Source organism: Protomyctophum bolini (genome assembly GCF_963924005.1).
Source record: "Protomyctophum bolini genome assembly, chromosome: 7".
In the NCBI taxonomy this organism is placed as follows: Eukaryota; Metazoa; Chordata; class Actinopteri; order Myctophiformes; family Myctophidae; genus Protomyctophum; species Protomyctophum bolini.
Window position 1 is genome coordinate 35,118,384 of NC_137868.1, and position 71,460 is coordinate 35,189,843.

At 42.2% G+C, this 71,460-nt stretch overlaps 3 protein-coding genes across 10 annotated transcripts in view; 2 read left to right on the plus strand and 1 right to left on the minus strand.

Annotated features, from left to right (window-relative positions):
- LOC308319202 (pleckstrin homology domain-containing family O member 1-like) overlaps positions 1-2,862 on the plus strand; it is a 23,798-nt gene extending 20,936 nt beyond the window's left edge. Inside the window, exon 6 of the mRNA XM_080769128.1 lies at positions 1-2,862. This exon is cut by the window's left edge and continues 3,747 nt beyond it. The gene's annotated coding sequence lies outside the window, so the exon portion shown is untranslated.
- Positions 2,863-6,504: 3,642 nt separating this feature from the next.
- Positions 6,505-16,945, minus strand: LOC308318500 (acidic leucine-rich nuclear phosphoprotein 32 family member D-like). The gene is made up of 7 exons (XM_080768076.1): positions 16,741-16,945; positions 10,326-10,475; positions 9,635-9,757; positions 9,103-9,262; positions 8,555-8,679; positions 8,008-8,068; positions 6,505-7,651 (listed from the first exon to the last, which is right to left on the minus strand). Exons 1-7 carry the CDS (start codon positions 16,792-16,794, stop codon positions 7,563-7,565), a joined length of 762 nt encoding a protein of 253 aa, XP_080624202.1. The 5' UTR covers positions 16,795-16,945; the 3' UTR covers positions 6,505-7,562.
- A 13,577-nt stretch (positions 16,946-30,522) lies between these two features.
- On the plus strand, positions 30,523-39,922 carry LOC308318178 (uncharacterized protein). 8 transcript variants are annotated; one of them, XM_080767610.1, is made up of 7 exons: positions 30,523-30,653; positions 36,307-36,555; positions 37,417-37,493; positions 37,667-37,775; positions 38,852-38,928; positions 39,149-39,249; positions 39,753-39,922. In XM_080767610.1, the coding sequence occupies exons 1-6, from the start codon at positions 30,602-30,604 to the stop codon at positions 39,212-39,214; spliced, it is 630 nt and encodes a 209-aa protein (XP_080623736.1). In that variant the 5' UTR covers positions 30,523-30,601; the 3' UTR covers positions 39,215-39,249; positions 39,753-39,922. The 8 variants fall into 8 exon arrangements, with proteins under 8 accessions (XP_080623736.1, XP_080623737.1, XP_080623741.1 ...); XM_080767611.1 differs by having other exon boundaries at positions 39,149-39,223; XM_080767615.1 differs by having other exon boundaries at positions 38,852-38,897; positions 39,160-39,249.
- Positions 39,923-71,460: the final 31,538 nt, after the last annotated feature.

The window sequence follows — 71,460 nt, forward strand, 5'->3', positions numbered from 1 at the left end:
AAGCGACACGTTTTGAGCTTGTGGATCTGCTACTTTTGCCATTTTTTTTATTTGAATCCTGAAAGGTTTTGGAATGAGGTTTCCACCCGACCCGTTAAAAAACGTGAAATGTCTATTTGAAACTTAAAAGCAAACAAATTTGCTAGGGGGAAAAATTTACTTACATTTTTTATACAGTAGATGTAAAAGAAATGAAGTACTATTCAATATATCAAAATATTTTACATTACAACGGACAAGAAAATTCAAAGTAACTATAAAATACACATGAACTAAACTTTCTTTTATTTTACCACTTATGCCCCTATTCAAAAATGTAGAAGGTTAAAATCGGGACATTGCCCAAACCATACTGGTCGATATGTCGACCAAACCTATATGGGCTGGACGTTACAGACAAACTGCTTTGTGCTGATCCACTCTACAGTTGCTCTGTTGTCAGTCAACAGGGCTTGTTGCTAAGGATATGATGTCACACTGCACTGTCTGTGTACCAATACATCTTACTACACATACAGGCTGCACCGATGCTTATGTCTGAAATTCTGAAAGGAAAAAACCTACACTCAAAGCATGAAGTTTTATGCCTGAAATGCATCTGTTCAGGCTGCATGTCGTCACTGACTGTTACTTTTCAGGATTGTAATCAAAGCAAGCAAAAGTAGCAGATACAAGCTCAATAGAGATAAGCAGATATGTGGGTTTTATAGCCTTTGTTGACGTCACTGGACCTCACACTCATAGATATGCCTACTGGCTTTGGCTCAGAATTTAGCATGTTTTTCTTCTCTTATGTCTGACGAGCAATTAATTATTGTGGGCTGAGAAATGTATTCCACTGCTTTGTTCTGGCATTAACTTCAAGCACAGTTTAACAATGAATCATGTTACTATTACTGCAATAACAACTATTCCACACGGCAAGACATACAACAATACATTAGTGATGCTCTCTTGACAAAGTAGCGATGTCATTAACTGCTGTACTGTATTGTTGTTGTAGTCTAGCTAATGATGGTATCCTCTTGCTAGTGGTGCTTGTAGCTAGCTACATTTACTTGCTAGTGAGGTTGGCAGCTAACTAGCAAGTGATGATGTACTAATTGGTGGTGGATAGAAATTGTTGATAGTGACCAGTGGTGGAAAAAGTACTCAACTTTTTTACTAGGTATGTCCGATATTGACTTGCCGATATCAGATTTCCAATATAGTTTTCAACCAATTAACTGATCAACTAACGGTCGTGGAATTAACACATTATGCCTAACTTTATTGTGATGCCCATTGGATGCATTCATAAATGTAAGGTTTTCCAAAAATAAATAAAAATTATCATAAATTAAAACCGATAAATTAAAACCGATAACGGTATTTTCCTATATTACATTTGTATGCAAATATCGTCCGATAATATCGGACATCCCTATTTTTTACTTAAGTAAAAGTATCAATACTGCCGTGTAGAAATACTAAAAGAAATTTGTAAAAGTTGAGTAAAAGTAAAAAGGTATTGGTATCAAAATGTACTTAAAGTACCAAAAGAAAAGTGATTTTTGTTGAGTAGAAGAAAAAGTTTGGGGAAATTGGAAATACTCAAGTAAAGATAAATACCTCAAAATGATACTTAAGTACAGTACATAAGTAAATGTACTTAGTTACTTTCCACCACTGATTGTGATTAGATAACAATAATTTGAGCAATTACAGCATTCTGAAGGTGAACTTGCAGTCTTGCACCAAAGATGACCAACACATTGAACTCTATTGGTAATAGGCCTATTACATGTAGAAGGGGGATGTAAGGGCCTAACATGTGACTTCTGTTGTGCATGAAACTTTGAGCTTTATTTCAAATGCTACTTTAGCTGGTTTTGAATTCTGAAAAGTAACAGTTTTTGTGAGGTTTCCACCCGACAGAGACAATAAGTTAAGCATTGCATCTGTCTAGATGCAGTTTGTTACCACAGCAGCCAACGCAGATGAGGGCTGATAATGTTTGAATACACAAATCTGATCTAATCACTTGCAAATAACAAAGAGAGTGGACAGTCGGTCCTAAAGATCAGATTTGAGAAACAAATAGGATTTGCCTGCTACCTGCATTCCGAGCAAAGTCTCAGTGACAGGGGTGACTTGTGACTACAGTGACCTTTAATTAATTTCAGGCAGATTTGAGTCAGAAAAAGCACTTCACCAAATAATGCTTTGTGACAGTACTGGAGATCATGCAATTGTTTTTAAATGACTCATATACTCATGGTTAAACGAGCTTAGTTCCCATATTTCTGTGAGGATTAAAATCCTGGTTCCTGCTGGATTTGTATGCCTATTTATAATTTCCATCGCAGAGACACATGTTATGTCGCCTCTCACACGGAACCTGTCTGCCAAAAAATGTCTTCTTGTTCCCTTCATGTCATTATTGGTTCTATGGAATCACCCTGGTCAGTGTTTGGTCTGTAAATCCTCAATAAACTTTTAAAGCAGTGGTTCCCCAAAAACAAATCTGGATCAGGGGCCCCACTTGAAAATCTGCATTTTCAGAGCATGTTTATTTTATTTTTAATGTTCAATTTTGTTTCTGTTTATCTCCACCACAATGGAAATTAATCTGTCAAGGTTCAATATTAATTCATCATTACAATATTTGTGTTTTGCCAATTATTTGGGTGCCCACTTGCATTATCCTCAATCGCTGCTTTAAAGTCAATGTTTTCTTTATTCTGTTGTTCAGGTACCGAACAGTAACCACTGTAGCCTTAAAAGCATAGAGGATTGTGGGAAAGGATGGTTGCGATGTGAGCGGTCATACAGGTTTAAATCCTGATGTCTCAGGTTTTTGTTTCAATTAATAATAAAATAAATGCTACAAAATAAAAGGATGGATTCTTCACTGAGAATGGAACTCTCAATATCTACATATACACATCATATCCATTTCTGGTGACACATGAGACTGATTATCAGCAATATTTTGGCTTTAGGTTTAGATTTTCTTTTTAAATAAAAATATAAGAATGACATTCAGAAAAACACATTAATGTCCTGACAAGTATAGGTTTGTGTGTGTGTGTGTGTGTGTGTGTGTGTGTGTGTGTGTGTGTGTGTGTGTGTGTGTGTGTGTGTGTGTGTACTCTACCCCACAATTATGTCATAGCTCTTGCCACCCTATTGGCTAGCTAGATCAGGGTTCTCAAAGTGGGGTCCCCCCCATCAAAAATAACAGATCTACAAGCTCACAGCATGTCACATAAAACACAAATCTTCTATTTTGGGGGTCCCCTTGGCACAAAAATATACAGACTAAGATAAGACCAGCGACCAAATATATAATATTTTGGGGGTCCTTGACATGAAAAGGTTTGAGAACTACTGAGCTAGATTATTGATGATGTTGTTGTTTTGAACAAAAACATCACTTAACTATAAAACATTTGGCCTTGTACGTACAAGATATTATCTTGTCCGTACAAGATAATAATTATCTTGTACGTACAAGATAATATCTTGTATGGACAAGATAAAATATATTTGGAATGCATGGCCAAGGGGCTCCGTACTCATTCAATACATTTTGGAGATAATACAAATAATATTCCCACTTTAGTTGTTCAGATATTTATCACAGTACATGTGCAATATGTGACCTGACCTCTGAATCTAACCCAGTGGTGGAAAGTAACTAAGTACATTTACTTAAGTACTGTACTTACAGTACAAGTACAAATTTGAGGTATTTGTAGTTTACATGAGTATTTCCCATTTCCAATACATTCACTTGTGCTCCACTACTGTACATCTCAGATCAAAATACCGGTATTGTACTTTTACTCCACTACAATTATTTGAAAACATGGGAGCAGTTATATGGTTTAAGACAGTATCTTGCTCAGGAACAACATTTTAACTGGGCAGAACGAGTGGGCGAACCCGTGACTGAACGGACAACCCTCCAGATGGCCTCTGCGCCCACTCAGCTACGTTGAGTGCTAACATTAGACGATTCACTTCCTAAAACTAGTGAGTGACGCAGGTGGCTGGTGATGAGTTGACTGTACGACATCATGGGGTGGCGTGATGCTATTTTTGATATTGCTTATTATTACTGACTATGTATGGGTTTTTACTTTTATAGATGCTTCAATGATATTGTATTGTATCGTGTGTGAGAGAGAGAAAGACACACACACACACACACACACACACACACACACACACACACCCTATAGCTGTTTATTGGGTTTAACGATACATTACAATATCAAAATTGGAGCATCTCTAAAAGTAAAAACGCACATAGGCCTAATGGATGCAATGCCTTAATGGCCAGGGGTCAGAGGTCAAACACATGTAGATGTCGTGACTAAACTTTGATTTGATGCCACTCAGCTCTGTGACATGGTGTCTGTCTGTCTACAGGACACATTTCGACGGTTCGACGCACAGTTCGACGCACGCACGCGCGCACACACACACACACACACACACACACACACACACACACACACACACACACACAGTGTGCCCAGTTGCATCAATGCACATGGTGTGGTGTGTAGGCTATGTGTGTTGTTGCTGAGCCCCACCCTTCACAGCCCACTATGACCATATATGGTAGGAGGATTAGTTGGTCAACAGATGGAGAGGTGGGGGGTCGGCTGTGTGAAGCATTGTGTGTGTGTGTGTGTGTGTGTGTGTGTGTGTGTGTGTGTGTGTGTGTGTGAGAGATTAATCTATTACATGTCTGTGGTCTCGTAAATATGTTTACTGACAATGTTTTAACTGACAGATCATCAAATCATTTCCAGAGTTGATATTTCTTAGGCCTAGTTTATTTTATTTGAAATTTCTAGAAATTTTGACATTTCAAATAAAACACATCAAAACTACAGTAGCTGTATAAATAGCAGATCTACAAGCTCACAACGGGTGCGGAATGTGACATGTTTTGACTGTGAGCTTGTATGTCTATTTTCGGCAGAGCAGTCCGTCTCAGTTTTGCTTAGTGTACAGTGCCACCCTGTGGTCAGACCGTGTAACTACATGCCAGTCTAGTTGAGATCATGTAGATCAGTGGTTCTCAAACGTTTTCAAGTAAAGGACGGTAAGGACCCCCAAACCAAATATATATGTATTTGGCTGCGGAGATGTTATGAGCAGGGTTTAAAAACCCATGCACACATACCGATATAGTACATAATGTAGGCCTACTGTGCTATTTTGGAGTAGGATTTAAAGTGATTCCACAGCAACAATGGTTTAATTTGATCTGACAACCAATGTAGGACAGTTGTTCCATGAAGGTCTGACTTAATTTTTGTTTTTCGTTTTTAATTACTGTTCTGAATTAGTTTTAGCTTAGTTTATTAAAATAACACAACTTGTCTTATTGCCATTTCAAAATATTTACAGCCTATACTAAAGAGAACACTTTATGAATTCAATGTAGGCATCCCACTCTGTGGATGTCACTCTCTTCTTTTCTTACAGGGGAGCCTTAACCTCGGTACCAAGGCTTTTATTTCCGTTGGCATTAGGGGAGCCTTGCTGTGGAGAATAGTTTGTGTGGAAGATGTGTGCTCCTTTGATCCTGTCCAGAATAAACGCCCACCAGGTGTCAGACACGCACGGTCGTCCTGTGCCAAGTCTGCCAACACAATGCAGCTCAGGTAGCCAGGGGAGGCATACTATGGTCCGAGGGAGCATTGGTTCAACATGCCAGGACCAAAGTGTGGGTCAGTGGACCTATGGTCAGGACAGATAGCTTACACAGACAAGCGTAACCATGGAAGCTGCTGGCTTGACATGCAGGTATACACTCACAGCTCACTAGTCACTACTGATTCCTGGCAGCATTGTGTAGGATATTAGTTTTCAAACTGTGGATTTGGGGATTGAATGTGCATTGTTTTATCGCTCAACAGTAAACAAACATACAGTAAGACCTTTTTTTAGGACCTTTTTAAAACCTAGGCCTCACTCACACCTTCGCATCTAGCATACATTGTTGGATGCTAGATGTAAACAAAGGGTAAGTCCCATGGTTTGACACAACATTTTTGTTGTACAGCTTTCGGCTGTTTCGACTGCCCCCCTCCCCCTCATACAATAAAAATGTTGTCAAACCATGTGACTCCCATTGGAAATGCATTGCGAGCTTGTATCAGTAAACAAGTCTCATGCATCTCATGCATTAGCTATACAACAATCTAGGCCTGACTCACACGGTCACAACAGATTGTATTTTTTGCTGATGGATCTGACATGTCATTTGTACAGTGCCTAAAGCAGTGTTTCCCAAACAGTGGGTCGCAGACCCATTTTTATGGATGGTGAGTACATATCCTGTTATATTATAGTTATTTTCACATTGAAAATATATCGTCAGCACTTAATTTGTGTTTTTTGTGTCCCTACTACTTGATCATACTACAGCATCACACAAAAGTAGAAGATCCACAAGTGAATCCTGAAAAGTAATAGTTCACAAACACAAAATCGGAATTCAGTTCTCTTTTTTTATTTAAAAAAACACTCAGATATTTATAACAACACACAACCCCAAAACAACTGAACAATTTACTAAAACCATATCAGAAGAAAACAGGGGGGGAAAAATACTACACAGAAAAGATGACACCACTTCTATTTACATGTCGTCATAGAAACAGGGTTTTAAACGGGACTAGAAAAAGTGTGTGTGTGGGGAGGGTTGTAGGGGAGAGGTTGGTTGCTAGTTGAATTCCCGGGATGGAGATGACGGAACAACTTCACAATGTAAGAATTGAACAACATCTGACAGCTACTGTAAATGCTGCTAAACCAAAACGCCTCAAACGTAGCTCCATGTTTAACTATCGCTGCGTTCACACGGGCAACTACAAAGATACAGGCTACTGTTCTTTTTTCATTGGAAGCCAGAAACATGAAGATACAAAGCTACAGCCGATGTTTATAGCTGCTACAAAACCTGCAATGCTACAAAAAGTTGTGTTGGTTTCAACTTCAGCTACAAAGATAGATATTCTGTGTAGCTTTTTATCTTCGTATCTTTTGCATCTGCCAGTGTGTGAGTGCAACATAAGGAACCTAACTTATGCACAGCAGGTTCAATTACATTTTGTAAACTCCAATTATTATTTTTAAATAATTTATTAAAATATATCTATAATAGTAGAGCTTTAAATAAAATTTCCAACCGGTAGCACTCTAGTGGTTCTACTAGAAGCAACGGCACTAGTACAAGGCTTCAGTCAAAAAGAAGAGAGGCGAGGTTTAGCAGATAGGAAACAGACTGACTGCCAGACAGACAGACATCCGGAAGCCTAATTTTTGCTTAGTCGTGCGATGGTGTCTCTTAACGAAAATGGTCAGAGAATAGCAGACACCTACAAGGTAGGTTGCTATTCTCGGCACGAGAAGCCATAGCGCGACAAAATATGAATCAGGCTCGACGCTGACTGTCTGACATTCTGAAAGACAGGCAGACAGAGAGACTGACCGACGTTCAGACAACCTGAATGACAGACAGGCCGAGTAGGGGAGGCGTGGTGTTAAATTAATCACTCATCATCTTCATCATCGTCACCTTCATCCTCAGCGTCTCTCTTCCTCTTTTCGCCCTGCACTGCAGCCCCTTGATCCTCCTCATCTGAAACACACACACACACACACACACACACACACACACACTTCAGACCACAGCTATGTTCTGCCATTATAACAGTACCTCAACAGGAGTATTGAAATATGGTGATTTACAGTAGACCTATAAGAGTATTAATATTAGCAGCAGTAATACAAATAGCAAGTAATACAATATAACAGTTGTACTACTAGGAATATTAATATTAGCAGCAGTTGTATTGGAATATTAATATTAGCAGCAGTAATAACAGTTGTATTGGAATATTAATATTAGCAGCAGTAACACAAATATTATTAACAGTTGTACTAGGAATATTAATATTAGCAGCAGTAATCAGTGCAAGTAAAAGGTCTACCAACCAACTCCATCTTCTTCCTCATCTTCTTCTTCTTCTACATAGTCATCATCGTCCTCTTCATCCTGATCAAATTAAAATGACACCATTCATCATTTTAAAATCTTAAAATCCGAGTGGAGATCGGGCCAGCAGGTTGAGATTAGCTCTCAACACGCACACACAGAAACAGTGTGGCTTTATGTGGATCCGTTTTAAAACTCATTCTCTGCCGAGAACATATTTGGATGCATGTCAATCCAAAGCGAACACTGCCAAGGACGCATTTCAACGTATGTTGTGTGTTTTCGGCGTTTACGCTAGATGGCGCTCTTTGCTAACCTATGAGTCACCGTTTGACTCTCATTGAAACATTCTACCAGGAAATCACGTGATCGCAAAGAAACAGCTCCCATCCGCTCCCATGTTATAGGATTTTATGAAATTGCATCGTCTCCGCTCCCGTGTCGTTCGACTTCCACGTTTGACCAGGATGGGATTTTCAATCAACCCCAACTACTGAACGATTTGACAACATGAAACACGTGGGTATGCTGAGAGCACTGTCTCACCTGTATCCCCTCTTTCAGCAGGTAGGACAGACCGACCTCCTCTTCCTCCTCCTCAGAACCCTCCTCCTCGTCATCCTCATCATCTTCATCATCGTCGTCGTCATCGTCGTTTTGTCCGTGGGGTCCTGCATCATCGCCATGAAACACACACACACCCATTAGGCCGCTGTCACACTGCCATTTTCCTGTAACATCCTTTCATGCTGAACACGTTTAGTTTATCCCAACGCCGTCAAGGCAGAGGACCGCCTACCCTATAGCCTATCCTCATCACTTAAGTTGCCCTGTGGGGGGGCAATACTTTCAACATTTTTTTTTTTAATATTGAAAAATAGCAGATGTACTGTATGTACGAGCTCGCACTGCAAGCTTGTGGAACTGCTATTTTTGAATAGCCAACTCATCAAACATGAAGTGGCTCAAATGCAAGTTGGGACGCCCTGGAACCCCCTCCCTGGACCCCACATTGAGAACCACAAGACTAGTTAATTAACTGATCACGAACGCGATCATTCGGACAGGACAAAATCAAATTAAATGTGCCTCACCATTGTCCTCGTCAGAGTCAGGAGCCTCGTTGTCCTCCTGGTCGTATCCGTCCAGGAAGACGAGCTGGGGCAGGAGTTCAAACACGCTGTCTCTGTAGTCCTCCAGAGTGGACACCTCACAGCTGTACATGTCCAGACTCCGAAGGTTTTTCAGGCTTTGCTGCAGGGACACACAATTATTACATAATTTTCTAATTGCATTTTTTTCTTTTAATAAAATCGTCATAATCATTTGTGTTGAAAAATGTTATGATATTTTCAAATACTTTAAAAAGAGAGCATCTACAAGCTTAAGCAAGCTACTGTATACTTGTAGATGAGCTATTTTCACTATTTTAACCCCCCCCCCCCCCTAGTATAACATATCTTTATATATTTAGTGGTATCTCACCCTGCTCCACAGGAACCTCCAGGACCATTGGTTTCTATCCTACCAGGAGTCAGGACTATAAATACAGTACGTCTGACTCTAATGAGGTCATTTCTGAGTGAATGGCCAGTAAAAGATGTTGATCAGGGATTGGTTGGTTACCAGTGGTTTCACGGCGCTGAGCTCCTTGACCTTGTTCCCCCCCAGGTTCAGGTAGGTGAGGTCGGGACATTTCTCTACCAGAGTCTCCAGACCTCCGGTGATGGTGTTGTCGCTCAGCTCCAACTGTTAACGTACAAACAACAAAATACTTTCAATACAACAGAATGCATCATAATCAACATATCGCCGCGGTCGGGCATTTTCTAAAATGGGGTGGGGTTTTCCACCCTAAATTAACGCCCTACTTGATCATGCTACAGCGTCAAACAAAAATATTCAAATTCCAACATATCAAACGTAGCAGATTTCTTTTTTTTTCAATAATATTTTTTACAACATACATTACATACAATACATTCACACACACACACAGATATTGCACTTGCACTTGTATAAACAAAACAAAAATAAGTATCTAAAGTATAATAAACAAGCTCGCAAGCGACGTGTTTTTAGCTTGTAGATCTGCTACTTTTGAATTTTAATCCTCAAAAGTAACATTTTTGAAGATAAAAGGTTTTATTTTAATTGTTTTATATAACACTTATGCCATATCACAATAGTACAATATCCAAAATCACAGACAATATCCAGCCTAATATGATATGGATATAATATTGATACTAGTGATGTCCCGATTTCCGATCACGTGATCGGGACAACCCTTATAGTGCGTGTGTGTATGTGTTACCTTGCGTAGTTTGGGCAGTTTGGGTAGTTTGGCCAGGGAATTGAGTCCTGCATTGACCATACTGAGCAGCTGAAGGTCTGTGTACTCGTCCGTCAATCCTTCGACCTCACCGTCTGTCGAAGGGCAATTATCCACAACCATCTCCACTATCTGAAAATAAAGTCTCCAATTAGATCTACTAGAATTTCGGCCCCCTTCGGGGGCCTCATCCCAGTGTCGTTGCAGCGCAATATGGGAAGAAAGAAATTGCGGGAGTTGACAATGATTTCATAAAGTGTAGTTTAGTTTTGAACAGGCAACTAATGTAGTGATAGATTAATTGAATGGGCCTGAATAGATAGATAGATAGATTTCTTTATTTTTGTGTCATGCACCAAAGGCGCCCAGCCCACATGGGCTTACAGGACACACCATATCATTGCATTCAATATTGCATTGTGTACAATAAACAGATATGTTTTGTTGATATTCCCTTTTTTTTTTACACAAACAAAAGATTCTGCCTTATTTCCCACGCCCTGCATAAAAAGTCTGCCAAAGCAAAAGTACCTTTCCTAAAACATAATTCCAGTTTTTCATAGTCCTCCAACCAGAAAAAGTCTGCACAGATGGTTGTCATTTTACAAAATAATACATGTGTTAATGCTTCATATAATGGGCAGTAAAACAAAAGATGATAGATTGAACAGGCAACGAATGTAGTTGTTGGATTGATTAATTGAATCCTAGTTACGTTGCAGCGCAATATGGGAAGAAGGAAGTTGCGGGAGTTGACAGACTCCACTTCATGTTTCAGCTGTGTTTTTAAACTCAGTAGTGTGCCCTGCACACAGCGCACACTCGCAATTGCAGCTGGAGGGCGACGCGACACACACACACACACACACACACAGAGCGATGTGTGGATCGCGACACACACACAGGGCGATGTATGGATAAATCAAACGAACGATTAAGCAAGAAACATTGAGAAGGATGCAACATGCTGTGTGATTTACCTGTTTGGGTTTGTTTTGCGCGACTGGCTCGCAAATGTTTGGAGGCACGCGTGTATTTAGAAAGTGCGCTGCGTTTTCTTCGTGACATATTGTGTTTTTGGGGGGGTGATGGCAGAGTATATTCCAGTCCAGTTGGCGGTGGCAAGCATGAGTCGTTGTTGTTTGTGTCTTTGTTGTTGGTGGAGTGAGTAGCCTACAGTGCAGTCAGAGAGTAGTTCACAGGTCACACACAGGAGCAGTGAAAGGGGGAGGGGACTTGGGATGGCAGTGTAGAGTAGGCACGACATTGAGGGGATAGAAACCATCCCGGTCGCGTGGTTCATCTAACGCGTGTGTCACTGTGAAGGACTGGCCCCATTAAGTGAACGTAGTTGGCGACACAGGAGCAGTGAAAGGGGGAGGGGCCTTCGGATGGCAGTGTAGAGTAGGCACGACATTGAGGGGTAGAAACCATCCCGGTCGCGTGGTTGATCTAACGTGTGTGTCACTGTGAAGGACTGGCCCCATGAAGTGAACGTAGTTGGCGTAGTAGACGCCAACATGACGATTTTGACGTAGGCTGTTGAGGTTGAGCAAGAATAGCGTGTTTCAGAAAAGTAATATTTAAACAGTAAATAAGACATTTTTGGCGAATGCAATGTAGTCTATATGTTTTGTGGGAGTGTGCAGGTTTTATTTTGCATAGAGAGATGTGTGGTGGAAGTGTGGTTTGGTCGGAGATAGAGCACGAATGAACGGCCATGTGCTCATGTACCCCCTGTCTATTAGGGTAGCAGGATACTGTACTGCACTCCTTAGTATTGCACTGTACTGTAATGTTGTCCTCTGTACTGTACTTTACTGTACGTCTTTACTGTACTGTTGTTAGTGTTATTGTTGTTTTTCTTATAATGATTATTATTATTATTGTTATTATTATTACATGCATTATTGTTCTGATGTGAGCTTGTTTGTAAATGAGTGAGTTTACAAAGAAGTTTATTGTTATTATTATTATTATTATGATTATTATTATTAGTATTGTTATTGTGATTATTACATGGATTATTGTTGTGATGTGAGCTTGTGGCTGACTCACTATCTAGAAAATGAAAACATGGCACTTCATTTAAAATAGGTTACAGACCCCTGTTATATGCGCTTATTTTGGGATTATTTTTATAGACCTATTTACTTGTTTCTATGAGACATGGCAACAGCAGCGAAAGGCATCCACGTCTTTCTCTTGTGAAATGCTGAGATTAGAAACGACCATAATTATTTAATTTCTCAACCTTAAAAAATAAATAAAGACATCTCCATAATCCTTGGGAAGTGTGTGTAGCAAAAGTAGTCGGCATTGTCATGGTTGAAAGTATTCATGCAACACTGACGCTGTAAGCTGTGTGATGCTAACGCGCTAACACCGTTAGCATGGTCTGTGTTGGTCAAAGGATAGATATGAAACTACTGGCCAAAATGTCATACAAAACACAACACCTAAAATCGGAATGTGATGGTGACCTATTGAGCACAAACAGACAATCATGATTTGCTTGCTGGACCTATAATTAATTTATGTGCATTACATTTCCACCTCGCACATATAAATCAAAAGCAAGATGGATGCTAGTGCAGTCAGAGAGTAGTTCACAGGTCACACACAGGAGCAGTGAAAGGGGGAGGGGACTTGGGATGGCAGTGTAGAGTAGGCACGACATTGAGGGGTAGAAACCATCCCGGTCGCGTGGTTGATCTAACGCGTGTGTCACTGTGAAGGACTGGCCCCATTAAGTGAACGTAGTTGGCGTAGTAGACGCCAACATGACGATTCTGACGTAGGCTGTTGAGGTTGAGCAAGAATAGCGTGTTTCAGAAAAGTAATATTTAAACCATAAAGAAGACATTTTTGGCGAATGCAATGTAGTCTATGTCTTTTGTGGGAGTGTGCAGGTTTTATTTTGCATAGAGAGATGTGTGGTGGAAGTGTGGCTTGGTCGGAGATAGAGCACGAATGAACGGCCAGGTGCTCATGTACCCCTGTCTATTAGGGTAGCAGGATATATAATCTACATTGTACTGCATTAGACCATTCAGTCCCCAGAAAATTATCATAGCACTCAGTTTGTCTAAGACACTGAGTCACGGACATGTTTTTATGTGTGCGAATAAATATCCAGTTTAATTATAAAGATTAATGGAGGAAAATAAATGTATAAATCTAACATTTTCATTCAAAGATATTTCAAAAGAAGTTAAGAACTTCATATATGAAAAAAAAGAGTAGCCGTGTTGCTATGCGCATAGCAACACGTTGTGAGCTTGTAGAGCTGCATTTTTCACGAGTTTGAGTCCTACTAGGGAAATTCCCCTTTTCATGCATACTAAAGACAACATGACATGGCAAGAAACCATAACATTTCATTTGTTCTAAAATGGCTCTGAAAAGTGAAAACATATATCAGTGATATATCTAGGGGGAGATGTATCACAGATTATTGATTGCCATTTACACTACAGTAGCCAAGAGGACGAAGTTATGAGTGACGGTGAAAGCCTGTTGGTGTAATTAAGATATTTGATAGGGAATGTTTATTTATATACAGTATACACAGATTAACAAAAGAGAAAATCCTGTAGAGCCCATTTCATTTCCTGGTGCAAGGTGGAATGACAGGCACTGTCAGGCAGATTTCTGTGAGGAGTAATAGAGAAGAGGGGGATTTATCACAGAGCCAGGAGGCACTGGTTGATAAGGGCGGGCCATAATAGTCGGGTCTATAATGCATTATAATCACTTTTGTATGATCATATAGGTCCTATATTATAGGACAACTTATAACAATGCTTACTGCTTAGTTATAAGTATAAGTGCTGGTCATAATGCAATATAAGCTCAGTGAAACACATGTCTGTTATAAGTTATGAATAATTATAAAGATTTATAATGTATAATGCCTTATAATAAGTGCATTATGAATGTGGTTATAAGTAACACATTATATAGACCCAACCTTGACATAATCAATGTCTGTCTGTTCGACTACTACCTAACTCCTTTTTTCCAATGAGAATAGTGAAATACAATGCCAGCTAATTAAAATTAATTGTTATTTTTTTTAACTTTTCTGTCATTTTGGGGGCAGACACGGTAGATAATTATGTCCAGTGAAGCACAATAAGTAAGGGATAAAACAAACAAAGACAGTTTTTTTAATGTTCTATTAAATTAATTAATCACATAGAAGCTGAAGGCTGTGGGAAATTTAGCAAGAAACTGAGCGACTGAACTGTAAGTGGAGAGGGGAAATGGCATGCAGCCAGATTGATCCTGCAGGAACAGGAAAATCAACCCAATGTGTTACTGTTGGCGCTGGCAGGTGTTAATGTTCAGACCCTGTAGGCACACATCAGGAGTCGTGCACACAGATACCTAGCTGAAATTGTATTTTGTTAATGTGAATAATCTCTGACACCCTCCCAAATTGGGGGCAATACAATTGTCCTGTATACAATGTATTATGCGACTGAAGGCCGATGCACATGTTTCTGTCCTGGGCCTGGCCCAGGCCAGCTGTGTGGGTGTCAGGCCAGTTGTGTGGGTGTCAGGCAATCTGTCTACTCAGAGCATTGTATGCAGCCAATCATGTACATATATAATTTATATACTGTTGCTGTCGGGTAGAAACCGCATAACTCCATATTTAAATGATAAAAAATGAATGATAGAGGGATAGATGAAAGTAGGCTGACAGGAAATGGGTAGAGAGATTGGGTGGGGGGGGGGGGTGAGACACGCAGTAAAGGCTGACGGGATCGGGAGTCGAACCTGTGGCACTTTGCCAGACTGGAGTACCAGCCAAGGTGCCCAGACCGCTACGCCCGACCACCCGGTTTGTGTTTCTGGTAAATTACCGTCCAAAAGTAGCAGATCTGCTACTTTTGCCATTTCTTTATCTGAATCATGAAAAGCAACAGTTTTGGACATGAGGTTTCCACGCGACCCGACAGAGAAGATATATACGATGATTTTAGTTGTTATTACTGGTGACACTCATCATCACTGTACCCTGTATGATAATGTGGGCTAATCTTCTCTGACTGAAAGACGCAATAATAATTTGCACCTCTTCATATATAAAGCGCTGGTCGAAAAATTACCATCATATATTTCATCCATGTTACATCAGAAACATAGTCGCATTGGAACTCGCTTTAGTGATTGGCTAGGCCTCCTGATTCCTTTTGCCAAATCTGAACTTGGAAGAACTTAAACTTAACATCCTAGCATCAAGAGTCATTTTAGGAACATACTTAATAACCATGCATTACCCTTACACTGATTGTTGTAACTAATTGTTGTTATTCTTTAATTTATTTGTTGTTCTTGTAATATGTAATCTTGGCATCATTGTAAATAAGGGTCTCCACCAATGATCTCTCAGAGAATTTAAATAAAAGGTTGAATGAATGAATGAATGAATGGTCTAACTCTATGGACAGAAGTCTTTTTTTAGTTTTTTCACTAGCTGAACACACATTACAAAGAAAAGCCTTCTGGGAGTATGTGGTGTAGCTGTCAATGTAGACTGTATAAATAATTTGTGATGAATAGAAATGTGTGGTTGTTTTGGTAAGCATATTTCTTTGCTTCTTCATTTGCATTGCTGCAGTTACCAGCTGGTGAGTTTCTATGCTAACAATTGTGCAGTTTGTAGACACAAGTTTACAGTAAATTGTATTGGGTGCCTCAAGATCATGTGATCAAAACATCTGTGATCAAATTTTAAGAAAGGGCATTTCCATTTAATCTTGCATTTAACATAATTCCACTGGCAATAATCTGCTGAATCTGACAAATTAATTACAATAAAACATGATGGGGTTTCATGTCAACACTGACCCCTGTAGACACAGAATTTGACAGGCCACGAATCTGGGTGTGAAACTAGTTAGCTGCTGCCATACTACCAAGCAGCTATTTAACACGTGCGTGTCTTCACCAGACATACATAAATTAAAGTGCTCAAGTACTAAAACCTGTCACCACGCAGACAGACATACAGACAAGACAGAAAGACAGTCAGACACCAGACAGGCTTCCCGCCAGGGACGACAGGCTGCAGCCTTCTTGAGTATTACACAGACAACAGTGACCAACATGATGTTGTGACTCCAGGTGAATTTTTACAGTTGTATAAAAGGATCGTTTTGGACACACATCATGAAGTGTAATACAAATCTAATACATATTTCTTGCAAAACAAAAACCTTAAACATTGAACCAGTTCTGTCCATTATGTGACGTTTTTTGACACCGTTTATGTAACGAAGACCCCCTGGCGAGTAACATGATTCCACATGTCACACAATTCGGCGAAACACCTTAAAAATTCCCCTTCAAATAAATAAATAAATGTTTTGAGTTGAATTAATACCTCGGCGGGCTTCCTGTTCCTCAGCTCCACGGTGACCCTCTTCTTCATGTCCATCTTTTAAAAACAGTGAAAAACAAACCACCCAGAGAATCTAAACTTAAACTGTAAAAATAAAAAAACAAAGTGAAAACGACGATGACTTCCTGGCTGAACGGCAGCTCGTGCTGTATCTCCCCTAAACCTCCATGTTAGCTCGGCCACAACCTCCTCCCTGGAACCGCGCCCCCTGGGTATTGTGTCACCTCATTGGCCAGCAGCTGTGCCGCTCACCGAGCGTCTACCCAATCGGTACGCTCTACGCAAAGAGTCTCTCCTATTGGTTGTTGTGGTAAGAGGCCTGGATATGTGTCAGCCAATAAGAAAGGACGATGTGACACTTTCAAACTTCACACACGCCCCCGCTTTGTTATCATTGGCGCCATAACGTCATCATCATATCATATAGCCTATATACACTGACTGTATATAATAAAGACTATAAAGGCTTCAGGCCTGTAGGCCTGTGTGGGCGCAAGCACATACAGTACTTTCAAATAGGCATCGATTAACGCAGACGTTGTCGCCAGCCGCCAGGTGTCACAGGTCTGCTCAAGAGGGGCACAACAACACAAGCTAAAAAAAAAGCTCCACAGAATCCAGGTCAAGCAAGCCCCTAATGAGGCTCTCCAGTGTTGAATCACTTGGCCCTAATGGTTGGAGCGTGAACTGCAGGCGGACCCGTGGATTCATGACCGGGAAACCCCGTGCAGCTGGGCTTTTTAACATTGAGCACTCGGTTGCACTTCCGCATTTGACAACCAAAATTTTGGCTACAGAAGAAAAAAATGCAGTGGCAGTGGCATGCACAGATAGACACTAGGTGGTGCCAGAGCCATCTTTTTTTTTTTTTAAGCTTAAGCAGATACAGGCTATGAGAAAAATAAAGAGCCTATCAATGATCTGCAGCTACTCAGTCAGGCGTACAGTAGCCTATGTCTAAACTAAATGTTGGATGAATGACAGTCCTTGAGCTTTGTGGGATTGCAGTCACATACTGAGGAGGTGTTTGTTCAGCCTATTCTTGAACGCGTGAACACTGCTAGATGTAATGTCTCCAACAACCGCAGGGGGAAGGCTAGCTGTTCCATGTCCTTATGTCCTGAGGTGTGAGCTTGAGGTATAGTGCTTTGAGGTCCACTGGACAGTTGGGACTTGGGAGTGTGCATTTTGTAGAGAACAGTTGTTGCTGCAACTGTTCGGCGATGACTCAGCTTGCTGATGGCTAATACAAGAGTTGCGATATTGAGGCGGCAGAAAACAGCCCGGTCACGTGGTTCATGGACTCCAATGCATTCCGTAAACTTCCGGTTGTCCCCATGCTCAATAGAAGTCTATGGCCCCATGAAGTGAACAGAGTTTGCGTAACTCTGTCTTACTCTATGGCTCTGGGTGCCACTGCCCTTTGCCCTCTGGACAGCAATGTGCCCCTTTGGAAGAAAAAAAATTGTACAGTGTACAGTATGTGGACCATGGTGACATTGATCAATTCTTGATAAAAAGCTTATAATATATTATTTATGCCCCAAAATCTATAAATCTCACACTATTAAGGCAACGTGCCGGTTCCACACGCTGCACAAGGTACCCCCCCCCCCCCCCCCCACACACACACACACACACACACACACACACACACACACACACACACACACACACACACTGCAACAGTACTATATATAGCAGGTGAGATGGGGGGCCCACTGCCTGGAACATTATTTTAGATTAATTTCCACCAGTATACTGTCTCTGAGTTGAAGTAGAGTCTGTTGTTGTCCTGCAGATGGCACTATAGTATTAGAGATATATGACTACTATGTTACTGTAAGTGTATGTCCAGAAAACTGGAAATAGGCAATATTTCTGTTCTATTGTTAACCTGTAGATGGCAGTACAGAGACATTTTACTAGACATTTTACAGATTCCAACCCCACAGTCTATGATTCCAACTGATCAGTACACCTAGTGATTCTAATCTGAATGATAGTAATCTGAATGAAGCCAACACAACATATGTTTTCAGCATTTAGTTTCTGGAGCTGAACATTTACCCCCAGGTTTCCCTGATATGTGATTTATTTTTATTCCGTGTAATGTATCACTAATTAACTATTAATCATCTAATTCAGCAGGTAACTAAATATGTCAAATAAGTGTATTGGAGTTAATAGTACAATATTTGGATCCCTGCAGCAGCGATGCTGTTCTGCATGTCCAGTCTGTTGAACAGTTCTAGAGGCAGGAGACACAGAACTCTGTAATGTTGCTCACCTGCAGTTTCAGCTAAATCCAGTGATCACATTTTCAGAGCATTATTTTAATTCATCATTGCATCTATTCCTATTGTGTTTGATTGGCTTGGATCAGACACAATATAGGATCCCTCTGCAATGCACTCCCCAACCACCTCAAACATGCCCCCCTCCCTCCTCTCCTTCAAAACCTCACTCAAAACCCAGGCCTTAGAGATAATAATGGAACGAACGAACATACACTTTAGGTTTCTATATTCATCAGTATCAAAATGAAAACTAATTTTCAAGGTTTCAAACAAAAAAAATACCATTATTTTTATAATTTCATATTGTCAATAAAATCTTAATGATTTGCCAATTGTTTGGGTGGTCCACTAGCAATATCCTCATGGCCCACCAGTAGGCCCTAACCCACAGGTTGGGAATCACTGTGCTGAATGAATGAAACATGAATACATCTCTCAGCTCTGCTTGCCAGAGCACAGTGCCTGCAGGCATGAACAAGAAGCTACTAGCTAGTAGCAGCAGACAGGGAGACAGGCAGTCGTTTGAATTTATATCCATATTATACCATGCAGCACCCAGCCAGCCTTTATTTGTCCTGCAGGCAGGGTCACCGGCGTTTCCCAACACAGGGTCCAGAATGAGGCCTTCTTTGGAGAAAGTACATTTTAAGCATGTTGCACAAAATCAGAAAATGTGTGTCATTATATAAATGCTCAAAAAAGACCCAAAAACGTTTATAAAAAATAGCAGATCTTTCCACTATTCATCCTACGAGAAGTAGCGCTTAAGTTGTTTTAGTATGTTTGAACTTGAAGAGCACAAATGTGTGTGTGCGTGCGTGTGTATAGTAGACTATACATTAGACACTATACATGCAATACCTTTTTTCAAAATTGTTATCCCACGATTTTGCAACCCAGTTTTTTCACCCAGTGCCAATTATCTAATGTAATCCTGGGTGCTACACTTCCTCTGCCAACCTGGGGGGGGCAGCGGACTGACCTCATGCCTCCTTCTATGCATGAGGAGTCCAAGCTGCTTATTTTCACCTGACAGGGGGGAATTTCCCTGGCCGGACGTAGCGCGTGGAAGGAACACCTTATCCGACCAGTTCCTTTCCCCTCCATCAGGCGCCCCAGCTGGTAGTTTAGTGACCAGGATTACTGCATGTTTTTGTGAGGGTACGAGAACATGCAAACTCCACACAGAAAGGCCCTTTCGCCAACCCCGCCTCGGGTATGGGCACTGATGGCACAGAGGAGGGAACACGCCCCCAGCGCCCACATCGTCCCCAGCTGGAATCGAACCCATGCAGGACCTTCTAGCTGTGAGGCGACAGCATTACCGACTATGCCACCGTGCCCCCATAATATATACATTATTATTATTATTATTATTATTAATAATATTATTATTATTTTCTCTTGAAAAGCAATAGGCCTTAAAGAAAAATATTCATGAATCAGTGAAAGGTACTGAAGCCAAACAAGGATTGAGGACCACTGCATTAGACCACTGCATTAGGAGAGAGAAACCTTGGTTAGAGAAAGCAAACTAACAGTGATCATGATAACATAATGAGTCCTGAGGGAGTGATAAATCCAAACATACCATGGGGGATGTGTGTGTGTGTGTGTGTGTGTGTGTGTGTGTGTGTGTGTGTGTGTGTGTGTGTGTGTGTGTGTGTGTGTGTGTGTGTGTGTGTGTGTGTGTGTGTGTGTGTGTGTGTGTGTGTGTGTGTGTGTGCGTGCGTGCGTGCGTGCGTGCGTGCGTGAGTGCATGCGTGTGTGTGTGTCTGTCAGAAATGTTTACAATGGGATCTGTCTCAGGAATGTGGACAAGGTTCCAAAATGTGATGACATCATCAGTGGTCATTTCAAAAACAATTTCAAACAAAAAGAGAACATTTACATTAAGAATGTATTATTGTTCCTCCATTTTGGGAAAAGGTCTTTGTTGAGTCAGGAGATCACTGTGCATGTCACCAGGTTATCCTTGTGGGCAGAACAGAATGACTTGCCCAATATTATGATCTTGTTGTTATAAAAGTAGGGGTTGTTATACCAGCCTGAATTCTCATTTCTCATTCTCAAAAGGCTGAATTATCCATGGATTTAATGATTCAGTGCTACAATATAGGTCCTCTTCTTTTGCGTATATCATTAGATAGTGGTGTTAAAAATAATCTTTTCAATGCATCGCAATTCGGCCGTGCAGCAATGCAATGCAATGCAACAATGTGACATAATTGATAATCGATAATTGAACCCTAAATATATACCAGTAAGTGAGGGCGAGTGCTGGCGGTTTGGGATGTCAGATCAACATATGGAATGTCAGAACAGGTCAGCTCCATATGGAGATCCAAGGGTGGCAGCGGGGGCAGTGTCTTGAGTGTACATGTTTTGATGAGGTCAGATCTATGAAATGTCAGAACAGGTCGGCTCCATATATGGAGATTTAAGGGTGGCAGCGGTGGCAGTGTCTCGAGTGTACAGGGTTTGGTGATGGCCCAGGTTTTCGGGCCTGTTGAGAACTCTAATAATAACTTTGGGGCGGGCCCATGTAGAGTTTGAATGGACAGGTATCAGTCAAAAGCGAGACATCGAAGAGGAAGGACCGGTGGGGAGGATCATCATATGGCATGTCAGAACATCTCCATATATGGAGATCATCAGGGTTTGAGGTTTGAGGTCAGATGATGAGTTGATGGCCGGCACCATATATGCAGATCTAGGTGATGATCCAGTCTTCTCCATGTATGGCTATCCAGGGTTTGATGAGGTCATTGTCGTGATCTTTATACTGTATATGGAGACGGCCATATACATATAATAAATAAAATATGTTCAGTATCTGACTGCTTGTATTGACAGATGAAAGATGTGCCATGTTGTACTGAGTGTGTTACTTGCATGTGCTTTGAACCCTGTGTATAAAAACAACATATTTGATGTCCCACACGTCTCACACGCACGCACGCACTCACGCACAGATGCTGAGTGTACATTTGTACAATCTGTCAGATTTTAGTTTACTATTAAGTTTGACAGAACATTGACAGAACATTTTAATGCTTTATTTGAATCATCCACAAATATGAACTTACAGGGAAATAACTATAACGAGGTTAGACAGCTCATGAACACCTAACACCATAGTATCAACATTTCACCTCTCCCATTGCAGTTATTTTAAACTCCTTCACTCAGTGAATCGCCCTATGGGGAGTGCCATCTCTGGCATGAACACACAGAATTAAACCATATACTTCACGAACAATTTCATTGGTCGGGACTTCTACCCGCCCATGGCATGATCACCCCTCCCACCGGGGTGATAACGTTCCACTCATGCCACACGGGTCATTCCGATTGTCTTCTGCTTGCTGAACGCACGTTAAGCCACGCTACCTGTTTGTTATTACCTGTTGAAACCGTATCTCACCAAAGACGGGCCATCGGCTTGTACCAAGAGATTCACAGTGTTCTGCAAACCCTCCGGTAGCCCTCTTCACGATGACACGTCTCTTGCAAAAGACCACGTAAGTGTTTACCGGCCGCTGAGAAGCGTAACAAAGGTCTTGTGCAGTGTAGAGTTTGTTAGCCCGCTAGCCAGCTTCCTCCTCCGGTCGTTAGCTCTAGCTAGAGGCCCTCCTCGGCTAGCTTTAGCTCGCTGGTGCAGCGCCGAGAGACGCCACTTAGCCTCGCTGTTACACAACGTTAGCCTCCTCCCGCGCCGTAAGACCGGGCTGTCTGCTAGCTTGCACTCGCCTACACAACGAGCCTTAGACGCGGCCCTGCCTTGTTAGCCTGACGCCGAAAGACGCGAGCTAACTCGCCGCTACGCTCCGCGCCGCTGAATACACATCACCGACGCGGCCCAGCTTTGTTTACTTGCCGCCGAAAGACGTTGGTTTACTCGCCGCCGAAGTTACTCTCCGCCTCCGCCCTTTTACACGCTCCCGCGGTAAAAAACCGGAGTGCATCTTCCAGGCCATCGCCGAAAGACGAGGCCCCTCCACTGGGCTTATTAGTGTAAACAATAACCCACTTGACCCACGTGACGACCCGCGGATAGTTACCACGGTCCTAGTAGTTACTGAAGTAACTCTGGTTGTAGTACTTTCCCTGCTAGGTTACGAAAGTAACCCAGGTTCTAGTAATTTCTATGCTATTTTTGAGTGCTCTGTGTAAACTCCACTCTAACTAGCAAGAGCCTGTGGTCGGTTTGTTTTCTCTGCTATCTTGAGTGTTTGTGAAAACTCCACTCTAGTTAACATGGATACTGACAAGAACCCAGCATCCACTAGCACCAAGGCTAGTAGCTTAGCAGCTACTCCACAGAGGGTCTGTCTCCACAGGTCATGCTCCAACCTTCTGGCTGTAGATGACCTCCACACAAGCTGTGCCTTTGCCTGGACTTCTTCGCCAGGCCATCCTTGCTCCTGGCTTCTGTCCATGCTGTCTTCCCCTTTCCTTCCGGCGGAAGCAGAGGCGTCTTCAGCGGGTTGAGGTCTGCATCGCCCACGGCGATGCCAACTTGGACGACCCGGGTTTTGATCTGAGAACACTTTCTCCACTCTGACCCAGCGCCCCAATACAGGGGCTCGTCCTAAGCCTACATCCACCGCCACCGGACAGGCAGCAGCCTGCACCTGGAGCCAGGGGGATGGGCACAACTACGCTCCGGCTAAGAAGGTACCTAAGCCCGCTGAAAAAACGGGCTCCAACCTTATAACTTAAAAGAGAAGTGCTTCTACAATATCTTGGACTGCGGGTTCCTTCTTCAAGCTACACCAACACCCGGGGTGACAACAGCTCTAGTTGACTCGCCGCCGAAGCTACTCTCCGCCTCCGGCCTTTTACACGCTCCCGCAGTAAAAACCGGAGCGCAATTTGCCAGGCCATCGCCAAAAGACGAGGCCTCACCACTGGGCTTATTAGTGTAAACAATAACCTACGTGACAACACGCGGACAGTGACTACGGTCCTAGTAGTTACGAAAGTAACTCTAGTTCTAGTACTCTCCCTGCTAGGTTACGAAAGTAACCCAGGTTCTAGTAATTTCTCTGCTATTTTTGAGTGCTCTGTGTAAACTACACTCTAACTAGCAAGAGCCTGCGGGTGGTTTGTTTTCTCTGCTATCTTGAGTGTTTGTGAAAACTCCACTCTAGTTGGCATGGATACTAACAAGAACCCAGCCCCCACCGCCTCGTCCTCTCTCTCCAGACCCCTCAACCTTGACGCGTCTCGGAGACACCATGACGAGTCCTTCCTGGGCTCCTCCCCTGCCAAGGAGGCGGCTCGGACCGCCAACAACAAGCTCCACACGCTCTTCACCACACTGGTAAACAGACCTGTAGAGCCAGACCCAAGACATCAGCCAGGCCTCGCCGGCTGGCTCTTGGTGCTGCTCTCCCTCCAGCGGGATCTCGTCAGCCCACCAACGAGGCTCCTTCGAGCCGGGTGGTTGCGACAACGGGATGTCGGATGCAGTCCTAGGCCTCCACCGACGACTACCGCTACTACTACCTCACGCAGCGGCCAAAGGCACGAGTCTCACTCGACGTGGTTCCCCAGCGACCCTCGACTACCGACTGCTTCCCTCAACATTACAGGTATGTACATTGTGAAGCTAGGTTTGTTTAGCTTTTAGCTAACCTTTTCGAGGTCGGGAGTAGCAACCTCGTCGGATGGCCGATGCCACCCTAGCTGCTTAGCATTCTAGATAGGCTGTTTTCAAGGTGGATGACGGACAACGAGCTCCTCCAAGAGCTCCCTCCGTGGACGTGAGGGACAAACGTCCCCCATGCCCCGCTGACCAACGCCGCCGCCCTCCAGCAGCCGCGCCGCCGCCCTCCACGGGGGAGACGCACCCTGACGTCTTCCCCCATCAAACCCGCCTCAGGGCTTGCGCTGGGCGTAGTAGTCTCGGACTGCACTCCCAAGCCGCCCCACAAGAGGTTGAGGCTCATGGCACGGGTTCCCGCCATGTCCGGGCCCGTGGTCCTGTGCGACCACGCGCTCCCCTGGCGATGGAGAACCCCCTTGCGCGTCGCCTGATACAGTGGGAACTGTGCGGAGCGTCTTCTTGGGTTCTCCGCTCCATAGCGAGGGGTTACAGTCCCCGGTTCGCTATGAGGCCCCCTGCATTCGGAGAAGCCCTCTACTCCGAGGCACACGGCGAAGCGGGTCAGATTCTCCAGCAGGAGATCAACTCTGTCCTGTTTCTGTAATAAAGGCTTTGCCCAAAAAACAGAAACAACAACAATATCGGGGGGGCATGAGCTCGCTGTGGAGGGAAACCCCTGGGTTTCCCGACACAATGAGACGGGACCTATTTCCGGTGCCGAGTGCACCCGTTTCGACGGGCACACTCGTCACGAGCCGGACGGGTCATGCCCAATTTTTCTCTCGTCAAGGGAGCTCCACTGCCACAGTGGAGGCTCCCATGGCCACAGAGAACCCTCTGGCTCGATGCCAACCGCAGTGGGAACTGTGCGGAGCATCCCCCTGGGTCCTACGCACCATAGCGAAGGGCTACAGGCTCCAGTTTGCTATGAGACCACCCGCTTTCGCAGAAGTGCTCCAGACAGAGATTCAGTCCCTGCTGGAGAAGAAGGCCGTCAGAGAGGTACCATTGACTCCGAGTCGCAGCGGTTTTTACTCCCGCTACTTCCTGGTCAAGAAAAAAGGGGGGGGCTACGTCCGATACTGGACCTACGGGCTCTCAATCGGTACCTCAAGACCTTCAACTTCAAAATGCTGACGGCCATGTCCCTCGTACGTTCCATACGTCCAAACGACTGGTTCACGTCGATAGACCTGAAAGACGCCTATTTTCATATTCCCATTTACCCACCTCACAGGAAATTCCTGAGGTTCGGTTTCAAGGGGAGAGTGTACGAGTACACTGTCCTCCCCTTTGGGATGTCCCTGAGCCCCAGGGTCTTTGTGAAATGCACCGAGGCAGCGATTGCCCCGCTGCGGCGTCTGGGTCTCCGCGTAGCGAGCTACATCGACGACTGGCTATTAAGCGCGGACTCTGCACGAGAGGCGATGCGGAACACCACTCAAGTGGTGCTCCACATGACCTCCCTGGGGTTCACCATCAATCACGAGAAGAGTGTTCTGGTCCCCACAAGGTCGATAGACTTCATAGGCATAGCACTGGATTCAGTCTCCTACACGGCTCGACTGAGCCAAGCGAGGATGGACGCTTTCCTACAGTGCGTGACGCTGTTCAGGACGGGACAGAGGGTCCCCTTCCGAACCTGCCTAAGGATGGCCGGGCTCATGGCGTCGGCCATCTCCCTAGTACGGCTGGGCAGGATATACATGAGACCTTTCCAGAGATGGATAAGGTCCCTAGGTGTGCCCACCAGGTGCCTGTCACGGCGAGTGACGGTATCTGCAGGCTGTGTACTCGCCCTGAAGTGGTGGTCGAACAGAGGTGTCCTGGTGGAGGGTGTTCCCCTGGGACAGACCCTTACCAGGAAGATCGTCACCACGGACGCCAGCATGTCGGGGTGGGGGGCCACCCACGACGGCAGGACGGCCAGAGGAGTGTGGCACGGAGCCATGAGGCGTGCACACATCAACTATCTGGAGCTCCTGGCGGTCTTCCTTGCCCTGCGGCACTTCAAACCGTTTATCCAGGGGTGTCACGTTCTGGTTCGAACCGACAACACCACGACAATGTGCTATATCAACAAGCAGGGAGGGCTCAAATCCCTGCGCCTGCACACGTTGGCACACAGGCTACTGACATGGTGCCACGAGCATCTGCTGTCGATCACGGCCTGCCATGTCCCAGGACTCCTGAACACAGGAGCCGACTTGTTGTCCAGAGGCCCACTCCGCTACCACGAGTGGTCGCTGCACAAGGAAGTAGCAGCTCAGATATGGGCCAGATACGGCACGCCGGTGGCGGACCTGTTCGCGTCGGAAGAGAGCACGAAGTGTCAGTACTTCTTCTCCCTGACAGGGTCCCCGTCTCTGGGCATGGATGCGTTGGCGCACCCTTGGCCGAGGGGCCTGCTTTATGCATTCCCTCCTCTGCCCCTGATCCCCCCCGCCCTGGCCAGGGTGAGGACTCAGGGCCTATGCATGCTACTGGTGGCCCCGGCTTGGGGGTCTTGGAGGTCGGACATAGTCCCACTCCTGTACGACCAGCCCTGGCAGCTCCCGCTGCGGAGGGACCTGCTCACCCAAGCGGGGCAGGAGATCTTCCATCCACGTCCACAGGACCTGGACCTCTGGGTCTGGCCCGTGAGGGGCTGAACCTGGATGCCGAAGGCCTGCCCCCGAACGTCATCACGACGATTCTAGGGGCGAGAGCCCCGTCTACTAGACAACGATACAACACGGCCTGGACCGTGTTCGAACGTTGGTGTGCGGCCAGACCTGTACGGGTTATCCCGTTTCAGGCTTCGGTGAGGCACATTCTGACCTTCTTGCAGGAATTCCTGGACAGAGGTCTAGGCCAATCCTCTGTGAAGGTCAACCTGGCGGCCATTTCGGCGTACCACGTGGGGGTAGACGGCAAGACAGTATGTGAGAACCTGCTAGTCCGTCGTTTCATGGCGGGCGTTAGGCGAGCCTTTCCAGTTTCCAGATCTCTGGTCCCGTCATGGGACCTGACTCTGGTACTGGACGCCCTTTCACAGGGCCCCTTCGAGCCACTGGGGACAGTGGACTTGAAGTTCCTCACACTAAAGACTGCTCTGCTGGTCGCTTTGACGACTGCGAAGCGAGCCAGCGACATACATGCGCTTTCGGTCAACCCGAGCTGCATGAGATTCAGCGGGAACGACTCTAGAGTCTCTATTAGGCCGAGCCTCGCGTTCTTGCCTAAGAATTTCCCCTCTGGCTGCGCCCCGGTCGATCTGATGGCATTTCACCCGCCACCTTTCTCCTCTGTGGAGGAGAGGAGGTTGAATTGCCTATGCCCGGTCAGAGCGCTGAGACACTATGTGGACAGAACTGCTCCTTTCAGGAATGGGGATCAATTGTTCGTGTCATGGGGTTCCCAAAGTAAGGGAAAACCGATAACGAAGGTAAGACTTTCACAGTGGATTGTGGAAGCCATTCGTTTGGCATATGCCGAGAGAGGAGTGGAGCCCCCAGGGGGCTTGAGTGCTCACTCTACTAGGGGTATGTCTGCATCCTGGGCGCTCGCTAAGGGTGTCCCCATTCAGGATGTTTGTACGGCGGCGAGCTGGTCGCCCCCCTCGACTTTCGCCGAATAACTTGGATGTGGTGCCGTCTGCAATGGCTCATGCCGTTTTAGACGTCGCTTCCTGGGTTGGCCGTCACGGGTAAAAAGCCTGTGACGTTGGTTGGGACTTGTTCAACTGGTAGGTAGCTATACGGGAGTTTATATTTCCCCATAGGGCGATTCACTGAGTGAAGGAGTTTAAAATAACTATAGGTTACTTTAGTAACCCCAGTTATTTAAACGACTGAGCGAGGTGAATCGCCCGAAAGACTACCCTTCTGACTTAACTAAGCAGAAGCCAATCTGGTTAACATGGAATGACCCGTGTGGCATGAGTGGAACGTTATCACCCCGGTGGGAGGGGTGATCATGCCATGGGCGGGTAGAAGTCCCGACCAATGAAATTGTTCGTGAAGTATATGGTTTAATTCTGTGTGTTCATGCCAGAGATGGCACTCCCCATAGGGCGATTCACCTCGCTCAGTCGTTTAAATAACTGGGGTTACTAAAGTAACCTATAGTTATCTAAATCTGTGCTTTACAAACTTTTGAGCTTAGACATTTGCCCGGTGCAAACTAGTGAAAATAGCAGATCTTTTTAGATTTTTACTAGGCTACTTCTTAAACAAGTGTTTTCAAATGTATCAAATTCACGTTTCTTTTTTTTGTGAATGTTTTTTGAAAATATTTTTGAAATCATAATAATTAAAAACAAAATGTAGAAACAAAAAAAATAAAGGGATCCATAAAAATATGTCCGTGACACACAATTGGGTCACAACCCACTGTTTGGGAACCCGTGATCTATATTCTATACTGTATGACAGAGCTCTATGACAGAGCTTTATGTCAAGTTCCTTTACCACTCACTCGAGGATTGTGTGCACATCTTATACCTTAAGACGAGAATCAAGTAAAAGGAAGAAACATCCGCACACTAGATATAGATCTCCAAGGCCTTACTTTATTTTAAATCGCAAAAGGGGGGCGGCGGTGGCTCAGAGTGACCGACCGGACAGCGGATGGCAACTGCAAGGTTGCCAGTTCGAACCCGGGCTCCCCCAGATTTAGTGTCGAAGTGTCCTTGAGCAAGACACTGAACCCCTATTAAATTGCTCCTGATGTGCTGGTTGGTGCCTTGCATGGTTTCTGCCGCAATCGGTGTATGAATGTGTGTGTGAATGTAATGCACAGTCTATGTAAAGCGCCTTGGATAAAGGCGCTATATAAATGTAATAAAGGATAGAGACCAAACCGGAGTTCTAGCCCCGCTCCCAAGCTATTCATTTCAATAGAAGTTGCTCAGTGGCGTTTTGAAGCACCCGGAAGACTGCCGGAAGTACAATTATAACTCAATGGCTCGAGCGAGTGGAAGTTTAGCCTAGCCTATCCTGGACCGGGGCTGACGCACATGACGTCTTGAACGTCCGTCGTCCATCCACCTCCATGAAAGTGCTGCAGTTCCACATTTCGCCAGTAGGAAGGGGCAGCATTGGATAGCCCTTACTAGGGGCTTGGTTTTGACCATTCATCAACCTGAGAGGAGTTTTAAAGCAACAGCTCAACTGAGAGACTGAACGAGCTGTCATTCCTATCATTCCTCATCTATAAAACCAATCACCTCATTTGGCCTGACTCAGATCCGTTGAGCACATTAATAGATGTGCTCAACAGACATTATCTAAGGACTCCTACTTGTCTCACTTGCACTTTAGTTCAGGTCACTTTTGCACCTTATGTATGGGTCAGCTAATTTCATATATCCTGCTGCTATACCGGATAATGAGACTATATGGGTCCCCATGGGTCTGAGACTGCCTCAGGGACCCCCCCAGCCCACAAATGCATGCCGGTGCCCTCTAGTTTTCCAAAGCTAGGGCCCCCTGACCTTTGACCTGATCTTTCTTTTTTGTTTTCTCCTTGCTCTCCCTCTGTATATTCTATGGTAACATGTCGTTCAGTGCCCTATATGTGTGTTCAAAGGTATCTTGGTGTCTAGTACCATATTTGTATTTCATCACCCCATGTCAATATCATAGATAAGTTATAGATAAGTGTTTGAAACTTTTTTGCCACCCCCACTCTGCCTCCATTCACAGAATGTAGCCTCCTGCAGACAGTGTAGACTGTAGAGTTACGTGTATGCTCTTCTGCATGTTGGGATTTGTCAAGAAGAGTATACTTTCAGTTCATCAGAGGGGAGGACACGCCCCCCTGCCCCTTACCGCTCCTCAGACTACGCCCCCTCTATCCCACCACACACACACTTCTCCTAAACAGAATTCAGTACTGCACTGTGTGTGTGTGTGTGTGTGTGTGTGTGTGTGTGTTTGTGTTCAGAATGATACTATTTGTGTTTGTAACAGGGGTATTGTTGCTGAACCTGGCCTCAGGTGAGTCATGATGCTTCATACTGGCTAGTGTTATTCTATTATATATCTATTTATATTGTGGTTTTATGTTGTTGGAGCTGCTATGTTGTTTGAGAGGAGAGGAGAGGAGAGGAGAGGAGAGGAGAGGAGAGGAGAGGAGAGGAGAGGAGAGGAGAGGAGAGGAGAGGAGAGGAGAGGAGAGGAGAGGAGAGGAGAGGAGAGGAACTGCATGTATGTAGCTGTCTGTAATGTAAACACTGCAGAATATCAGAAGCATACAGACACAAATTAACATCTCTATGAGATAGAAACATAGAAACTTACACTGTATAACATTACACGCCACAGTACAATCTTATACTAGAACCTATATCCTTAAGACCTGGGGGCGTGATCAATGCCATTTGGCTATTCTGAGTGGCCAAAGAGCATTGACCACACCTCCAGGTCTTAAGTTAAGTAATAAGACCTGGTACTTAAGACACGCAAAATACAGCCCTTAAGGATCCAAGAAGAATACTAATCCTGGTTCTATACAACCAAATTATTATTATTTTGGTTGGCTTTATTGAATCAAGACGGTGGATGGAGTAGTTGGGGTTTGGAACCAGAGTTGAGAATCTAATTCATCGTCACATTACAGCTTTTATATCTCAATATTCTAACCGTTTTTTAATAAATTAAATTAATGCCCTACTTGATCGTACCAGTGTCACACAAATGCATCAAAAGTATCAGATCAACACGTTTGAAACGTGGCGCAAAGCAACGCAATTTGAGCTTGTAATTTTGAAATTGAATCCTGAAAAGTAACAGTTTTGTACATTTCCAGCAGACAGAGACAATATATCATTAGTTGACCGGAGTACCCCAGGGGTCTATATTAGGCTCCCTCCTTTTTTCCCTGTACACTAATATCTCACGTGCCGTGTTGTGAGCTTGTAGATCTATTCTTTTTGCATCAAGTTCGCCCCCAGAAAATAGGGCCAGGTTACGCTAAAGATTGGAGCAGCAGTGGTGTGATTGTGTAGAAAGAACAGCAGAAGACCAACATGTCACCACCTGTCTCCCTAACAGGGACACAGTCGATCGGCTGGATAAATAGAATGTTTCAGAGGTAACTGATATACTCATTGTTGAGTAAGCACTGACTGCTCAACCAGAACTAGAACTATGTCTTGTTTTTAACCACTTTCACCCATGCCTACAGGCATTAGGGTTAGAAAAAAGAAATGCACAAAAAGTTTAGAGAAATTCTAAAATAGGCTATAGAAAACTGGGATGGTTTGCTGAGGCAGTATAAATGTGAGATGAGTCATCTCAGTGGTTCACTGGGAGTCTCAGAATTTGGTCACATTTGTGCTACTACACAAGTTGTAGTAGCAAGTATAAACATTAGTATGAACGCGTACAAACATAATGCAGATGCAGATGCAGATGTGTACATAAAATGTACCGGCCTAGGGAGAACAACGGACTGACCTCATGCTTCCGTCTATGCATGATGAGTCCAAGCTGCATCTTTTCTCCTGACAGGGGGGAGTTTCCCCGGTTGGACGTAGCGTGTGGAAGGAACATGTTTCTCCAACCTGTTCCTTTCCCCTCCATCAGGCTGAGGCAGTTTATAGACCAGAATTACTGCATGCTTTTTGTGAGGGTATCAGCACACATTCTGAATGCCCCTGCCGACAGATTCAGTAGGGCAGCTCGGAATATGTTCTTGAGAGATTAATACAGTGTCTTACGCCTGTGCGCAGACTTTTTTTTAACGTTCTGTTTTTTATAATAAACATAGAAACAGGCTAAAGGATAAACAGAGTAACAAAAACTAAGAATACAAAATTACAAAAAAAACACAGACTTGGAAGGGAATGCGTGTTAATGCTCTTCACGCTGGAAGTTCTATCTCAATCAGTCAGATCTGCTGAATCGAATTCAAGAGAACTGGGTACTATTTCAAGGTGGACCCAAATGTCAAACAAGGAATGGGCCCAGTTCTCCCCCCAAACAGTGCCCAGTTCTGTAAAAAAAATCACACTTGAAGTGAAGTGAGGGGTGCCCACCGTGGCTGCCACACTATTGCAGATTCACTGCCACTACATTACGAGACATGAATGCCGTGTGTTATCATATAAAACTAAATCAGTCGCAAGATGTATTTAGCCTACATTGGCCACATGATGTCTCACGTCGTCATTTAGTGCCCTAAACCAGGCCCAGTGCTGGCCAGAAGGAGCCTGGCACCCTCTGTTTCAAATTCATCCCCCTCAGTTTAAGTTGTACAATGTACTTATTGTTTTACAAAATGAGATGTGCCCCCTTGCCATTTTCAACTCCCCCCTGGAGCCAAGACTGCCCAAACATTCAAAGTCCATAGACTTGGCTGGCAAACAATGTTTGTTAAAAGTACTCTAAACAAACAATAAAGTCTAGGGGATAGCGCCCCGAAAGCTAAATAGGTTAGCTCTTTCATAAATATTTTGGGTAGCCGGTTGACTTCATTGGAAATGTTTGTTTATTTAGATGTTTTTTATCATATGTTTCTTGTCATGTAATGTACTGGCAGTTGTACAATATATACAATATCTGTTATTCAAAGCTCTTTATAACAGTGTGTTGGACTAATTTGTAAGGTTTCATGCCCATCAGGCTTGAAACCCTATGCTTGGTTTATACACCTTAAGACAAGCTATGGCTCATGGCTCTTGGCTCGCACCTCCTATGACACCTCCTATAGCAATCTGGGAACCCATTCGGTAAAAAGAAAAGCAGAGCCAAATGTTCAAAAGATCTGACTCTTACTAGTATAAATACTGTCTTACTCAGTATAAATGAATCCTTATTGTTTTTTCTGTTGGTTTGTTAATACAATTATTCAGCTTTTCATGAATTCCAGTGAGATGGTAATTGTTAGAAACTTTCAGAAACAGTCTCTGAAAAAAATAATTCCATCACCCACATTGTGTTGCGATACTTAAATATCTCATACTCCAGAAGTGCTATACAACTTCCCAAAATAATATTGTTATAATTGGATTGAGCAAATCTCATGAAAAATATTACTCAACATCCCAAATTTGGTAGAACACAGAGATGGCCTGTGCCTTTCTAACTCATAACTCAGCTTGCGACTGGACAGTTACAATGAACAGACACCCTGTTTATAACATTCCTACTAAGGTTTATGTACCAATCAAAGTAAGGCTGAATGGAGATAACCTCTCTACAAGCTCGTAGCTTGTAGTTTACAGTACTTCTTGAATCTTGAAAAGTAACAGTCTTGGACTCTTGGGACATAATGAGGTTTCCACCAGACAGCAACAATATGATAAGACAGACCACAGTGTTGAACTCCCATGGTACTGTTGGTCTGCACTGGTAGTACACACTACACAGCCTCATGGGGCCTGTGGTTTACAAATCACACAACTCCAACTGATGCTTTCACAACATGACAGGACCTGCTGGCTTCACATCAAGCATGAGGTCTTATTGATAGAATCTGAATTACAGACCAGACCATGCGAGACTCTTTCACATTTGACTCCTTAAGCTCTGAAACAAGTTCATGACTGCTTTTCAAATACATTTCTTTTTTGCAGATTTTCATTCACAGTGGTTCATATAAATTATCAAGTATCATAATCCATTGATTCATGAATGTCCATCATTGTTAGTGGTGTCATCTTGTTGGGTTATATATTCAGACTCACATTTTTCAAGGAATAGAGTGTCTTAGAGTCTTAGAGTTTACAAATAATGTCCCTCAGTCTGCTCACAAATTGGAGGATCTACTTTGTATCATAGCCTTGTAATAGTTTTTTTGCTAGCTGCCAATACTACTTTAGGCTACATATCTTCTTTGTGTATTATCCTGTGTCAAGTTTCCCAAGAACAGCACAACAAATGTTTTCGGTATCTCACACTTTAGTAGGCCTATCTTGCTTATCACATGACCATACATTATCCCCAAAACATTCCATGTTTGGACAGTTGTAAAATACTGTATATTGTCATGGTCAGCAGTCACACATCCAGATATCCTCCAACATGGTTGTTGCACCAACAACACTTTTCCTCTAATCGTTGGAGTCCTGAACATTTGAATTATATTTTTCCAACTGAATTCCCTCCATATTCCCAGACGACGTTGGGATACATCACTGAGGATACGTCCCAGATGCATCCATGCGATATTAGCAGATCTTAGCAGAAATGGAAATAGGAAATTAAGCTCTAAAGATATTTTAAAATATATTTTTATGAACGGAAATGACAAATAAATTACCCGGATTTGGGGAGGTGTATAGGATAGCATTCTGAGAGGAACAATTGGCTGGCTACGCTACGCCAGACTAATGTGAAGATAACTGTGAAGTTGCCCGAACGGCCAAGGCTCCAAGAACAGTCAGAAATGTTCATTAAGGGCTTTTATTTTCCCCAAACTCCTCCACCAACCTCCAGACAGTTTTCTTCAGTGCAATTCACATACACAAACTAAATACTGGCCAACAATAGACCAACAGAACAAATACTTAGGCGAACAAGATCACATAGGATGAGAACTCTTCAGGTTAAACCTGGGTCACCCAAGGCCCTGTAGCTCTCCCTCAGGACTGTTACCCGTGTTAAAGCCCACAACCAACTAACCCACTTGTCCCTGCAGCCTCCCTTAAATAGGGGTGGATCATACCACAGGACACAGAGCAATTAGCAACCTTTCTTCTCAATAAATACTTATAAATAAATACTGCCATAAATAATCCCTTGTATAAAAGTAACCTAAACATACTAAAGATGTGTTACCATTAAACAAATATAAATAAGCATGAACACTCAATGACAAATACTCAAGGCATAAGAAGTAACCCCCCCCCCCCCCCTCCCCTGCATAGCACTTGGCCCCTTCCTAAATCAAGAGCAATGCCACCAGCAGTGCAGGAGAGACAATTAGCAAACAATCAGTGAACACACAGTTTTCCATACACAAGTTTAAAACATTAGTCCTTGCATGTTATAGAAAGCAGTTTCAAGTGTCTTTGTATATAGGGCACGGGTTGCCCCGTGACAATAACCTTTATTAACCCTATAGCTCTGTCTGTACTGGAAGTACACTTATCACTACTGCAGGTTGCTCAACACGACCTGTCAGTGCATACATAGTGTATTCCGCTCAGGGACAGACTGAGGAACATGTTCTCACATAGCTGCACAAAGGAGCTGTGTGTGTGTGTGTGTGTGTGTGTGTGTGTGTGTGTGTGTGTGTGTGTGTGTGTTTGTGTGTGTGTGTGTGTGTGTGTGTAAGTAATGATGATGATATGTATTTCATTTTTCTCGATGGCACATCATGGCAGTGATCATCATGTAAAATTACCACCATGCATGTAAAGTAAATCTCTAGTATAGTGCAAACCTGAAACCTGTGGCTGAGAATTGTTTGGTCACAGCTAAGAAATATCACTGTACACTGTACCCCATGTAGCTGCTAACTAGTGACATCTGGTGACAAAGATATGATACTACACCTGTGTTGTATAACGTAAGAGAATTATGGCAGACCTTTCTACTAGAGCGAGAGAGACAGAGAGAGAGGGAGCATGCCTTTAGAATGCATTTTTGACTGACACAGGTAAAATCAAACTGTTTCCTGTTTGCGTGTGTTTTTCCTGTACAGTGAAGGGGGAGTCAGAACCACAGGATGTTGCCGTCACGGCCATACCAGACTACTCAGAACCAGAGGATGGTGACAGTGACGTCACGGCCACACCAGACTACTCAGAACCAGAGGATGGTGACAGTGACGTCACGGCCACACCAGACTACTCAGAACCAGAGGATGGTGAGAGTGACGTCACGGCCACACCAGCCTATGTATACTTAGACTACAATGACTACAACGGTACCTTTGAATATGACTTCTACAGTAAGAACACTCCCACACACATCCTCCTGACACAGCAGTACTTTAATACTGACACAGTACTGCAGTATACTGTACTGTACTGTGCTTTAGCACTGACACAGACACACAGTAAACTAGTAGTCCTGACACAGTACATGGATCCCATGTAATTGTTTGGTTGCCTTTGCTACTCTATGCCATGTAAAATAGGTTAAAAACAAAATATCATCATCATCATACTATAATTCAGTCAATGTCTGAATGTCTGTCTGTCTGAATGTGTGTCTGTAACTGCTGTAGCTCCTCACTGCCTGCACCAATCGCTCCCACTTTTCCCATAATAATATGGAGGTGGAAGCATGTTTTTGCAACAAACGTTTGAGATTTCCGCATTTGCGGCACCCCTATGGCTGATTGAAATTTGGGGTGGATTGGACATTCCATTGGTGATTTGTGTCATGACCCAAGGAATCCAAGGAAAGTGAAATTTTGATTTTACGACCTACGGTCTGTGGGCTGTTATAGCGCCACCATGAGGCCGACTGATGTAATTATTCATTACATACATTTTTATATTATGAACCTCCCCTCCAAGTGTTGTAACTGTAAATCCGACAGTTTCTGAGAGAAAAATACTTAATTTTCGCATTTTCAAGTGGATGGGTAATTTTAATGCACTAATAAATTAATTATTAATCAATCATTTGTCAAATAAAAAAAACGGCTTCGTTAAGACCTCCATATTATTATGGTCAATGCCTGTGTGAAAAGTGGGAGTGATTGGTGCAGGCAGTGAGGAGCTACGCCAGTGTTTCTGACACTTTTAGTATGATTATAGTATGATGATAAATTGTACGTGCGTGTGTTGTATTGTGTCTCTAGGGGAGAAACTCCTGGAGGATGACAGTACGCAAGAAGTCTCTAACCCGAATGGTGGAAGTCCTCAAACATACAACAAGGTATTCTCACATCACTATGACATGGTTTCATTCTAAATTATAGATTCTGTTTTTTCTGTGGAAATCCTCCATTTCTCTAAATACTTTACTATATTGTAGCTCTTATGCTCTACTTCCATAATATCGTAGCTTTTTATGTTACTTTTTTCCTTCTTGTATCATCCTCTTCTTAGAATTCAGAACCAGAGGATGGTGACAGTGCCGCCACGGCCGCACCAGACTACTCAGAGTGGACTACACCTGACTACGACTACAACGTTACCTTTGAATATGACTTCTACAGTAAGAACACTCCTCCTGACACAGCAGCACTGCAGTACTTTAATACTGATACAGTATTCAATTCAATTCAATTCAATCCAGTTCAAAGTGTCAAATCACAACAAGTTGTCTCAAGACACTTTACACGTAAGTACAAGATCTCCCTGCTAACCCACCAGTGCATCCACGGCAACTCCCGCCTACCTCAAGGAACTTGTCACCCTCCAACCCTCCACTCGCTCCCTCCCCTCCGCTCCTCAAACACAAACCGCCTCAAACCCGTCAAGACCAACCTGCACACCATGGGCGACCGGGCCTTCTGCTGGGCCGCCCCCCAGGCGCCCTCCCCACCCTGAGAGCACCACAGTCGGTTGACTCATTTAAGAGACTTTCCTTTTTAACAAAGCGTTTCTATAGCATGTCCTTTTGTTTTAAATTGATGTGTTCCCTTTTCTTAGATGGTTTTAATGGTGTAATGCTTCTTATGTTTTTATTCTTATTCTTTTGCATTTGCTCACTGTAGCACTTTGAGATTCTAACGAATGTAAAGTGCGTTATAAATAAAATCCATTATTATTATTATTATGTAGAGCAGAGAACCGACAGAGATCCCACCCTGGCCTGACCAAGCAATTTTGCGACATACCGCTGTATATTGTACTGCTTTAGCACTGACACAGACACACACTATACTAGTACTATTAGTACTGACACAGTCTACACAGCAATCGTTCGATAGAAGGCTACTGAAACCTACAGTGCTATACTGACACCCTAATACTAGTGTTGAGCGCAGCAATTTCCCCAAATAGGGACACCAGGTTTAAGGTGCTTAAAAGACTCGTTAGTGGCCATCAACAGTGTCAACAAGTGCATTTGACAATGCTTTTTGCCAAATATTTGTCCTAGAAAAGGGATACTAGGCTTCATGTGGTCCGCTCCTTCAACACCAACCTTCTCCTTGTCCCCGGCCGGGCCTTAAATAGGTTGTGTGTGTGTGTGTGTGTGTGTGTGTGTGTGTGTGTGTGTGTGTGTGTGTGTGTGTGTGTGTGTGTGTGTGTGTGTGTGTGTGTGTGTGTGTGTGTGTGTGTCTCTAGCGGAGAAACCCTTGGAGGATGACAGTACTGAGCCGAACCCGACTGGTGGAAGTCCTCAAACATACAGTATCAAAAAGGTATTCTCACATCACTGTAACATGATGTCATTCTAAATTTTAAATTCATTTTTTACCCCCCACTGACTGTGGAAATCCTCCATTTCTCTAAAGTCCAGTTTTCAGAAACAAATAATGGGCTACTTTATATTATAGCTCTTTTGCTCTAGTTCCAATCCATAATATCGTTTCTTTTTATGTTTCTTTTTCATCAATTAATCTTGTGTCGTCCTCTTCTTAGACTTCAGAAATTGGTCTCTTAACTGCAAGTGTCCTGTTGGGATGGGCTGTTCAGCAGATCCTATGACCGGTCACGGTAACGTCACAACCACAACACCACAAGTATTTATTAACAGTTAACAGAATTACAGTACATTTACAACACAACTCAATACAAAAACTGTTAACTGTGGACGACACCATAAAGCATTACACTTGCTGACAATAGAGCCCACCGTTTTCAATTCATCAAAACATTTAGTGACGTACAAATATACACTTCTATATAGCCAAAAACAGGAAATCATCATAGAGGTAAAAAAAAATATTAAAATAAATAAATAATAAATAAATAAAAACATATAGTGAGGGGAAAGGGGGGTGGGTGGGGATTCAGATTTTACGGGGGCCATGTTCTGAATTGCAGCCGTCTGTAAATGCCCTTTGAGAGCGAGAGGAGTCAAGGGATTTGCATGTCTTAATGACTGTTGGTAGGGTGTTCCACATTTTGCTGGCATAGGAGCGAAATTAATTTAGTCCCTTGTTAGTGCTGAATAGATAGATAGATAGATAGATGACATACGCTGTACAATATTTATAACACATACATCCTGTATTTGTTGCAGCAAACAGACCAACTCCTGTCTCTGCTCTACAGACAGACCTCATCTACTGACCTTCAACTATACAGACCCACATCAGAGGAAGCAGACAACCAAACTAGATGCTCTGATCATCCGGGGTCATACAGGATATTTCATGACAATATCAATGTATTTTTTTAAATAAATTTGAAAATTTTTATATGTATCTGAATTTGAATGTACTGTATGTCTTTTTGGGTAAAGTCAATCAACAGTATGCATACTGTACAAAACGCACACACTCACTCACTCACTCACACAGATGACAGGAAAAACCCAACCCAAAGTGTGATGCTGTATGGTCACCACAAGCAACGGTAATAGTTTTCAATGCATCTTGACATAGATTGTCAAAGTCTCTGGAACTCTACTGGAGGAATGAAACACCATTGTAACTAAAGACATTCCCTAAAACAATTGATGGTGGTGGAGAATACTGTCTGTCTAATGTCAATCCAACATCTCCCAAGACTGGGAGCTTTCTTGGCGTTCTTGGAGTGGAATATCATGTCCTCACAATAAGGTTTAGATTCACATTTAAACCATATTGCATGTAGCAGAATGAGTGAAAGAACACAGGATAACGACACAGAGTCCAGCCTCAGCTGTTTTTCTTGTACTTCTTGTAAAAGGTAATGGGTTTAACAACTGCTGATTTATACAGAATTCTTACCTAATTTGCATCAGAAAATAACAATCTCATGAGTGGTTGTAGTCTTTGTATTTAATATGTGGCATGCACTGACTAGTACCATTATACATGCATGATAATCTTGACACCAACAAAATGCACGATAAAAGGCATTTACAGAACACAAAAGAAATACTATTACATAGAAAAAGGAAGCTTCCTCCTGTGTTTGAGCCATGTTATGTTATGATTCCAGAAACAAACCATAATTAGAACAGATTATAGACAATGGATATTTCAGACTGAAACTGACAAACATTTCGCTTCACACCATTTGAAAGTGGTAACGCGTATATCTATTCTACCTCCGAGCATAGACATGGTAACGCCCCGCCTGCCTCTGATTGGCCTACCGACACTGCCGGCCTTACCAGAGTTTCCTCTGAGGTGGAAGATACATGCTGGATAGTCTGTTACCTGTTACCTATCCACTTCGTGCCTTGTGGCACATAAGGATAGACTGGATAGTCTGCCGCGAGGTTACTCCGTGGTGGTAAATAAATAAATACGAATATGGTAATACAAGTGCAATATAATACAAGAGAATGACAGCTTGGCACGCGCGACAGTAACTTTTATTTTTGTGGAAGAAAATATTGTTTATGCCGTTGGCCTGTTTATTTGTATACATGTGTAAACTTGAAACATTATTGTAGCTGTTTTGTTTTTTGTTTGTTTTTCATTTTAAGTAATTGTATTGTCTGTATTATGTATTGTTTTGTTTTATTGTCTGTTTGTCAAAAAATGCAATAAATATATTGTTAAAAAAAAAAACATTATTGTAGGGATCTTTATCTTTTTTAGAGTATTTAGTTTAACACCTTAATTTAGAACACAGCCAAATCCAACCATACATTCAATCAAAGCAAACGGCACAAGTTTAGTTTAGTTATTTCACTTATTTGTTTGCCTCTTCTACAAAAACTAAAGTTACAAGTTACTGTCGCACGTGCCAATCAAGCTGCCATTCTCTTGTACTTGTATTATTTCCCACCACGGAGTAAACTCGCGTATCGGAGGTCAGTCTGGTGAGACCATGGAGGCTAGAAGGGCAGTGTCGGTAGACCAATCAGATTTAGGCGGGGCGTTGCCATGTCTATGCTCGGACGTAGAATAGATATACCGTACGCAGTGGTAATGTACATTTGCCCTTTGCCCTTCCGGGTCAATCCTCCCTCACCATACCCGTGAATTTGACGCTTATATAAACAACAGCGCCACCCCATGGTTACATAAAGCACTTGACATCAATACTCATTTGGCCCTTACACACCGGCCCCTAATTGTTAAGGCAGGCCTAACAATTCAAACAAACAAAACAAAATAAGGGCCAACACATGTCCTGGCATTACATTGTCACTGGCCTTTCAGTCAAATACACAGTTAAATAAATGTACAATTATTTTTTTACAGGTTGATAATCTAGCACACTTACATCACTGATATCATACAGTAACGTGGATATCAATGCACTGTAATATAAAGACATCAGACATCAGTCATCATTTAACCAATTTGGGGCATGTTATTTGCCTTCATTGTCATTGCACAGGGTACCAATACATGTATAGTAAAACAAAAACACAACTTTGACTGAGAATTATGATTTTATGACTTTTACATTGAAATCATGCAACTTCCAGTCTAGTCTGACCTACGTACTGCACCTGCTCCCGATATGCGTGGCAGGTTAAACCTGGTTAACGGGTTAAAAATCAAATGTGGCGTCCGTGTGTATGCGGTTAGGGTTTTGGGTAGGTTGTGTATGACTGTAGGACTGTTGGTATGTCTAACCAAACACATGCACCACTGTGTGACCTCAGGAAGAATTGCTGAGTCAGCAGTGCTGAGTCACAAATGCAATGTCAATGTCATATCGATCCTTTTTCACTGAACTCATACACATACAAAGTACAGTTCATCAGTAGATAATATACTGTATGAAAACAAAATAAAATCCAACTATAAACCAAACACAACAAGCAGTCAAAAACTATGACAAAAAAAGAGTTTGTGTCTTTTGGTAGGACATTCCACATTTCGTGCAATGTTTTGTATTTTGGGGGAACAACGTCAGACGAGCCCCCTGGGGTGTAGAGGGGGCTCATCTGACGTTGTTGCAAATCTCTCAACAACTCTCATCCATGACAATTCGTTATGCATTATTTCAATACGGGTCCTAAATGAACAATGCAGAGCTAGTCTCACAGCTCTATGTTGGGTATAGTTGGATTTTATTTTGTTTTCATATACTGTATTACCTACTGATGAACTGTACTTATGAGTTCAGTGAAAAAGGATCGATTGGACATTGAGTTGAGGCATTAGTGACTCAGCAGTCAGCACTGCTGACTCAGTATTTTTTCCTGAGGCCACACACAGTACACGTGCCCCATGTGGTTGTTGCCCTGTCAAATACCCATCCAGTCAATTCCACATTTCTATGCTGAATTGAATTGAAATCATGCAACTTCCAGTTAATTTTCCACACAGGCCAGAATTATAATTATTATTACATGTGACTATCACTAGCAAGCAACAGCTGAGAAGACAGATGAGCAGGTTTATGTGATGTATAGATTCAAAAAACAAACTATAACAGAATCAAACTACAAGCTAGTGCACCAATTCTCATCCATGACAATTAATTACCGGTATGCATTATTTCAATACCGGTCCTAAATGAACAATGTAGAGCTAGTCTCGCAGATCTATGTTGGGTATAGTTGGATTTTATTTTGTTCTTGTTTAGATGCATTTGACCAGATTGCTGGGCAATAGTCAATATGTGACAAAACAAAGGATTGTATAAGTAGTTGTAACCCATGTGAAGTGAGGGGTGCTCTCATACATCATCTCATTCCGGCCACAATTTGCGTCCTCACTTATGATTGAAATTCTGCTCATTTGTGTTACTATGTTATTAATGTGAGTGGCCTGAGAAAGTCTTTCATAGCCAGACTTAATCTGCCGGGGGCAATATGCATGGCGAAGGCTGACTATGCGAGGCTACTCCTTCTTATGATTGAATTTCTGCTCATTACTCGTTACTATGTTATTAATGTGAGTGGCCCGAGAAAGTCTTTCATCTATTGGAACACCCAGCAATCTGGCCTCCTGAATTTGTTCAATATGAAATGCAAAGAAACAGTTTATCTGTGGTCCATAACAAGACATTTGTCTTGTTTTGGAAATAGTAAGTTTCAGTAACCCATTAAGAGATCTGCATGACCTCATCATGTAGTATACTGCTCAGGTCTGTACCATTCTCTGCAAAAGTATATTGTTGTGTCATCTGCATAAATTGCACAGCAAGCATTCTTTATTTATACGGCATATCATTTATAATTATTGAGTATAATAAAGGTCCTAGGCATTGGCAACTTCCCTGAGGAGTACCACAATATGTTTTAATACTTCAACATACTATATGCAAAAAAACTTTTGGACATTTCATCATCTACTCAGTCTTATGTGAACACCCCAGGCAGTTTTTAAGTGTCTCGATTCAGTATTTAGATATTTATTTTTTATTTATTTATTATATTCATTTTAGCTGAACCGGCCCCTTCCTATATCAACTCATTGTAACTTCAAACTCCATTTTAACCATGATAGATTCATCAAAAATACCTGTCTTTTTTGGTTTTTCATTTACTGTTTTCATTTATTTTTAATATATATTTTTTTATTCTTTAGTCTCTTCCGTCCTCATTCTTTTCCAAAAACAATTATTAAAAATTATACAACAATTATATGTTGAAATAGTCAGCAATTTCTTGGGGCTTGGTGATGAAGCCTTCACCCGATTCAATAAATGATGGTGTTTTACTAATTATATCTAGATTGTAGCCAGCTCAATATATATATATTCATAAATCCTTATGAATCATTTATTTTATAATATGTCAAAATGTTCTTCTTCATATGGGCCACGTGTATTGGGAAAGCCCTGAAAAAAGAGTCTGATTACATACCCATCCAGACAGACACTTTGGACTTTGGAGTCTAAACATCAGTAAAGTTGAAGGCCGAAGAATCGGGGCTCTTTATAAAGACCAGCAGCTTCACTCATCAACTACACATCCCACGGATCCAGAAGGAGAAGGAGCAGCAGTCAGTATCACTGGCATAATGTGCGCTCTGTACAAACTGATTGCTCTGGTTGCATTAGCTCTGAGCTGCAGAGCACAGCTCACCCCAGAAGAATGTCAACCCCTGACCAAGACTCTGTCAGCCGCCGACATGCACAAGGTTAGTCTCATGTCTCCTTTAATCTAATGTCCAATGCCTATTGTCTACTATGTAACATCTACTATCGTCTACTTTCTTCTATGTTCTCTGTCTTGTGTCTACTGTCATATCATGACCACTGTCAGATGAATGAATGCCTACTGCCTAATGTCTATACCGATTTCCAATGCCCATGCACTGTCTAATTTCTACTGTGTTCTCATATTCACCTCAGATCTACGGCCACTGGGTGCTGGCTGCAGCATTCGCAGATTTCGAGGCAGGTTTTGAAATGATTGCCAACATTTCCAATTCTCACCTTGATCTGTCCTTGAACAATGACAAGAATACCATTCACTACAATGAAATGAACAAAGACCTGTAAGTACTTGTATCCACTTAGGGGGTTCAATATTCTAATATATTGCTATAGAGAGCTACAGTAACAGGGGTCTCTCTGACTCTCCAACTCTTTAGTAAACAGAAAATACTTTTTTTTAGGTGGGTCACAAATATCTTCCAATCAGGAAGGAGAACCTATTTAACTGCTTAAATTTGACATTGTTTCACTTCCAATATTATGAAGTTGTAGAATTGCTATTTTCACTATTTTAGCACTGCATGTACATTGTACAGTACTATAACTACAACTATAAAGATTACTATGAAGTTGTTAAAACTTATTTCTTTATATTCTTTCTCTCTCAAATGGCCGTGTGTGTGTGTGTGTGTGTGTGTGTTGTCATGCAGAAATGGCGTATGTGTGAGTCGCTCTAGTGATGCCACTGTGGTGAACGGAGTGAGCACAGCTCTCACTCTGCATCTTGGCGAATTTGGTGAGTTCCAGACTATAGATACAAGATATGAGATGAAGAGTTGAGATGAGATGAGTCAAGCTGTTAAACAGCAGTGAGGAAATACAGCAGAGGTAGACTGTAGAGTAAGAGTCAAGAACCAAATCAATGCAAATGAGAACAGAAATAAAAGTAAACTAAATACTGGCCCTTGATAGCTGCAGTGAACATTTGTACAGAGTACAGACTATCAATCAATATAATATACACATATATATATATACACACACACACACATATTTAAATAAATATAAGCGCACAGTGAATATATTTACACATGTATGCGTGTGTGTGTGTGTGTGTGTGTGTGTGTGTGTGTGTGTGTGTGTGTGTGTGTGTGTGTGTGTGTGTGTGTGTGTGTGTGTGTGTGTGTGTGTGTGTTCCAGTGAAGGAACAGGGTGGTGTAAAGTCTAACTATAATGCAGATGCAGATGTGGTCTTCTACCAGACCTGTCCTAACTGCCTGGTCAGAATCTACAAAGCAACCTACTCTGGACAAGAGGCACGAGTTGTCTTCTTCTACAGTAAGTCACACACTAACACATGCACACGTGTTGCCTGGTACAACTTTGTCTGCAGAGTGTATGTTTATTTTCTTACACAGTGTGTCTGACTGTACATTGAGCATTTTTTTTGCTCTCCATAAGCTCCACAATAAGATTTGTGTGTGTCTGTTTTTGTGTTTGTAGGAAGAAATGGTAGACATATTATGGACATTGAGAAGTTGAGAGCTTATGAAGAATCCATGAAGAAACAAGCAAAATGTCTGAAATTCTTACCCGATCCTCACTACATGCATGATGGGAAGACTGGTATGTATTATTAATATTATCCGGCCAAAGGCCGGAGGCTGTGCTTTCACCCCTGTCTGTCCATCATTTTTATAAATATTTAACCTATTATATTAACAACAGCTTGTGATAATAACTACATTGGATCCATTGGAACACACATTATTATTATTTTTTATCTCCTGAATAGAAACTACTAGCTGCAGAGCACAGCTCACCCCAGAACAATGTGCACCCCTGACCAAGACTCTGCCAGCTTCTGAGATTAACAGGGTTAGTCTCATGTCTAATGTTTGCTATCTTCTAATGTCCACTGTCTAATGTGTACTGTATTCTGTCTAATGTCTCCTGTAAATCAACTTAGTCAAAGCATAGCTGCTGCTTAGTAGCAGAAATGGGAATTAAGAATTATGTTAAAAATATATTTTAGAATATATTTTCGTGAACTGAAATGACAAACAGATTTATTCGGCTTTCATGGGGTGTAGTTCAGGAGGTGTAGTTCCAGGTGTAGTTCCAGACTTTATACAGCATTCAGGAGGTGTAGTTTCAGACTCTCGTCTAGACTATAGCATTATGGAGGTGTAGTTCCAGACTCGTTAGACTATAGTATTCAGGAAGTGTATAGCTCCAGACTCTATATAGCATTCAGGAGGTGTAGTTCCAGACTCTATATAGCATGCAGGAGGTGTAGTTCCAGACTCTATATAGCATGCAGGAGGTGTAGTTCCAGACTCTCTAGCATTCAGGGGGTGTAGTTCCAGACTCTATATAGCATTCAGGAGGTGTAGTTCCAGACTCTATATAGCATTCAGGAGGTGTAGTTCCAGACTCTATATAGCATGCAGGAGGTGTAGTTCCAGACTCTCTAGCATTCAGGGGGTGTAGTTCCAGACTAAGCATTCGGAGAGTGTGGAATAGTTGTATGGCTACGAACAGTGACAGGCGAAACCCTATGCATTGATACTACGTACCTGTCATTCCATTATTAATCTGTATTTGAGGTCTGTGATCTCTGTTCCCTGTGTGTTACGTTAGTTCACTGTATGTGAGGTCTGTTGAACCACCTAATAAAGTAGTAAAATAAAACTGAATGTGACCCCTCAGATCTACGGCCACTGGGTGCTGGCTGGAGCGTTTGCAGATTTCCAGGCAGGTCTCGAAATGATTGGCAAGATTTCCACATCTTACCTTGATCTGTCCCTGTCCTTGAACAATGACAAGCCTACCATTCACTACCATGAAATGAACAAAGACCTGTAAGTAGCCTACTTGTAGCCACTGCAAGGTGCAAATGTTCTGTTTCAGCTCATTGTTTGACTAAGACTGTGTGTGTGTGTGTGTGTGTGTGTGTGTGTGTGTGTGTGTGTGTGTGTGTGTGTGTGTGTGTGTGTGTGTGTGTGTGTGCGTGCGTGTGCGTGCCTGCAATGTGCATGCATGTGTTTGTGTGTTGTCATGCAGAAATGGGAAATGTGTGAGCCGCTCTAGTGAAGCCACTGTTGTGAACGGAGAGAGTACAGCTCTCACTCTGCGTGTTGGTGAATTCGGTGAGTTCCACACTACATAAAGATAAGATAAGACATAGGATATAGGATATAAGATATTAGATATATAGGCCTATACTGTATGCATGACTGTTTATCTATGTGTACTTGCTGGACGTAATACCATCAAGATTCAATATAAGATATGAGATGAAATGAAATGAAATTTCTTTCAAACACTTCAGTTCAGGATTACCATTAACCATTTATTGTGTCTCTGCTCCTGTCATATACTGTAGATTATTTTAACACAATCTGAGATCACAAACCCCCCAAAAGCAAAACATAAGATACAGTGTGTGTGTGTGTGTGTGTGTGTGTGTGTGTGTGCGTGTGTGTGTGTGTGTGTGTGTGTGTGTGTGTGTGTGTGTGTGTGTGTGTGTGTGTGTGTGTGTGTGTGTGTGTGTGTGTGTGTGTGTGTGTGCATGTGTGTGCATGTGCGTGTGTGTTCCAGTTAAGGAAGAGGATGGTGTACAGTCTAAGTATAATGCAGATGCAGATGTGGTCTTCTACCAGACCTGTCCTAACTGCCTGGTCAGAATCTACAAAGCAACCTACTCTGGACAAGAGGCACAAGTTGTCTTCTTCTACAGTAAGTCACACACGTTTGTTTATTTTCTTACACAAGCACTTTTTTTGTTCTCCATAAGGTCCTCAATAAGGTTTCACACTAATTCCTCAACCGTGTGTGTGTGTGTGTGTGTGTGTGTGTGTGTGTGTGTGTGTGTGTGTGTGTGTGTGTGTGTGTGTGTGTGCGTGTGATTGTAGGAAGAGAAGGAAAACATCTGGAGGTTGAGAAGTTGACAGCTTATGAAGAATCCATGAGGAAACAAGCCGAATGTCTCAAATTCTTACCCGATTCTAACTACATGTATGATGGGAAGCCTGGTATGTATTTATTGTTAAAATCTGCGCAAAACTTTGCATGCACATATCCCAAGGATATGGGGGCTCATTGTTACTGCCTCAAAGTTTTCAAATCGGCCTAATAGTGGCACTATAACAGGGTCTTTCATGTTTTGGCCTATACCTCTTGAACCATACAATCAATCTTTATTTGTCCTGATACATGAACTGCAGACGGACGGATGGACGTAGCCATGTACATTATTTATGTACACTAATTCCCTTCAATCAAAAAGGGGGGGAAACCATGACAATTTTTGCTTCCTGTATAATGACATTTCCAAAATATGGAGGCCATGTTAAATGCTTATTTCCGTCTGTGGGTTTATAAATATTTAACCAATCATACAGTATATGTATAGCTTATGACTAAATAATAACTACAACAGAACACACATTTCTTTTTCTATTTCCTGAAAAGTAACTACTAGCTGCAGAGCAGAGTTCACCCCAGAACAATGTGAACCCCTGACCAAGCCTCTGCCAGCCTCTGACTCTGAGAAGTACAAGGTTAGTCTCATGTTTACTGCATTCTAATGACCAATAATACCTAATGTCTACCGTCTTCTAATGTTCTCTGTCTAATGTCTACTTTCTCAAGTCTGCGGTCGGATATCTACTATCTGAAATGTCTACCGTCTTATACTGTAATGTACACTGTCTGATGTTTTATGCCTAAGGCAGGGTTCTCAAACCTTTTTGGCCCTATACCTTTTGAGGGGAGAATTATTATAGTCCCCTCTCATCCTCGCAACATTTAATTCCTATCAAAAGCTATCAAAGCTATCATTTATATCAAAAGCCCTTGAATATGATGGAATTTGATTACTGTGATTATGCTAAACTCACATATATCACGCATGATCACTACCAGCCACTACAAGCCACCACAGGTAGGATCACTGCGTATACTACAGTACCTGTCATTCCATTATTACACCGTATCTGAGGTCTGTTTTCTCTGTTCCCTGTTTGTTACTATATTAGTTCACTGTATGTGAGGTCTGTTGACTCTGATGTCTGCAGTCTCTGAACCACCTAATAAAGTAGTTAAATAAAATGTATTCAATGTGACCCCTCAGATCTACGGCCACTGGATGCTGGCTGCAGCATTCGCAGATTTCGAGGCGGGTCTCGAAATGATTGGCAACATTTCCACTTCTCACCTTGAGCTGTCCTTGAACAATGACAAGAATACCATTCACTACATTGAAATGAACAAAGACCTGTAAGTACTCCACTTAAAGGTGCGAAAGTTAATTTTCTTGCTTCCTCAAATGACAATTTCACAGAAATCACTGTGTAGGTTTTCAGCTGTGTGTGTGTGTGTGTGTGTGTGTGTGCCTCATGCAGAAATGGCAAATGTGTGAGTCGCTCTAGTGATGCCACTGTTGTGGACGGAGGGAGTACAGCTCTCACTCTGCGTGTTGGTGAATTCGGTGAGTTCCACACTATATAAAGATAGGATGTAAGATAATAGCATATAAGATAATAAGATATACAGTATACTGTATGCATGTTTATCTATGTGAATACTGGTATGTATAAGGCCGGATGTAATATTGGAAGGATTGTTGTTTTCTTTTTGTGTAATGTGTCATATCCGTATGGGATGGGCCAAAATGGTGGCTTGACACAGAAATAAATAATTCATTCAATATAAGATAAGTGATTAGATTAAATTAAATTAAATTAAATGACATATCATTCAGACACTTCAGTTCAGGATACCATTAACCATTTATTGCAATGCTATTGCATTCAATAGTTTGTCAGTGTGTCTCTGCTCCTGTCATATATACTGTAGATTATTTTATTTATTTTTTTATTTTTTTAATACTGTTTTTATTAGGCATTTTTGTACGACAATTTCAGATTTAGACAATAATAAGTAATTCAGTTAAATAAAAACAGGCAATGTAAATGTTCCACATACAGTATAATAAACAAGACATAAGTGTGATAAACATGAAAAAACAAAAAACAGACAAACAAAACAGACAACAGGACAGACACTCTTGCTCTCAAACTTCCAACATGTTGTGAATTAAGTAAGTTATACTGTAGATTATTTTAACACAGAATCTGTGTTATTGACACATTAATGTGTGTGTGTATGTGTGTGTGTGTGTGTGTGTGTGTGTGTGTGTGTGTGTGTGTGTGTGTGTGTGTGTGTGTGTGTGTTTGTGAAAACCAGTGAAGGAACAGGATGGTGTACAGTCTACGTATAATGCAGATGCAGATGTGGTGTTCTACCAGACCTGTCCTAACTGCCTGGTCAGAATCTACAAAGCAACCTACTCTGGACAAGAGGCACGAGTCATCTTCTTCTACAGTAAGTCACACACTAACACATGCATACATGTGTTGCCTGGTATGTACAATGACTGCTAGTCCTGACTCCTGAGTAAAATGTTGTGCGTGTGTGTGTGTGTGTGTGTGTGTGTGTGTGTGTGTGTGTGTGTGTGTGTGTGTGTGTGTGTGTGCAGGAAGAGAAGGAAAACATCTGGAGGTTGAGAAGTTGATAGCTTCTGAAGAATCCATGAAGAAACGGGCGAAATGTCTGAAGTTCTTTGTCGATCCTCACTACATGTATGATGGGAAGTCTGGTATGTATTTTTATTATAATCTGTCCAAAGGCCGGAGACTGTGGGTTTTATAACCAATTATAAGTATTAACCACAGCCTGTGATATACCGTACTAACTACATTGGATCTATTGTAACACACATTATTTTTTATCTCCTGAATAGAAAGCTGCAAAGCACAGCTCACCCCTGCAGAACAATGTGCACCCCTGACCAAGACTCTGCCAGCTTCTGAGATTCACAGGGTTAGTCTCATGTCTAATGTTTGCTATCTTCTAATGTCCACTGTCTATTGTCTACTATATTCTGTCTAATGTCTCCTGTATATCAACGTAATCAAAGTACAGCTGCTGCTTAATAGCAGAAATTCAAAAATAAGTTTTTCTTTTTCGTGAACAGCTTCTTTACTCTTCTTTCAGGGGTGTAGTTCCAGACTCTATATAGCATTCAGGAGGTGTAGTTCCAGACTCTATATAGCATTCAGGAGGTGTAGTTCCAGACTCTCTAGCATTCAGGAGGTGTAGTTCCAGACTATATAGCATTCAGGAGGTGTAGTTCCAGACTATATAGCATTCAGGAGGTGTAGTTCCAGACTCTCTAGCATTCAGGAGGTGTAGTTCCAGACTATATAGCATTCAGGAGGTGTAGTTCCAGACTCTATATAGCATTCAGGAGGTGTAGTTCCAGACTATATAGCATTCAGGAGGTGTAGTTCCAGACTCTATATAGCATTCAGGAGGTGTAGTTCCAGACTATATAGCATTCAGGAGGTGTAGTTCCAGACTCTATATAGCATTCAGGAGGTGTAGTTCCAGCCTCTATATAGCATTCAGGAGGTGTAGTTCCAGACTATATAGCATTCAGGAGGTGTAGTTCCAGACTCTATATAGCATTCAGGAGGTGTAGTTCCAGACTATATAGCATTCAGGAGGTGTAGTTCCAGACTCTATATGGCATTCAGGAGGTGTAGTTCCAGACTCTATATAGCATTCAGGAGGTGTAGTTCCAGACTCTATATAGCATTCAGGAGGTGTAGTTCCAGACTCTATAGCATTCAGGAGGTGTAGTTCCAGACTCTATAGCATTCAGGAGGTGTAGTTCCAGACTCTATATAGCATTCAGGAGATTGTGGAAGTTATATGGCTACAGTACGTGCATCCCATTATTACATTGTATTTGATGTCTGTTATCTCTGTTCCCTGTGTGTTATGTTAGTTCACTGTATGTGAGGTCTGTTGTCTCTGATGTCTGTAGTGTCTGAACCACCTAATAAAGTAGTAAAATAAAACGTACTGAATGTGACACCTCAGATCTACGGCCACTGGGTGCTGGCTGGAGCGTTCGCAAATTTCCAGGCGGGTCTCGAAATGATTGGCAAGATTTCCACATCTTACCTTCATCTGTCCTCGAACAATGACAAGAATACCATTCAATACCTTGAAATTAACAAAGACCTGTAAGTACTCGTCCACTTAAAGGTACAAAAGTACTTTCTCAAATCTCAATTTTACAGACATCACTGTGTAGGTTTTAAGCTCATTGTTTGACTAAGACTGTGTGTGTGTGTGTGTGTGTGTGTGTGTGTGTGTGTGTGTGTGTGTGTGTGTGTGTGTGTGTTGTCATGCAGAAATGGCAAATGTGTGAGTCGCTCTAGTGATGCCACTGTTGTGAACGGAGAGAGTACAGCTTTCACTCTGCGTGTTGGTGAATTTGGTGAGTTCCACACTACGGTATATAAAGATAAGATAAGACATAGAATATGAGATACAGTATATACTTTATACATATTTATCTATAAGGCCAGATGTAATACCATCAGGAAGGATTGTTAATGTCAGCGGTTTTATTTTTGTGTGATGTGTCATATAATCACATAGGGATCGGCCAAAATGGCGGGATGACGCGGAAATAAAAATGTAATTCATGCGTGTGTGTTTGTGTGTGTGTGTGTGTGTGTGTGTGTTTGTGAAAACCAGTGAAGGAAGAGGAGGGTGTACAGTCTAACTATAATGCAGATGCAGATGTGGTCTTCTACCAGACCTGTCCTAACTGCCTGGTCAGAATCTACAAAGCAACCTACTCTGGACAAGAGGCACAAGTTATCTTCTTCTACAGTAAGTCACTAACACGTACACAGTGTGTTTGTCTAGTGTAGAGTGCAGAGTGTTTGTTTATTTATTTTTTGTTCTCCATAAGGTCATCAATAAGGTTTCACAATATACTGTGTGTGTGTGTGTGTGTGTGTGTGTGTGTGTGTGTGTGTGTGTGTGTGTGTGTGTGTGTGTGTGTGTGTGTGGCGTGCGTGATTGTAGGAAGAGAAGGAAAACATCTGGAGGTTGAGAAGTTGACAGCTTATGAAGAATCCATGAGGAAACAAGCAGAATGTCTCAAATTCTTACCCGATTCTTACTACAAGTATGATGGGAAGCCTGGTATGTATTTATTGTTATAATCTGCGCAAAGATTTGCATGCACATATCTCAAGGATATAGGTGGCTCATTGTTACTGCCTCAAAGTTTTCAAATCGGCCTAATGGTGGCACTATAAGAGGGCCTTTCATGTTTTGGCCTATAACTCTTGAACCATACAATCAATCTTTATTTTTCCTGATACATGAACTACAGTTGGACTGATGTAGACATTACATTTATGTACCCTTCGTTCAAAAATGGGGAAACCATGACAATTGTTGCCTACTGTATAATGACATTTCCAAAATATGTTAAAAATGCTTACTTCTGTCTGTGGGTGGGTTTTAGAAATATTTAACCAATCAGATATGTATAGCTTATGACTAAATAATAACTACAACAGAACACACGTTTGTTTTTCTATTTTCTGAAAAGTAACTACTAGCTGCAGAGCAGATTTCACCCCAGAACAATGTGAACCCCTGAACAAGCCTCTGCCAGCCTCTGAGAAGTACAAGGTTAGTTTCATGTTTACTGTATTCTAATGACCAATAATACCTAATGTCTACCGTCTTTTAATGTTCTCTGTCTAATGTCTACTTTCTAACGTCTGCGGTCTGATATCTACTATCTAAAATGTCCACTGTCTTATACTGTAATGTACATAAGCATAAGTAGCTTGCTGCCATAGCAGAAATGGGAATACCAAAATAAATATTAAAAATATATTTTAAAATATTTTGACAGCTTCCTTTCTCGTGTAAAAATGGAATGACAGGTAGTATGTATGCAGTGATACTACCTGTCATTCCATTATTACACTGTATTTGAGGTCTATAGACTATTATCTCTGATCCCTAGTGTTTTGCTAGTTCACTGTATGTGAGGTCTGTTGTCTTTGATGTGTGCAGTCTCTGAACCACCTAAAAAAGTAAAATGTATTGAATGTGACCCCTCAGATCTATGGCCACTGGGTGCTGGCTGCAGCGTTCGCAGATTTCGAGGCGGGTCTCGAAATGATTGGCAGCATTTCCACTTCTCGCCTTGATCTGTCCTTGAACAATGACAAGAATACCATTCACTACAATGAAATGAACAAAGACCTGTAAGTACTTAGTTGTATCCACTTATAGTTAGAGAGAATTTGCGAAATGTGTGTCAAATCTGCAAAGAAAATTCCTACCACTAGGTGTCTACTATAACATATACATTTGTTCCAACCCATCTCCCTTGAGAAACTTTGTGACAGCTGCTGAAAGTTGGGGTACCATTAACAACCAATATAAGGCAAAATTATCAAAATGCTTTAAGACTTAGTTAAGTAGAATGTGACATGTCAAACTATAGGGGGTTTTCATAATGCTGAATCCATTCCAAGCATTAGTTTTGCACGAAAACACTCCTTGGGCTAAATTCGGCCATAGCCACATTTGTGATGACAGCTATGACCATTTTTATGCGAAGGAGGGGTTTTTGTGCAAAACTATAATTCAGAATCATGAAAACCTTTGACACGTCACATTCTACTTAAAGTATAATAAAATGTGGACAATTTTGCCTTATATTGGTTGTTAATGGTACCCCAACTTTCTAGCCTGACACTCAGTCTGGCTAGACATATTTTCTTAATGGGCGTGGCTAGCGATTCAGGGCTGGAGCCAGGCTACCAACTTTCAGCAGCTGTCACAAAGTTTCCCAAGGGAGTTGGGTTGGAACAAAATTATATGTGATTGTAGACACCTTTATGAAGAAAGCTAGTGGTAAGCAATTTTTTGCAGATTTGCCAATATTTAGCTAATTTTACCTTATTATTAAAGGTGAATTTTCTTGCTGCCTCAAATGACAATTTTACAGACATCACTGTGTAGGTTTTCACCTGTGTGTGTGTGTGTGTGTGTGTGTGTGTGTGTGTGTGTGTGCCTCATGCAGAAATGGCAAATGTGTGAGTCGCTCTAGTGAAGCCACTGTTGTGGACGGAGGGAGTACAGCTCTCACTCTGCGTGTTGGTGAATTCGGTGAGTTCCACACTATATAAAGATAGGATGTAAGATAATAGCATATAAGATAATAAGATATATAATGTATGCATGTTTATCTATATGTATACTGGTATGTATAAGGCCGGATGTAATACCATCAGGAAGGATTGTTGTTTTCTTTTTGTGTAATGCGTCATATAATCTGTATGGGATGGGCCAAAATGGTGGCATGACACGGAAATAAAAATGTCATTCATTCATTCAATATAAGATACGTGATTAGATGAAATGAAATACTTCAGTTCAGGATTACCATTAACCATTTATTGCAATGCTATTGCATTCAATAGTTTGGTAGTGTCTCTGCTCCTGTCATATGCTGTAGATTATTTTAACACAGAATCTGAAATCACGAACCCCCCAGAAGCAAAGCATAAGATACAGAGTTATTGACTTTGTGTGTGTGTGTGTGTGTGTGTGTGTGTGTTCCAGAGAAGGAACAGGATGGTGTACAGTCTAAGTATAATGCAGATGCAGATGTGGTCTTCTACCAGACCTGTCCTAACTGCCTGGTCAGAATCTACAAAGCAACCTACTCTGGACAAGAGGCACGAGTTGTCTTCTTCTACAGTAAGTCACACACTAACACATGCAAAAGTGTGTTGCCTGGTATGTACAATGACTGCTAGTCCTGACTCCTGAGTAACATGCTGTGTGTGTGTGTGTGTGTGTGTGTGTGTGTGTGTGTGTGTGTGTGTGTGTGTGTGTGTGTGTGTGTGTGTGTGTGTGCAGGAAGAGAAGGAAAACATCTGGAGGTTGAGAAGTTGATAGCTTCTGAAGAATACATTAAGAAACAAGCAAAGTGTTTGAAATTCCTTGTCGATCCTCACTACATGTATGACGGGAAGCCTGGTATGTATTATTATACAGTCGGAGACTGTGCTTTCACCCGTCTGTCAACAGTGTGTCTGTCATAGAGACGTACATATGATTTATTTCATTCAGAAAAAGGGGTAAAGCAATGACAATTTTCCAAAATATGGAGGCCAGGTAAAAAGTGGTTACATCTGTCTGTGGGTAACAGTGGGTTTTATAAATATTTTACCAATTCTAAGTATTAACCACATGCTTGTGATATAATAACTACATTGGATCCATTGGAACACACATTATTTTGTATCTCCTGAATAGTAACTACTAGCTGCAGAGCACAGCTCACCCCAGAACAATGTGCACCCCTGACCAAGACTCTGCCAGCTTCTGAGATTAACAGGGTTAGTCACATGTCTAATGTTTGCTATCTTCTAATGTCCACTGTCTATTGTCTAATGTCTACTGTATTCTACTTAATAGCAGAAATGAAAATTAGATTTATGCAAAAAAATATATTTTAGAATATATTTTCGTGAACAGAATTGACAAACAGATGACAGCTTCTTTACTCCAGACTTTATATAGCATTCAGGAGGTGTAGTTCCAGACTCTACAGTATATAGCATTCAGGAGGTGTAGTTCCAGACTCTATATAGCATTCAGGAGGTGTAGTTCCAGACTCTATAGCATCCGGAGATTGCAGAATAGTTATATGGCTATGTGCATATGCATTGATACTACGTACCTGTCATTCCATTATTACACTGTATTTGAGGTCTGTTATCTCTGCTCCCTGTGTGTTACTATGTAAGTTCACTGTATGTGAGGTCTGTTGTCTCTGATGTCTGTAGTGTCTGAACCTCCTAATAAAGTAGTAAAATAAAACGTACTGAATGTGACCCCTCAGATCTACGGCCACTGGGTGCTGGCTGGAGCGTTCGCAGATTTCCAGGCGGGTCTCAGAATGATTGGCAAGATTTCCACATCTTACCTTCATCTGTCCTCGAACAATGACAAGAATACCATTCAATACCTTGAAATTAACAAAGACCTGTAAGTACTTGTATCCACTTAAAGGTGCAAAAGTGCTTTCTCAAATGACAATTTTACAGACATCACTGTGTAGATTCATAGACATCATTGTTTGACTAAGACTGTGTGTGTGTGTGTGTGTGTGTGTGTGTGTGTGTGTTGTCATGCAGAAGTGGCAAATGTGTGAGTCGCTCTAGTGATGCCACTGTTGTGAACGGAGAGAGTACAGCTCTCACTCTGCGTGTTGGTGAATTTGGTGAGTTCCACACTATATAAAGATAAGATATATAGGATATAAGATACCAGTAAGACGCCTGAGGCCGAGAAGCGTTGCGTGCGCGTTGGGTGGCAGCGGGGGCAGTGTCTTGAGTGTACAGGGTTTAGTTTTCGCTGGCTGCCCGGCGCGGCTGCACAAATAACTTTGGGGCAGGCCCGTCTAGAGTTTAAATGGACAGGTATGAGTCAAAATGGAGACATCGAAGAGAAAGGATCAACATATAGAATGTCAGAACAGGTTCTGACATATATCCATGCATATACTAACATCATGGATCTCCATATATAGGCTTAATTGCGACAGCAGGTCGCATTTGGATCTCCATCCCTGATGATGTCATGTGATGTCACTAGACCTGGGCTTTCCCCATGTATGGGGATTTTGAGTGATACACTGACTGACTGACGGGACATATACAATTCCATAGTTAACTGTGATAAGATACTGTATGCATGTTATCTATGTGTACTGGTATGTATAAGGCCGGATGTAATACCATCAGGAAGGATTGTTAAAGTTGTTTTCTTTTTGTGTAATGTGTCATATAATCCCATATGGGATGGGCCAAAATGGTGGCTTGACACGGAGATAAAAATGTAATTCATTAATTAATTCATTCAATCAATATAAGATATGAGATGAAAAGACACTTCAGTTCAGGATTACCATTAACCATTTATTGCAGGGATGCACGATATAATCCGTAGCATATCGAAATCGGCCATAAAAATGCCATATCGGTATTGGATCGGCCTCAAAATAATACACATTATTTTCACAGATAATAAATGTAATAATAATGTGACCGTCAATGGTTTTGTACTCGCAGAGCACCCCTAAATTATTGCAATGCTATAAATTGCATTCAATAGTTTGGCGGTGTGTCTCTGCCCCTGTCATATGCTGCAGATTATCTTAACACAAGATCTGAGATCACAAACCCCCCAGAAGCAAAGCATATAAGATACAGAGAGTTATTGACACACTAAAGTAAAGTGTGTGTGTGTGTGTGTGTGTGTGTGTGTGTGTGTGTGTGTGTGTGTGTGTGTGTGTGTGTGTGTGTGTGTGTGTGTGTGTGTGTGTGTGTGTGTGTTCGGGTTCCAGTGAAGGAAGAGGAAGGTGTACAGTCTACGGATAATGCAGATGCAGATGTGGTCTTCTACCAGACCTGTCCTAACTGCCTGGTCAGAATCTACAAAGCAACCTACTCTGGACAAGAGGCACGAGTTGTCTTCTTCTACAGTAAGTCACTAACACGTACACAGTGTGTTTGTCTAAAGAGTGCAATGTTTGTTTATTTTCTTACACTTTTTTGTTCTCCATAAGGTCTTCAATAAGGTTTCACAATACTTCAACTGTGTGTGTGTGTGTGTGTGTGTGTGTGTGTGTGTGTGTGTGTGTGTGTGTGTGTGTGTGTGTGTGCTCGTGTGTGTGTTTACGCGCACGTGTGTGCGTGTGATTGTAGGAAGAGAAGGAAAACATCTGGAGGTTGAGAAGTTGACAGCTTATGAAGAATCCATGAGGAAACAAGCAGAATGTCTCAAATTCTTACCCGATTCTAACTACATGTATGATGGGAAGCCTGGTATGTATTTATTGTTATAATCTGTGCAAAACGTTGCATGCACATATCCCAAGGATATGGTGGCTCATTGTTACTGCCTCAAAGTTTTCAAATCGGCCTAATGGTGGCACTAACAGGGTCTTTCATGTTTTGGCCTATAACTCTTGAACCGTAGGTTGTACAATCAATCTATATTTTTCCTGATACATGAACTACAGTTGGACTGATGTAGACATTACATTTATGTACCCTTCGTTCAAAAAGGGGGGAAACTATGACAATTTTGCCTACTGTATAATGACATTTCCAAAATATGTTAAAAGTGCTTACTTCTGTCTGTGGGTGGGTTTTAGAAATATTTAATTACCAATCATAGGTATAGCTTATGACTAAATAATAACTACAACATTGGATCCATTAGAACACACATTCATTTTTCTATTTCTTGAAAAGTAACTACTAGCTGCAGAGCAGAGTTCACCCCAGAACAATGTGAACCCCTGACCAAGCCTCTGCCAGCCTCTGAGAAGTACAAGGTTAGTCTCATGTTTACTGTACTCTAACAACCAATAATACCTAATGTCTACCGTCTTCCAATGTTCTCTGTCTAATGTCTACTTTCTAACATCTGTGGTCTGATATCAATTATCTAATCTTATATCTTATACTGTAATGTACACTGGCTGATGTTTTATGCCTAAAGCAGGGGTTCTCAAACCTATTTGGCCCAGGTTCCCCTTGGAGAGGAGAATTATTTCCAAGTCCCCCCTCATCCTCGCAACATTTCATTTCTATCCAAAGCTACCAAAAGCTATCAAAGCTACCATTTCTTTAAGGATTACTGTGATTAAGGATTACTGTGATTATGCTAAACTGACATATCACACACCATCATTCACTAGTGCCAACCCCAAAAAAGTTATAATAATAATAAATAAATAAAATAACCAAAACAACAAAAGAACCATGGGCCTATCCAGTATCCACTGTCTGATGCATACTGTCTACTAATAATTGTTCCTGGACACTCTGGGGGAGGGAGGGATGGTTGGAACTTGGTCCAGTGGAGAGCTGCTCTGTACAGTGCTGCTGTGGACATGCAGCCGGACGATTAACAGTAGTAGTAACCAGACTGTTATTTCCCACAACTTTCAAACGCTATTGCAAATGAAGTAGTCGAAGCAGCTTGCTGATTAGCAGAAATGGGAATACCAAAAAAATTATTACAAATGTTTTAAAATATATTTGACAGCATCCTTTCTCCGCCTTCAGGAGATGTAGTTCCAGACAGACTCTATACTATAGCATACGGAGATTGTGGAATAGTTGCCCGGCTATGGTTACATACAGTAGTGACTGGTGAAGATAGACCTCAGATGTAATAATGGAATGACATGTCTAGGTTCTGTTGTCTCTGATGTCTGCAGTCTCTGAACCACCTAATAAAGTAGTTAAATGAAATGTATTGAATGTGACCCCTCAGATCTACGGCCACTGGGTGCTGGCTGCAGCGTTTGCAGATTTTGAGGCAGGTCTTGAAATGATTGGCAGCATTTCCACTTCTGTCCTTGATCTGTCCTTGAACGATGACAAGAATACCATTCACCAGATTGAAATGAACAAAGACATGTAAGTACTTGTAAGGGTCAAAACTGAAAGGTTTTAGATTCTGATAGTAATAATTGCTACAGTGCTACACTAACAGGGGTCTCCCTGGCTCTCCAACTCTTTAGTAAACTGAAAATACTTGTTTTTAGGTGGGTCAGCTATATTATCCAATCAGGAAAGACATAACCCTAGCTCATTGTCCAATTCCTATTTTTCCTTATTATTATTATTATTATTATTGATGTTTAAACACTTCCAATTCCATGGGCTTTCCTGTATCCTGTATGATCTCTCTGTGTTATTATTAGATATTGAGTTAATTGGTTGACTAACATACTGTGTGTGTGTGTGTGTGTGTGTGTGTGTGTGTGTGTGTGTGTGTGTGTGTGTGTGTGTGTGTGTGTGTGTGTGTGTGTGTGTGCATGTTGTCATGCAGACGTAACGTATGTGTGGGTCGCTCTAGTGATGCCACTGTGGTGAATGGAGAGACTACAGCTTGCACACTGCGTATTGGAGAATTCAGTGAGTTCCACACTACTGTATATAATATACAGATATAAGATATACAAGATGAGATGAGATGAGATGAGATGTTTGTGCGTGTGTGTGTTTGTGTAATCCAGTGAAGGAAGAGGATGGTGTACAGTCTAAGTATATGGCAGATGCAGAGGTGGTCTTCTACCAGACCTGTCCTAACTGCCTGGTCAGAATCTACAAAGCAATGTACTCTGGACAAGAGGCACGAGTCATCTTCTTCTACAGTAAGTCACACACTAAAACATGCACACATGTGTTGCCTGGTACAATGACTGCTAGTCCTGACTCCTGAGTAACATGCTGTGCGTGCGTGCGTGTGTGTGTGTGTGTGTGTGTGTGTGTGTGCAGGAAGAGAAGGAAAACATCTGGCGGTTGAGAAGTTGATAGCTTCTGAAGAATACATGAAGAAACAAGCAAAATGTCTGAAATTCTTACCTAATCCTCACTACATGTATGACGGGAAGTCTGGTATGTATATATGTATATTATTATTAGGTATTATTGTTTGTACGGGTTCTGCCATTTTTCAGTTTTGGCAGTTCTGTGCTGTCGTTTTCCACGAAATTCAGCAATATGGTATAGGGTCGTGAGAATCGCTCAAGAACTGAAGCTCACAGTCATTCGCCGAAGGACCTCTGACTTTAGATCTCCCAATGAGTCAATTATATGATTTGCTCGATTGACTTTTGACAACGTTAAAACAGCAACGTCAAAGATTTCCGTAGCCTGGTTAACCACTCCCCAGAATCTACAAAGCAACCTACTCTGGACAAGAGGCACGAGTTGACCGAGTATACCGGTGCACCGGTCTAATCTTGAATGATGCAAGTCAGGAATGATACAAATTGTGAATCCATGCCTCATCCGGTTATTAACAGGATCCATTTCTATTTCCTAAATAGAAACTAGCTGCAAAGCACAGCTCACCCCAGAACAATGTGAACCCCTGACCAAGACTCTGCCAGCATCTGAGATGCAAAAGGTGCGTCTACTGTATTCTCATGTCCGATGCCGAATGTCTACTTTCTATTTTCTAATGTCAACTGTCTAATCTCCTATATAGTCTACACTGTATTCTGTTTCTCTGTTCATTGTGTATCACTATGTACTGTGTTAGTGTTACTAATGTTAGTTCACTGTATGTGAGGTCTGTTGTCTCTGATGTTTGCATTCTCTGAACCACCTAATAGTATAGGCCTAAAGTAATTAAATAAAATGTATTGACCCCTCAGATCTATGGCACCTGGGTGCTGGCTGCAGCGTTCGTAGATTTCGAGGCGGGTTTCGAAATGATCGCCAAAATTTCCACTTCTCACCTTGATCTGTCCCTAAACAATGACAAGCGTACCATTCGCTACCATGAAATGAACAAAGACCTGTAAGTAACACTTACAGGTGCTGTGTGGGATTTTTGGGGGGTTACAAAAAAAGTTAGTTAAAAAGGTAAAGTTCTATATTCTGATTGTAATAATTGCTTTGTGTCGTCATGCAGACATAACGTATGTGTGGGTCGCTCTAGTGATGCCACTGTGGTGAATGGAGAGACTACAGCTTGCACTCTGCATGTTGGAGAATTCAGTGAGTTCCACACTACATAATATACAGATATTCAATTCACAACAAGTTGTCTCAAGACACTTTACACGTAGAGCAGAGACCCGACAGAGATCCCACCCTGAGCAAGCAATTTTGCGACAGTGGTAACGAAAAACTCCCCCTTAACTGGAAGAAACGTCAAGCGGACCCAGACTCTAGGGTGGGCGGCCATCGGCCTCGACCGTGTCAGGGGGGATGAAAGGAGAGATAGGTACAGATGCAGTAGTAGCAATAGCAGTAATAATACATATAATAGTGTAAGATAGATGTAAGTTGATAATCTATAGTGGTGTAGTAGAATATAGGAATGCTAAGATAATATACAGTTTAGATATAAGGTATAAGATGATATAAGAGATGAGATGAGACAGCAGTGGGAAACAGAGAGGAACAGGAAAGAGTGAGAGTCAAGAACAGAAAAAAAAAAGAAGAAAAGAAAATATTGACCTGCTGGCCCTTGATATCTGCACTGGATCTCTGAATGAATTAATGTGTACAATCTATCAATACATATTATGTATACTACAGTGCATATATGAATATATGACTTCCATCCAAGTGTTCTTATTAAAATACAATGAACCACATAAAACACAATGTATGTGTGTGTGTGTGTGTGTGTGTGTGTGTGTGTGTGTGTGTGTGTGTGTGTGTGTGTGTGTGTGTGTGTGTGTGTGTGTGTGTGTGTGTGTGTGTGTGTGTGTGCGCGTGTGTGTGTGTGTGTGTGTAATCCAGTTAAGGAACAAGATGGTGTACAGTCTAAGTATAATGCCGATGCAGATGTGGTCTTCTACCAGACCTGTCCTAACTGCCTGGTCAGAATCTACAAAGCAAACCACTCTGGACAAGAGGCACGAGTTCTCTTCTTCTACAGTAAGTCTCACACACACACACGCACACGCACACACGCACACACACACACACACACACACACACACACACACACACACACACACACACACACACACACACACACACACACACACACACATCCCTGGAAGTCAAAATAAAACATTAACTCAAACGGTGCTGAGTCAGTTCAAGCGGACTTGAGTATAGACAAATACTGTATGTGAGTGTGAGCCTGGTACAATGACTGCTAGTTCTGAGTAACAAGCCGTGTGTGCGTGTGTGCATGCAGGAAGAGAAGGAGAACATCTAGAGGTTGAGAAGTTGTTAGCTTCTGAAGAATACATGGAGAAACAGGCGAAATGTCTGAAGTTCTTTGACGATCCTCACTACATGTATGACGGGAAGTCTGGTATGTATTATTATTAATATGCACATACACTGTACTGTACTGTATACCTGATAGCTGTCCTCTCTTCTCTACACATACAGTACACTGTAATTGTAGCTGTCCTGTCTCTTCTCTTCTCTCATGCAGAGGTTTGCAAACAGAAAGCATGAGAAGTTGCAGGCGTCATCTCTTCGCATCACTTCCCTGAACTATCACTGATTGTTTTGCACACTCAGAAGTTGTCTGATTAAAGTATTTGATTGAAGATGTGGTACTACGATCTTTGTATTCTTTTCTGTTTTTCATGTTTCTATGAGGTGACAAAACTGACAATAATTCATTAGACCCCTTGGTGTGGTTCTTATGTAGAATGATGTATTCGCTTTGTGTTTAGGGTTTCTTCCTGGAGGTTGAAACCTTGAAAGTGAAAAATGCCAATCAAAAAACTGCGATAAAGTGACAAAATCATACCCTCCCCCTCATTATCATACCGCAACAGGTGTGTACTTGGCTAACACTAATGCACATGTAGAAATGTAGCAACAAAGGTGGGACAAAGTAAACACAGAGAGAGAGAGCAAGCAGAAAAACTGCATGAGACTCACCACTACTGCAATGCCAATGGATGATTTGAAATAAAGGTAGTTTCCATATTTCCATATTACATGGTGTTCACGACTACTTCACGTACAGCTTTGATTTCCCCTAGCACCGACAAGTAGCAAGTAACTAACTCCTGTAGTGGCTCTTCAAAATAAGACTCACTGAATAGTATCAGAAGAGACAGCAGTCTACTATGGTTACTTAATATAGGTTTTATTTGGAAGTTCATACTAGCAAGTTCCTTTCTTTCACTTATTTGCAGCTAGCAAAGAAAAACAAATCAAATCCATTCTCAATAAATAAATAAATCAGTAAGACGCCCTGAGGGCGAGAAGCGACCTCACCCTAAAGACTAATGACTTTGGGGTGGGCCTGTCTAGAGTCTGAATGGGTATCAGTCAAAAGGAAGATATTGAGGAGGAAGGACAGGTGGGGAGGATCAACATAGAATTTCAGAACAGGTCAGCTCCATATATGGAGGTCAGATCAACATGGTGTCCTCGAGGTCAGATGTAGCGTTGCTGGCCGGCTTCTTCGTGTATGGCTGTCCAATAGCCAAGGGAAAGGGGGGGGGGGGGGGGGGGGGAGACTAGGAAAGTATAGCAATGGTGGGTGGTCATATAGGAGGAGGTGGAGGGACTGGATCAGGTGGGTGGTGTTAAAGTGAAATCCAGTTATACTTAATGAACAGGTGGGCGTGTCTACATAAAAACATATCTAATAAATGCACCAAGTCTCTACGTCTGTACGTACCTCTGTAATCCACGTAACTCGAGAACCATTCCCCCTAAAAATCAACTTCAAATTCGACACACGTGTCCCACCCCACCACAGGGGTTGCATTGCCCGGTGGCGGGGCTGGTTGGACCTACGGTTTTCCAGAACCACCCCAAAAAGGCCTCTGCCCGGACTCTGGACTGGCCTCTGCCCGGTGTCCATATATGGAGTTGGCCTGTTCTGACATCATTCTGACGTCTGCATAGACTCCATATTTGGGCATGCCTGACAAATAACTCCATATATGGGCATGAAAGGGAGTACATAATATCTGGGTCAGACTGGGTGGGACATACATTTCCAACTTGCATCGTTCCAAGAAGGCCAGTGCCCAATGGGCGCCGCTGTAGAGGCTCCAACGGGCACCACTCTAGTAGGCCTAAATGCACCAAGTATGTCTGTACGTCTGTAATCCACGTAACTCAAGAACCATTGGCTCCACTGACTTCAAATTCGAAACACACATTCCACCCCACCACAGGGGGTGCAGTGCCCGGAGTCGAGTCGGTCGGTCCCACGGTTGTCCAGAACCGCCACAAAAAGGCCTCTGCCAGGACAGGGCCCCTGCCCAGGGTCCATATATGGAGCTGGCCTGTTCTGACATCACAACACTATATTTGGGCACACCTGACACAGAACTCGATATATATGAATAAAGGGAGTAAAGGGACACAGAGACACACATACAGACATCTCCATATTATGGGCATATAAAGGGAACAGGTACTCTGCATTTCCGGTTGTCCAGAACCAGCACAAAAGCCTCATTTGGCATGTTTGACAAAGAACTCCATATCCTACTATAAACGCACGAACGCACGCACGCACGCACGCACCACACAGACTGAAGAGGTGTTGAAATCATAGAGGTTGAAATGCAGACTGATTAGGAAGCGTATACTAGCAAGCGGCAGAAGCATGGTTGGGCTCAAGAGTCTGGTGCATCAGTAGTTAAGTTCTGTTGTATAGTGTGTGTGTGCGTGTGTGTGTGTGTGTGTGCGCGCGTGTGTGTCCAATAAATTTACAAATGCTGCTACTACTGTTTCTTCCTTCTGTCAAGCAGAATCCCCAGTAGAAACCGCATTGCTACAAAAACCAGATGTTATTTTAAGACATTGATATTATTATCGACTCTTGACTCGAGTGGTTTTTAGGCTGCAGGGCCTGTTACCAGGACAGTTGGCATTAAAAGAAACTTCCTGAATAGTGGAAGTGCAAAGGAGGAAGACGCACATCAGCAGAGACACAAGAGAGTTCACAGCAGGAAGATCAGAGAGACGTTACCATCAAGAACAAACACCAGGAGGAAAGCACACAGAAAGAGGTACAATATTATGATGCATTTTAACACATTCCTTAATGTGCATTGTTTTGATTTCTTTTTAGTTTTGGGGAAGATTGCACAGGAAAAAATAACTTTTTTGTTTTGCTCCTTTGAGACTGAGGGCTGTATTTTGCGTGTCTTAAGTACCAGGTCTTATTCCCTAACTTGAGTAAACTTAAGACCTGGAGGCGTGATCAATGCTCTTTGGACACTCAGAATAGCCAAATGGCATTGATCACACCTCCTGGTCTTTAGTTTACTCAAGTCAGGGAATAAGACCTGGTACTTAAGACACGCAAAATACAGCCCTGAAAGTAAAAATGTAGTTGTCATGTGTTATCATTTGAATACTGTAGGTTCTCCCAGTATGAAATCCTGTGCATTTTACCCCACTTTTTTAATTGTAATATTTATGTGCTTTGTAATTAAGGAACGGGGTGAGGATGTTGGCTTTCATTTGGGTGATGGTGCTCTTCTGTGTGATGGGTGGTGCCCAGAGTGAAGGATCTCACACAGGAGGTATGTGTAATCATAAAGTATATATAATTTTAAATTACTGAAATATTATTAGGCCTGACCTCGATTAGTCGAATAGTTGACTAATCGATTGAGGGAGTCTGATTCGACCGCCATCTCTTCTTAGTCGTATATGATACATGATTAAAATGAGTGATTGGCCTAATTATAGATTTATATATATATATATATATACCGGTATATATATATCAGTGGCGAAGCGTACCGGAGTTAACCGGGCCTTCATTTTTTTTGCGATGGAAATGCTTCAATCTGGTGCACTTTGAGAGCAAAATCTATAAAGAACTATTAGATTATTATCATCTTTACTGTGCTATTTAAGAGGCGGATTTGAATTTTGATTTGATTTTTTATCACATAACGGCCAGCCTAACAATGAGCTGCAGACAGTGCACGAGCAGGCTGGACAGTCAGTCACACACACACACACACACACACACACACACACACACACACACACACACACACACACACACACACACACACACACACACACACACACACACGCTACAGTGTGAGCTCCCCGTGCCCCCTGCCTATATCCTACTGAGTGAGAAACCAATACCAATGCCATTGCTAAATTAATATTTGCACTAATAACTTCATTCACAATTACGGCACATCGGCCTAAATCGATGCGAGCTGCCACTGGTGCCACACAATCAACCTCGTAACAGCAGTTACGGTATGCAAGGAAGATCAAGTCAAGAATTACCAAATTAAACGCACAGCAGCCCAGCCAATATTTCAAGACAGACATATATTTGTGTGGAAATAAAATGCGCAGCGGCAGATCCATCAATATAAATGAATGTGTTTCACTCACCATTTTGACGTGGTTCACCTGAAGACAAAATCCATCCTCCTGCCCGTTTGGGTGAACTTTTCAATGGCTCGGTCATAAAGCTGATCAGTCCTGTTCAGATCCAGGAGAATTTGTTTTTCAATTGACATAGATAGGATAGGATAATGAAAATTCACCACTGATATATATATATATATTCCCCCTTCATGAGAATATTGTTGTCCACAATACTGTATGTGCATGTATTCATTGTACAAGCACACATCATACAACTGTATACTGTAGTTATGTTCTGATTAGTTTACACATTGCCAGGGACAATACACAGGAAAATGATAACCCTTTTTGTGTCCATTGATGAAATAATTATTGTTAGAATAGAAAATATGAAAAAGAAATTATGTTATATTGTTTGCTTATGTCTCCGTTAAACAGGTGCTGTTCAGAAATCACACGAAAACTATTTTGACGGGTGGAGCATCACCTTCAGCGAAGATCTCATCACGTCTGAGGCCGGACTCTGTGTCGTCGTCCCGTGCTCCTTCACTCACCACCATCAGTTCAGACCCACATCTGCAACATGGCTGAAATGTGAAGCATCCAAGCGTAAATGTAACGACCGCGACATCGTGTTCCACTCCAAGAGCGTTGTTAAGGCTCAGGTTCCGTTCAGAGGACGAGTGAGCCTGTTGGAGCCAAACATCACCCAGAATAACTGCAGCATTATCATCAATGATCTGCAGGAGTCTGACACCGGCTCATATCAGTTTAGAGTGGAAGGCCATCAAAATGGACAGACTGATGGTTATAGATTCGGTCTTAAGAATCTCCTTACAGTTACAGGTATGATGTAGCATGCTGATTTTATACACTGTCTGTGATACAGTATTGCACAGGGAAAAAAAGTCCTGGCTTTTGAGCGGCAGGTGGGGTGGCCATTCTGTGTGGAGTTTACTCCCGGTGTTTGTATTAGGTTTCCTCCCACACCAAAACCCATGCATGCAGTATGTACAATACCGACTGAGTGCCGGTGGTGGCTGCTCACTGTTCCTTATAATATGGGTTACATTTCCCAGACGGGAGAGTCAAATCAAATCAAATCAAATCAAATCAAATCAAATCAAATCAAATCAAATCAAATCAAATCAAATCAAATAATACAAAATCAAATATACAAGATTGCTGTTGTTTACAACCATTTCTGTTGTTTAATCAAAAGAACAGAATTTAGCATCTCTCTCCTCTCAATGTTTTACTAATGAAGCTTATTTAATCAAATATGTCTTCGTTGACAGTTTCATTGAATAATGTTGTAATGAATAATTTGTCTGTTTAGTTGAGTTCTTGCTCTGAATATGTTTGTCTCTATGTTTGCATTCTCTCCCTGTAGGTCTGAGACAGAAACCCAACGTGAATGTTCCTCCTGCTGTGACAGAGGGTCAGCAGACCACCCTGACCTGCACCGCCCCAGGACTCTGCTCTGGAACCCCTCCCAACATCACCTGGAAATGGACAAAGACAGGACACCGTGTCCCTCACGTCACAAACAATGTCCCTGAGAGTCTTGCTGGTGTCAGACAGAGGCACGGCTCAACGTTGACCTTCACCCCTTCAGCTGAACACCACGGCAGTGAAGTCACTTGTCACGTGACCTTCAAGGGAAACATCACTGCAGTGGAGACCGTGACCCTGAATGTTACCTGTGAGTATTACATTACATCCTCAATCCATCAAGTTTCTCTATCAGAATCCATTTCACTCTCTAGCCTTTTGGTGAGAAGAATCAGATTTTTCCCCCCCCGAATCTGAATCTTTTCAGATTCTTCAGTTCTCATCTATTGTTTTGACGCCTACACACCTGCTTTTAAAAGTAACTGGGTGTGCGGAAGTCTTTCTTCACCAATCTCTAACCTTTAAAAATAATAATGTACTGTAGTGACATTTTTAACCCATTGAAACCAGAAAAGCATCAGACCTTAATAGAATATGACTGGTGGGGCTCTGGACCACTGGTCTTTTTCTTTTTAGAGAAACCATGAATTCAAATGACAATTTCACTATCAATTTGTGTCAAAGACCTGAAGATGCCCAGCATCAGTGGTGAAACCACAGTGGAAGAAGGTGGTACTCTGAATGTGACCTGCGATGCAGAAAGCTCCCCCCCCTCTACTGTCATGTGGACTCTGCTTGACTACAACATCGGACTGCTGGAAGACACTCAGAGGGCCACTCTGGTCATTCCTATGGTGACGAGGGTACATTCTGGAAGGTACAGCTGTACAGCACAACATCTGAACAAGACTCTGACCACGTTCACCCAAGTATCTGTGATGAGTAAGTACACTCACTGTGCTGATGCGCTTTGACCCATTAAGACCTGAGCGAGGCCGATTCTACAAATGCCTTCTAAATTAGTTCTCAAAAAAATGACCCCAAAATTGATTATGTATTTGGCCATGACTCCCACGAGTGGACCCCCATCTGATTCTTCTATTACTTTTTTTTGTCAGGGCCCTCCAGAAGAGATGATTAATTTCTATTCTATGCTATTTGCTATTTTTTAGAACGACTAAACCGATCAAAATCCAGTTTTCTGGAGAGAGGAATATATATATATATATATATCACACAGATGCTTTGCTGGTTTTAATGGGTTAAGATAATATTTGATTAAACATTTTTCAGTATACTGTATACACATGTGACGTGACAGTACAGCTGTGTTTGTTTGCCCCTCAGCCTTTCCAAAGATCCTCAGTGGATCCGAATGCATTCTCCAGTTGGGAACCCTGACGTGTGTGTGTATCAGCCAGGGGATTCCCTTACCTTCAATCACATGGCCACTACTGGATAACAGAAGTGTGTATTCTGTCACGACCACAGTGTTGCACTCCACCATCAACAGCACCGTCTCGCTGG

What these genes read in the sequence shown, in the direction of transcription:
- LOC308318500 (XM_080768076.1), bottom strand. Translation starts at nt 16,794, where the DNA reads ATGGACATGAAGAAGAGGGTCACCGTGGAGCTGAGGAACAGGAAGCCC. An exon ending in GGAACAGGAAGCCCGCCGAG is followed by an intron (nt 10,476 to 16,740) that starts GTATTAATTCAA and finishes CTTTATTTTCAG; the next exon opens with ATAGTGGAGATGGTTGTGGA. An exon ending in TGCTGAAAGAGGGGATACAG is followed by an intron (nt 8,069 to 8,554) that starts GTGAGACAGTGC and finishes TAATTTGATCAG; the next exon opens with GATGAAGAGGACGATGATGA.
- LOC308318178 (XM_080767610.1), top strand. Translation starts at nt 30,602, where the DNA reads ATGATACTATTTGTGTTTGTAACAGGGGTATTGTTGCTGAACCTGGCC. An exon ending in CTTTGAATATGACTTCTACA is followed by an intron (nt 36,556 to 37,416) that starts GTAAGAACACTC and finishes TTGTGTCTCTAG; the next exon opens with GGGAGAAACTCCTGGAGGAT. An exon ending in GTCCTCAAACATACAACAAG is followed by an intron (nt 37,494 to 37,666) that starts GTATTCTCACAT and finishes TCCTCTTCTTAG; the next exon opens with AATTCAGAACCAGAGGATGG.